Source organism: Cibotium barometz, chromosome 12, assembly GCF_041138505.1.
Source record: "Cibotium barometz isolate CiBa-2024 chromosome 12, ASM4113850v1, whole genome shotgun sequence".
Lineage (NCBI taxonomy): Eukaryota > Viridiplantae > Streptophyta > Polypodiopsida > Cyatheales > Cibotiaceae > Cibotium > Cibotium barometz.
The window spans coordinates 20,756,678-20,828,766 of NC_141057.1; the positions used below are offsets into that span (position 1 = coordinate 20,756,678).

Here is a 72,089-nt window from a genome sequence, read left to right on the forward strand (position 1 = left end):
TCGTGTGTGCAACCATCGAGCTTGAATCTCATTGATTTCAGTTTTCCTCATCATGTGCAAAATCGACATATATGGGTTTGAGGTGGGAGCTTGTACCTTACTTTTGCGTTTTCTTTTCGTGTTTTCATTTCTTTTCTTCTTAAGCATAAATTGCATGATCAGAAATGGTTGATTTCCCCCTTGTCGATCACATTCATTATCATCATTTCACAAATCCCGCGCAGTGTGGGTAAATCACATCAAGCATTCATGAAAATGGGTTATTTAGACATGAATCAACTTCACTATTCATAAACAAGGTAGAAAGCCTACACTTTCATGAAAACACAACGTGCAACTTCACAGATCCAAGCCATTTCATGGGATTACCTTTCACATCTCCAAGCCATTTCATGGGGGATTACCTTTCATGACCCCTAAGCCAAAACCTGCACTTTCACGAAACCACAACTTGCAACTTCATGGCTTCAATCCATTTCATGGGATTACCTTTCACATCTCCAAGCCATTTCATGGGATTACCTTTCATGACCCCCAAGCCAAAACCTGCACTTTCACGAAACCACAACTTGCAACTTCATGGCTTCAATCCATTTCATGGGATTACCTTTCACGGCTCCAAGCCATTTCACAGGATAACCTTTCATAGCCTACACTTTCATGGGTTAAAACCATTTCACGGGATAACAACTCACTAGTTTAAACCATTTCACAAGCTAACCTTTCATGGCCTACACTTTCACGAGTTTAAACTGTTTCATGAAATATCCCTTCATGACCTAAACACTTGCACTTTCACTGTGCTTAACCAACTCATGGGTTTTTGACCTTGTCATGTCACAGTACTTGCACCCTCTCAATTACTCACACCACTAACACACTTCCCATCAAATTTAACCTTGATACTTCCCAAAAAAGAAGAAGAAGAAGAGAAAACAACAAGGCATGGCACATGCCCTCACCACTCATCAATGGTCCGAGCTTCTTCTCAATGTAATAGATATCGACCTCAGGTACATCTGACCCGAAAGCCTTAGAAACTCCGGCAATAACCCAAGCCAGTGTGACAAGATTCCCAATTAGCAAAAAGAGAAGACCCACACGGGGCCCGAAACTCAGCTAATTGGGTCAGTATGCCCAGGTGTTCCATGATGGTGCAATGACCTCAACAAGATTACCATGAAGAATCAGTACCCAATGCCTTACATTGATGAAGTCTTAGATGAGTTGAATAATTCTCACTATTTGTCAAAGATAGATGAAAGAAAGGGACAAGTTTAAAACAAGTTTTAGGACAGAAAGAGGGTTGTTCTAATTCATGGTTATTCCATTTGGTCTTTGTAATGCATCTGCTACATTCCACGCCTTGATGAAAAAGTTGTTGCATCCATTCCTCTACAAGTTTGTGTGGTATTTTTTGATGATATCCTCATCTTTAGTAAGATGGAGGGGTTATGGGGCTCACCCTAACCCTCCTTGAAACACATCCAAAAAGAGATTACTTGGTGAACCACAACTGTCGTGAGGATCTTTCCAATGGCCGAGCTCGTAATCCTTGAGGTCTCCAAGCTCTATAACTCCTTGAGAAGTAATTCCACCGCACCTCCCGCGAGCGTTGTCACACCGTCGTGTTGCATTACGAGATGAGTACTCGTCCCTCCTCTCACCTCACTTCACTCACACACTCACTAGCATGCATTAGGGAGAGAGATTAGTAAGAGGATTAGCAAGAGCAAGACTCAATTGCACAATGGGAGAGTATGTTGTATTATGAGAGTTATTCACTTATATACATGGCCATAAGTGTTCACACTCACTTAAATTGTGCCAGTCGGGCATTTTAGGCTCATAAGAGGCCTAATTATATTACAATGACTACTCTCATAATATACCCATGAAGTACATCACTTAGGACTTTATCCTATCTTGCTACTACACACTCTTGAAGCGGGAATCACCATAAATACTCCGTCACACCATTACGGGTGCCTGTCCAAGTTGTAGCTTTGGACACCATTACGGGTGCCTGTCCAAGTTGTAGCTTTGGACACCATTGCTTCATATCTTGAATGTATGACCCTTTGGTGTATCTATCGTGACTCCTTGATGTAAGATAATGGTGGTAGATCTTGTTAACCCTAGAATTGGGCTAACAGGAGGATGAGCATCTTATGCATGTGGGGAATGTACTTGAGGTGTTGATAAGCAATTAATTGTTTGCCATGCAAAGAAAGTACACATTCATGGCAAGTGAAGTTGAGTATCATGGTCATATTGTAAGAAAGGATGGCGTAAAGGTTGATCCCAAGAAGGTGGAGTGTGTAAATATCACTCAACTTAGAGGGTTTTTGGTGTATCCTCTATCTATAGGGAGGTTTATTGAGAAGTATGCTAAAGTGGTGGCACCACTCAGCATGATAGGCTAAAGAAAGGGTCTCGGGATTCCATTGCTAACAGAAGGTTTGAAGAGCTGAAAAGATTACTCACTTCTCCTCCTATCTTGGTGTGTCCAAATTTCTCAAAGCCATTCACTATTTATGCAAATGCTTGTGGAAGTGAAATTGGTGATTTTCTTTATCAAGATCATGGTGTCATTGAATTTGAAAGCTAGAATATTTATGAGAAGGAAATGGCTATGCATGTATATAAACAAGAAATGATTGCCATATTGCATTCAATCAAGAAATGGCATCATTATCTCTATGGTAGCCAATTCTATGTGAGGAGTCCGAGTGATCATAGGGTATTGAAGTATTTTATGTCTTAAGCCACTCTCACACCCAAGCAAAGTTGGCTACACTTCAAGGGTATGATTTTTGATATCACATACACCAAGGAGAAAGAAAATTTGGTGTGGCAAGGGATGCACCCTTAGGAATGTGGGCATGCTCGGTTTCAACCATTAGTCAGGTGTATAATGATTGGATTGTAGAAATAAAAGAGGAGTACTTGTTGAATGAGGAGATGTCTCAGATTTTAAAAAAAATACATGATGAGTTGCCACATTGACTTCAAAATGGTCTCATATACTACAAGGAAAAGGTCTACTTGTTGGTACCTCATTCACCATACAAGAAAAAAGTTTTGAAAGAAATGTATGCAACCTATATGGTGGGTCACTGGGGGAATTTTCAAAACCTATGATAAGGTTAGAAAGAGTGTCTTTTGTAAGGGTATGTGGAAGGACATACATTCATTTGTGTCAAAATGTATGCCTTCTCAACTTAACAAAAATCCTTCTCATCATACGTCGAATGTTTTATTGCAATCTTTGCCTATTCATGAAGGTAAACAGACTCACATTTCTATGGACAAAGAGGGGATGGGATAGCTTGTATGTGGTTGTAGATTTATGCCAAAGGTTTCTCATTTCATCCCTACCAAGATCAAGTATACGACATCTATGGTTACCAAAGCAATTTGTGGAGCATGTATTCAAGTTGCATGGCATGCCTTTGAAGATTGTGCGTGACCAGGATGTCAAATTCATGAGCTTATTTCTAGGCACAGTGTTTTCTATAATGGGTGCTAAGTTGACGCATAGCACCACTTATCATCCAGAGACCAACGGTGAAAAAGAAAGGGTAAATAAGTGGGTGGAGACCTATTTGAGGCACCAAGTTGACTCCTAGCACTACTTACCATTTGGAGGCTGATAGTCAAACAGAAAGGGTGAAAGTGGGTGGAGACCTATTTGAGGCACTTTTGCTATGAGACCCAAAGTGCATGGGATGAGTGGTTTCCTCGTGATGAATTTTCATACAATAGCACCCATCATGAGAGCATTGGCATGTCTCCTTTTGAAGCATTATATGGGTACAAAGTGAATGTGCCAATGATGGTCATCAAGCAAGATGTGGTGAATTAAAACACAAAGGAAGAGGCCGAGAAAATGTAAGCTTTGCTTCAACAATGCAAGATGCATACGAAGCATGGTTGACACAAGCTATTGTAATACATTATTGTTGAGTGTGCTTATTTGTGTCCACATCTCTTAATCATGGATTATCTTGATTATTTTGAGCCTCCCTCTCTCAATATGTGCAACACTCTCCCAAGCCTATCTCTAGAACCTTAGGTTTGCAAACATGGTATCAGAGCTTCGCACTAAGGAGTTGAATGGTAACTAGGAGATAGCTAGGCCTAAATCTTTGAAGAATTTTTGTCTCGTTGAAGTTAGCCTTAGTAAGAAAATAGCATATATGTTAAGCTTGCCAAGGATGTCCTAGAGGTATTGAAAGAGTTACAAAAAGCTCAATAATGAGTGGGAAACAAATTATGCACCATTTGTTGTGAAAGTTATTTTGCCTTCTACTTCTTACACTGCCATGAGTTGCACTTGAGCGGCTAAAGAATGCAAGCAGCAACAAGCAGGTATGCAAAAGAGAGACAAGCAGTCTCCAACAAGAATTTGAGATAAGAGTTTTTTTTTTTTGTGTGGCTCAAAGCATACCAAAAGGGATAAACCCTTAGAGCCTCAAAACTACTGAGTGGTGAAAGGACCTCTCTAAGGGTTTTTCACATGGGGCCTATAAGCAACTCATGCATGGTTTATATGTGGCTGGTTTTCATGTAGTCTATGAAATTATGTTACATGATTTGTTTTGTATATGTATGAGGGTGCCCTACCCAGGCTATGAAGAGTCTTAAAATGAAAATTTTCCCAAAACAGGCATGTATATGTGTGTTGATTTTCATCCCATGATGAGAGAGGCATGTTTAGTTCATGTGAACATAGTAGGGGAGAGTGCAAACATAACACCAATAGGGGCGTTAAAAAATCAGTGAGAGCAAGAAAGTTATCTTAGATTTGTGGAGTGTGACACCAAGGGGGAGCGATACAATTTATGGTGTCACAAATTAATGTGATTCAAGGGGAGTGCTTAGAGACACATTTGCACACATGATGCAGTGCTAAATTATGTGGGGTGAAAGGCTTCATCACAATAAATTTTAGTGTGACAAGATATTTGGAAAAGTGGAGAGTGTGTGTGGTGTGAAGTGAACACATGGTGTAAAGATGGCAAGGATAAGAGTGCTAGATTTCAAAGATATTGGGCTTGAGGCTATCTATATTAGAAGCCTCTGACTTTCTATGGTTGACACAAGCAATTGCAATACATTACTATTGAGTGTGCTTATTGGTGTGTCCACATCTCTTAATCATGAATTATCTTGATTATTTTGAGCCTCCCTAATCTAATCTCTCATTATGTGCAACACTCTACTAAGGCTATCCCTAGCACCATAGATTCTCAATAGAAAGTAGCAAAAAGAATCAAGGCTTGGATGCCAAAATGACTTCATGAAATGAAGGAAAACCATGAAGGTTTCTCTCAGCATGTATGATCATGAGATGTAAGTATTTGTTTCTTATAATACGGTTGTTATAATGTCATCAATAGAGAACAATTCTTTAGATTCTTATAATATGGTTGTTATAATGTCATCAGTAGAGAACAATTCTTTAGATTCATATAATATGGTTGTTATAATGTCATCAATAGAGAACAATTCTTTAGATTCATATAATCATCAAGATGATACATGCAAGGTACAAGATTTTAATATTTATTTCTTATAATATGGTCGTTTTAATGTCATCACTAGATAACAATTCTTTAGATTCATATAATCATCAAGATGATACATGCAAGGTACAAGATTTCAATTAAATTTAGATGTATCTCTAATTGACTAAATGTAAGCTTGAATGCTTCCATGCCTTTTCCCCCTCAATGAGGTAGGGAAAAGAAGTAGAGTAGTCTCTCCTAAAGTATGCCTATAGCTATGTAGAGAGAGAGAGAGAGAGAGAGAGAGAGAGAGAGAGAGAGAGAGAGAGAGAGATTAAATTTAACAATTTTATTTTGACAGGATGCAAAAGATATTTGAAAGATATGAAATATGCTCAACGATAAAGAGTGGAAATGTTATAGCATCAAATACTGAGGTACACAAAATGTTACTTATACAGAGTGATTATGTTTTAACCATAATATGAGTATATTATATTAGAAAATATATTTTTTCCCACTACACTATCCCTATCCAAATGCAATGAATAATGCTTCCCTTAACATGTTGTGGGAAACTTGCTAGTGGCATCCAAGCTCATATCTTTGAGGACTCCAACCTAGTGGTAGCTAGATCCATTCATTTTCCTCCTTCCTCAAACTATCATTATAACGATTCCTCTCCTCATACAAGGACACTCACTCCTCTCTACTCACACACTCATGAGCATAATCATAAGAGGAACATGTACCAAGAATGAAGCTTTGTCACCTCTTAACTCTCTCACTCTCTCTCTCTCTCTCTCTCTCTCTCTCTCACCATAGACACAAGAGAGCAAGGAGATAAGACTAAACTTAATTTGGCATAAAGGGGGATTGTATCTTGCATTATGAGAACTTTTTATTTATACAACTAGCTTTATTCACACTTGGTCACCCAAAACTTTGAAAAATATGAGCTAAATGATTACAAGAGATACATATATTTGGCATTGCCAACCATTCTCATAATTATAACAATTATAGTGCCATTTCATGACACTTATTGTGATATATCTCTTATGTAACAGAGAGATGCTAATTTAATCTCAAAGTGGGATTAATATTTTTCCTGTGTTGGATATTCTGTCCTTGGAATCTATTGTCACATGGCCTATTTCCCTAGATATTCTTTGTAGCAACTCTTTATAGACTAGAGGATGTAAAGAGTTTTGTTGTGGAGAAAGTAGAGATACCTCCACGAGCTGGTATCAATCATATCCTTAAAAGTAGTATGCATATATGATGGTAGACAGCGTAGCCTATGGTAGTAGTACATGATACCACTATCGAAAGGCTCTATGTTAAGATCAGATCATATCCTCTCATTGGTTATTACAGCTGTGGACATAATCGTCTTGGATATCAATGAAAAGAAGATCAGTTACAAAAATTGCATAGTGGCTACTACAAGTGGATCTAAGATCCATGCACTGTGGTGAGCATAAGCTACCATTTTTTGTTTTGAGAGTCAAATTTTATATGCTCAAAGTAAGGAAAGTAGTAAAGGAAGGGTGAATCCCAAGACCGCCTTTATTTGAATTATCTTTCAATGAACCTTATTTTAATTGGCATGTACAATGGATCAATGCAAAGGTGCCATGGGGATGTCCTGTAGATGTCAGCATATTGCTTTATGGCAAGAAATGGCACTCCCACCAAGCTTGCTTTTATGGCAAGGAATGGCACTCCCGCCAAGCTTGCTAGATACCAAAGTTTTCTATTGGAATTTGGCCATCAGTGTCCATCTAGATTTCTTCAAAACCTCCCCTTGACTCTATTAAATTCTCCTTCTTTTATCATTTATAAGCATGGGTAATCATAAATGTGTCAGTGCAGATTTCAAGAAAATTAGCAAGCCATGGGTTAGTGAGCCTTGAGATTCTTGCCACATTTGTCCATAATGACTCATGCTGATCCAATTGCCCAAGCTCTATTGCTTCTAGTTGGTCCTGCCTGACTAAAGGATATGGTATACCTATAGCGGTTGGGTCACCATTGCATATGCTTCTACTTCTATAGGAATCATGGGATCAAAAGGTGCTTGGTACGTGAGATGGGGTTTAAGTAATGGATTCCTTCTTGTGATAAATATTTTCTCATACTCTGCTGCTAGTAGATCCAATATTGGGTCGATGCGGTAATAATCCGCCACTTCATGACTTTGTTGAGTAGTAGGTTTGGCCTTTGGCTGGTCGTCCAGGGGTTTCTGGGGGTTGAGAGTGTTAGTGGGGAAATCAAAGGAGGAAGAGGGAAAATAACTCTTAGTTAGTGGTACATTAGTATATCGATAAGAGGTGATTGGACTAAACACCAGGTAGGTGTAATAAACAAATCATGAAGTGCATGGAGGTCTTCTTCCTCAAGGAATGAGGGGTATTAAATGATGTGCACTTTCTCAAAATAATATACTAATGATGTTAGTAAAGTATACAAACATGCACAAATGATATCAAAAATTTTGAGAATTTCATAAGGATAGTAAGATTTACTACTATGGAGGACAAGGTACTGGTATGTATCCTAGGCTTCTACCCATCGTGTGTGAGTATACAGTCAAGTCTTCTACCCCCATCGTGTGTGAGTATATAGTCAAGGCTTTGTTGTATTTTAGGGAGAGGAACAATAAAAGAATTAATGTTAGTAGGTTTCACGAGCTCTAGGATCTCCTCACCTTTATTAAAGTTAATTGAATGTATAAGCAATCTACACTAATTGATTGAACTTTAAGTACAATCAAGTGTAGGGGATATATATATAGAGAGCTTGACCCTCCCTTAGATCAAGAAGCCTCATAAATATAGCCATTATGACTATGGGATTAGCATATCTTGTTGTATTTTGTTGAATTAATGCCAAATCTCCTTGGGTTAGTTCCTCACTGAGACTTATGTTATACTGACAAAGAGAGAGTTTTAGTTAAGTGAATAACAAGGTAAAGGTCTGTGTGCAAGGGCCTGAGGAACCACTGGAAGGTCAACCAGAGGCAATACCCTTTACACTAGCTTACCAAAAGGATTATCATTTGCTTTGACTGGCTCCCTAGGCTAGCTTAGTTGTTGTTGGATAGCTGCTACCTAGGCTTCTTGGTCAGCCTAATGCAGTGGCCACCTCTATTTCTCTTTGCATGGACTCGCAGAGGCTTCAGTGAGTTACATGTTCTGAGTGGTGAGGCCATCTCTCTTCTTTGTGAGAATATCCACCTCTATTTCTCTTTATTGGTGGGCTTCATGAATTATAGGTTTTAAGTGGCAAGGCCAACTCTTTCCTTTGAAAGGATCACCATCTCAACCTAACTGCTTGGATTGTGTGTGCATCCAAATTTTGTTTATTGAGATGTGAGATTTAATGGATTTGTAGCATGTTTACCTTTTTATATTTCAAGCCCTACAAGGGTTCTTTGAGATTTGTGGCTTGGATTTCATAATTCTCATAACTTATTTCATATATTTCCTTTGCCTGCACACTAATTGACCTTCTAAAGGTGTCATTTACACCTTTAAGGTTGTTTAGCTTGCAACTCCTCCTTTTCTTCTAGTCTTTTTTCAAGGGCACAATAGTTATCTTCCTCATCAGCTAGTTTGGCCTATACTTCTAGAAATTTAGTACATGCCTTGGCATGTAAGGTGACGAATTTGAGCTTATGTTGTTCTATGAGGCTCTCCACTTGGATTTGCAACTGTGTATGGTGGTCCGCACTTCCAAATGTAAAGGCATAACCACTAGTAGACCTCCTGTCATACGAGCTACCTGCCCAATCTACGTCTGTGTAGCCATGTACATCCAAGCCTTTACCATGCTCATAAAGAATACCATAATGTGTAGTGGTCTTTACATAGCGCATAATGCGTCTCATTGCATCCAAATGAGGTTTTTTGGGACTCTGCATAAATTGGCTTACTAGCCCCACAGTATAACTGAGATCCAAGCACGTGATAGTCATGTAAATAAGACTGCCAACCATCTTTCTATACATAGATGGATCATCCAACTCTTCACCAAAATCAGCTCGCAGCTTCACATTCTGCTCCAAAGGTGTACTCATTGGCTTACACCTTGTCATCCCATATTTTGCCAACATATCCAATACATATTGGTGTTGCACTAACCATGTCCCTGCATGGTCTTTGATCACTTCAATCCTAAGAAAATATCTCAATTCACCCAAGTCTTTCATATCAAACTGCCCACTCAATGTCTTTTTGACATGCATAACATCTGTAGCATGATCTCCTGTGACAATCGTCATCCACATAGATGACAAGTAAGACAATCCCATGATCTATCTTCTTCACATAGAGTGAAGAATCTGTTGAAGAAACCTGAAATCCAAGGGAGATAAGATATCGGCTTATCTTATCACTCCAAGCACGAGGTGCTTGCTTCAAACCATATAATGCTTTCTTTAATCTGCATACATGAGTGGGGTACCTTGGGTGTACATATCCTTATGGCTGTGCCATATAAACTTCCTCTTGTAAATCACCATTTAGAAATGCATTTTTCACATCTATTTGATGCATTTCCCAACCATTTGCTGTAGCCATAGCAATGATTGCTCTTACTGTTTCCATCTTTGCAACTGGACTAAATGTTTCATCATAGTCCAGTTGTGCATAACCCTTAGCTACCAACCGTGCCTTATGGCACTCAATGGAACCATCTGATTTACATTTTACCTTATAAACCCATTTGCAACCAATGATATTTTTACCTTGTGGTAAGGCAACCAAATCTCAAGTGTCATTTTAAACCAATGCATCTATCTCAACATCCATTGCCTTCTCCCATATATGCTTTCCAATAGCTTTTGTATGGCATGTAGGTTCTACATGCTTCACCAAAGAGGTCATATATGTGTAATGCATAGAAAAGTCATGATATGTCAACCTATCAAACAACTGGATACCTGACCCTTTGGGACCTCCGTAATGCATGTGGATCACTCTGAACACCTGTCACTCTAGTATGTGGAGGCACATATCTATCTTGCCTTGCACCTGGTGTGTGCATAAAATTGGTATGCCAAGTTCCTCATCCAAACTCTCTGAACTTGATGACTCATAACCTGTAATGCTAATTCCTTCAACCTTCTTTTTCTCTTTATCCACAGCACTACTCCCAGTGCTCACACTCTCATGTCTCAAGCGTCCTGACCATGGACGTGTAGTGCTACTCTCAGACTCTGCTGGCCTAGACATAGAAATAGAACTTGCTTGTGGCAAGTTCACATGCACATCAGCATCAACAGAATCAATGACACCCTCATCCTTTGCCTTGTACCAACTAGCAAGTTCATCAAACACCACATGTCGTGAGATGACCACTTGCCTAGTTTGTGGATTGTAACATTTATATGCCTTGCGATCCTGTGCATACCCAACAAAAATGCACTTTTCTGTCTTAGGATCTAACATCTTCCTTTTCTCATCAAGCACATGTAGGTGTCCAATGTCTAGCCTAAAACCTGTAAGCCACATCTCTGGCATACTTCCATGTATGACTGTTGTGGGTGTCTTATTAAGTACATACACCGCGGTGGCACATGCTTCTGCCCACACCAATAATAGTCTGGCATGCTCTTTTCATTGAGCATCACCCTGTCCACATCATAAATTACTCTATTCTTCCTCTCAGCAACATGAGGTGTATACATGCAAGTTAACTGCCTTCTTATGCCATGCTTTCTCAAAAAATTCTCAAAAGCATGTAAGGTGTATTCACTGCCTCCATCTGTCCTCAAACATTTTATCCAAGAGAGCCATATTGCTTCTCTGCAAAGGCTTTGAAGTCCATAAACTTTCCCAACACTTCACTTTTCTCTCTAAGAAAGTAAATCCAAGTCATTCTGCTGAAATCATCAATGAATGTCACATAATACAAGCTGTTTTTAATGGATGGGTTTTGTGCAGGACCCCATACATCACTATGAACTATCTCAAGTGGCCTACTACTCATGTTGCCTTCTTTAGGAAACGACAACCTTGCTTGCTTTTCAAACTGGCAAGCATCACAAACATGTATATTCCCATCATACTTGAATCTAGGCAGCCCACTAACAAGGCCTCTTGCCTGCATGTTCTTTAACCTTTGTATGTTCACATGTCCAATCCTTTTATGCCACATGTCAATGTCATGTACCATATTTTGGCTTTTAGAGAACATGGCTGATTTCAACTCAGGAATCCCAGTATCCAACTTAAATAACCTACCTTCTATCTTGCCTTTGGCAACAACAATGACTCTACATCCATTTTTGAAATCCTCATTGAAGCATCCATGCTCGTTGAAACAAACCTGTAAACCTTGTTCCACCATTTGACCAACTGAGGCCAAACTTTTTCTAATAGAAGGCACATACAAGACATCTGCTGCCATAGACTTTGTTTCCCCATTGTGCATAACCAATGGTACACTTCCAACATGTTTGATAGCATGTTGGGTATCATCTCATGTCTCCACATAGTCTTTCACATCCATAGGCTTCATATGTTCAAGCCATTCGTCATGATAAGTCATATGGTTTGATGCTCCAGAGTCCATATACCAAGTGTCATCATTGTCACCATTTGTCATCATAGATCCCACAATATGTTTCATGGCAAACAAGTGATTTGCACTGCCATCATACTGCTTGATGCAAAAATTTTCACCATTTGCATAATTTTCATCATGTTGTGCATAATGTCCACCATGTTGTGCTCCACCCCCTCTCAAATCATTTTGTTTGTGGAAACAATCACGTGCCATATGACCAAATTTCCCAAAGTAATGGCATTCCACATTTTGCATAGATGTTGGTTGGCCTTGCCAACGTCCTCTACCACGAGGATTACCTCTGCCTCTTTGAGGTGTATATCCATGACCACCTCTAGCACCATATGTAGGCTGAAAATTCTATTGTGTTGGTGACTTATCCTGCCATCCACGACCATTACCACGACCACGTGATACAAATCTCCCCTTGCCTCTAAATCCCCTTTGCGAATAGAAAGCCTGATTTCTGCCATTATCATCATGGCTCTAGTAGATGCATCATGAAATGAGTCACTGAGTTTGATTTCCTCAACAAGCAAGAGTGAAACCAACTCATCAAAATCTGGTAAACCTATACTCCAAATAGAGATAGATGTATCAAAAGACTTGTACTCCTTGCCAAGACCACGTAAGGCAATGTCTACCAAATCATCATCAGGCATGGGGGCATTGATTGTTCCCAATGCATCTACATACTTCTTTATCTCTTGTACATAATCATGGATGCTCCTTCCTTTCCACTTCACATTATGAATCTGTTGTCTCAACTGAGACTTACGAGCACTAGTGTCTATATCAAACAGCTTTACCAATGTATCCCATGCATCTTTAGGATTCTCAGCATCATGTATATGTATGAGTATAGCATGCGAGATACATATAGACAAGTAATGCAAGACTTTATATGCACTCTTTGACCATTGTTTATGAGCTACAACCTGTTGTTGTGTAGGTTGTTGGGGTAGTTTCGGTTCTGGCTCTGCACCTGTAACAAGGTTTCAAAACCCTTTTCCTTTCAGAAAACTTTTAATCCTCTACTTCCATGCGTGGAAGTTCTTCCTATCCACCTTTTCACCCCCACAATCTGTATTGGGTTGTCTGACATATTTGCTCAATGATGCAAATGCACCTTCCGTACATGTCCAAATCTATAAACAAGCCTTCCTCAACTCAACCACACTCTAATAAGTGTTCCAGATACTCCAAAGTACTCAACGAACTTCATTGTTGATGTAGAAAATCAAACTGACTACATCCAAATTGAACTGGCATACACAGTCCAAAGTACCCTATTTTGGCATGCTTTCCAAGGCTTCAAATTGCAATATAGTGGTTTAATCAAGTGTGGATAGCTTGCATTGACACCTAAACAAGCTCAATGTTGCATATCAACACCAACCAAGGTGCGTACATACCAAATTTATCAAATCTCCTTCTCTATTTTGAGAAAAACTAGTAAAACCAGTATTAATCCCACCCTAATTTCTTTAATCCTTGTTCAAATTGAGAGCCCAGGATTTCATTATCTTAGCAATGATGTGTACTAACTCCGTGTCAAAGAAATTAGTCTAATTGTGAATAACGAGTGATGAGTAATTAGTCGATTAATCACTCATTGTCTCACTAATCACTATTAATAGCTCTGCTAATCCTTCATTAATCAGCTCAAATCTTCATGTTGCTCAAGGTTGAACTTGCAAAGACCTTCTCTGCTTCAATATATAGCCAATTGCTAAGCTTCCCATGCATTCATATCATCCATTTGGCATCAAAAGACCTCAACATTGTGAACTATTTTTTGCAACAAAGAATGCACTCCTAGCCTGCAGAATTCAGCGTCGCCTGCTTGTAGGGGTTTTTGGAGAGTTTGTACACACAAATGATTACTCATATCCTTAGCAATGACCTTCAAAACCAAAATTTTTCTCTTATTTAAATGCATCAATCTTGTTCCAGATTTACTCTAGGGTTTGCACATGATTTGCCAATACATTAATCCTTGTCACATACATGTTCCTTTGCCAGATTATATCCATTTTCACAATACATCACTGCTTTCAAGCTCCAATGGAAACCTTGCAAAAACCAGAATTTTATTTTGCTTTGGGCAACCCTGATTTACCTTGTTTGTGCTTAAATCACCTGCAATTCACTCAAGGTTGTTTAGCTTTGCTTACCCATGGTCCTTAGCTCTCATATTTGTTGAGAGTATTTGTGTGCTCCAAGCTTCACAGCTCGAATGGTTTGCCTTACAGCTTCTCTTCACAGCTTCTTCTCCCTCTTCTCACTCTCACTCATAAACCCTAATTAGAGAGCACTAAGCTCTGATACCATGATAAAAAATAGATTGAGAGAGGGAGCACACATAGAAGAGTAAACCCTAATGTATATTGCAAACCCTAACCATAGAGGGAAGCCATCTCCCTTCTCACATAATGTATAAAGCCATGATCCATAATCTACAACACACTACTTGTGTTGTGTCTACACACAGCTAACCCTAGCTAATGTCCACACAACTATGACCAGCTGGACACGGTCATTTATGTCTCACACATGTTACTACCTAACATGCCAGCACATAGTGCAACTGGCATAAGCTGACATCAAGCTTGAATCTCAACAATAGCTAAATTTAACAGGGAGCAGTTCCATACATGGAAAACAAAGACCCTGTATTTGCTCATGAGGAAGAATCTATGGGGGCTAGTTGAGGGAAGAGATGAATATCCAGAGGAGCATGGGAAGGATGAGTGGAAGAGAAGAAATGAGAAATCATTAGGGCTCATTGCACTTAGCTTAAATGATGAAATCATTCACCACATTGCAGGGATACAACAAGCTAAAGATGCATGGGATGAACTTAACAAATTATTTGGCACACTCAAGCAAAGAATTCAAAGATAAATTTGGTAATGCAATTCTACAAACTTGACATGAAGGAAAGTGAACCTCTAAACACAAACTTAAACAAATACAAAAGCATTAAGCAACAACTGGCCATTGGGAATAAGGTCGAAGATGACGAGGCACTAGCAGTGCTTTTGAAGAGTGTGGACAAGGGAGAGTATGAGAACATTGTGGCAATCTTAAAGAATATACCAGATTTGAATCTGCATGAGATAGAAGGAGCTCTACTAGAGCAAGAGAACAAGGTCAGAGAAGAAAGGGTTGGACCCAACAACAAGAGAGGAGAAAGCATTCTACACCCGAGGAGGTCTTGCACAAGGACAAGGACGAGGAAGAGGTAGGGGAGGAGGAAGTACCTTCACTTGCCAACCACAATTGTAGGAACACATAGCTACAGATTGTTACAGAAAACCAAATGAAGAAGGATCGACATCGGCAAACTTCATGGAGACTGCTAAGGTAGAGGAGTCAGGACATCTTTTCTAAGAGAGAAACCCCACAACCCAATGTAACCTATCCCAATAGAGTAAAACCACCTCTGAGTCACCGATGATGTAGACCATGTGGTAGATGTATGTGTGAGAACTTTAGTCAAGGTCATGGGCACTTGTAGTAGCCTTGGACACATAGAGAGAGAGTGTCAAGGACTATGAGTTAGGGACTTGAGGCACTGGTCACGGGCTACCAAGTAAGAGGGAAACTTGGTATAGGGTCCAGGTGTGCTAGAATTATTGACTTGAGGGGAGGTGTTGAAATATGCAAGTGAATGGGTGTGTGCAGGAACAAGCTCTTAGTAGCAAGAGACTGTAAAAGTAAGTCTGTAATTAAGTGGGTAGAAGTGAAAATGTGAGAGGAATCTATTGATGAGAGAATCAAGGGTAGCATGAGTGAATATAGGGGTGTGGAAAGATTCTAGGAAAAGGTGCCCCCAAATGTAGGGGAGGTGGCACAAATCAAGGAGAAATCAGTGGGATTAGATGCTTGGCATCTTGTGGATGTAAAACCTATAAATTGAGGCATTGGCCTAATGAGAAATTTCTGGTTTTTTGAGTATCCATGCCTACATTATCCTATTAGATTAATTGCTCACTAATCTCATCTAATTACATCATCTAATCACTTGCTAATTATGTTGATTCTTGCATTTGATCCACCATAGCTCATCACATTGCTATAAATTAACAGATATTAGGTGTATGTACATGTACTCTGTTTAGATTTGGTGGCCTATAGGTTGTGCTAAAGCACCGTTGTTGCAGAGCCAACAGTCACAGTAGAAGATACTGCTATATTACAAGTTGCATAAAAAAATTATCTATTTGAAAGTTTTTAATTATTGCAGAGGAAAACATGTCTGACGAAATTAGTCAGATTGTCAGTGAGAAGATGGACAAGAATAACTTCCATTCCTGGAAGTTTAGAATAACCAATTTTCTTATGGGTAAAGGATTTTGGAACTACATGGAAGGAGACAATGAGGAGCCTCTAGAGTTGTTTGAAGAAGAGGATGCCACTCCAGTAGTATAAAGGTATTCAAGGATAGAATCAGGGTGCAAGGAAAGTCATATATTGGCTTTTGGATCAGTGTCACAGACACAATGATAGGACACATATAAGATGCCAACACTCCAATAGTTGCATGCAGAACCTGGTGTAGATGTTCCAACCTAATACAAAGGGAAGGAAACTACAAGTAAAACAAGAGCTACATATAGTGAAAAAGAAAAGCATGTCTATCAATGAGTATCTTTTAAATATCAAGGGTATTGTTAAATCCCTTGGGTCTATCAATGTATCGGTGGTGGAGGATAATGATTTGGTGAGTGTCTGTTTGCTTGCCAGAGTACAAGCCATTCAAGACCTCCATTGTAGTAAGAGAGAATATTCCCAACTTTCAGGACTTGATGTCTATGCTAATCATAGAAGAAAAGTATTTAGGTAATGAATCTTCTTCACAAAGCAAGAACACATCAGAACATGCCTTCTACTCCAATTCAGGTAGATGCAGAGGTAGAGGTGTGGTTGTGGTTGAGGCCAAGGTGGTGTGGCTGAAAAGGAAATCAAAATTTTGGATAATAACATTCCAATGATTTTCAATAGCAAAGCAAGCTTAGCAAAGCAAGCATACATAGGTGGAAGAGGCCAGTCTAGAGGAAGGAGGAGCCAAAGAGGCTGAGGTGGTTTGCAAAGAGATCAAAATGCAGATAGCATAGAGTGTCATTATTGTGGCAAACCAAGGCACATGGAAAAGGACTACTATAAAAAGCAAAATGACATTAAAAGTGAAAAGTTGCAGCAAGACAACTATGCATCATCTAGTAAACAGGGTGGTGATGAAGTGAGCAGTCGTTTGTGATACAGCATATACTCAATTCCACAACAGGAGATGTGTCAGTATCTCAAGATATGGTATGTGGACTTTGGTGCCTCTAACCACATGACTAGTCATGATGAGTGGTTTAGAGACATGCAAAAAATGGAAAAACTAAGTTATGTAGAAACAAGTGATGATACTGCACATCCCATTATGCATGATAAATTTCCATTGTCTATGTAGGATGGCAAAATGAAGTACTTGCTAGATGTACTTCATGTTTCCAAATATTACAAAGAACCTAGTTTCTTTTGAACAAATGGTTGAGCAGGGTCTGCAAGTGAGGTTTAATGCTCAATGATGTTTTGTGGAAGACTTCAAAAAAATCAGTGTCGCTTGGTTGCAAAAGGGTAACATAAATGGCAGGATGTTTCCTTTGGATGTGAACATGCGTGAGGTAAAGACAACCATGTTTGCGCATGGAACAGGTGTCATTGCAGATATTAACATATGGAACAAGTGTATTGGTCATATGAATATGCAATAACTAAAGTCTATGTAGGCCCAAACTATTTCTATAGGTTTTCCAAAGTTTAAGGTTGATGGTATGCATAAAGGTGAAGCATGCTAGCTTGGTAAGCAAGCTAAACATGCTTTTCCACATGAAAAGCATGTCACTGCAAGGCCATTAGATGTTATACATTTAGATATATGGGGACTAGCCAAGATTGCAATAATTGTAGGTATTATGTTACATTCATTAATGACCACATTATAAAAGTGTGGGTTTACTTCATGAATGAGAAACGTGAGGTGTTTGCTCACTTTTAGAGATTTAAAGCCTTGATCAAGAAGGAAAAATGCATGAAAATAAAATGCCTCAGATGAGATTGTGGGGGAGAATATTTCCTTAGTGATTCATCGATTTCAAGAGACAGTTTACATGTAGGTACACTCCGCAACAGAATGGTATTGAGTGAAGAAAGAAAAAATAGGCACATTACAGAAGTGGCACTTGCCTTGAAGGGGATTGAAAAGAAAATGCTACATTTTTTTTGGCATAAGCAGTAGCAACTGCTATGAACATTATGAATAGGACATCCACTGTAGTTGTTCATAGTATGATACTTGAACAAAAGTTTACAGGCATAAGACCGAATGTGTCTCACTTAAAATTGTTTGGGTGTACTTCATATGTGCATGTTCTTGATGAAGTGCCTAGGGCAAAGAAATGCATCTTTATTAGTTATGCTATGGAGTAAAAAGGTTATAGATGTTATAGTCCTACCTTGAGATGCGAGTAAGAAGAGATGTTATCTTTGATGAGATGTTATCTTTGACGAGATGAGTAGCTAGTATGCACCAGCAGTGAAGACAACAAAAGATATAGATGTAAGAAACGTTGATGTTGCACCACATATAGAGCAGCAATCATATGTGCTTGGAGAGTCCTCTAGGAGTAGATCCAATGTTAGCCCATGGTCAGGTAGGTTGAGGAGAGATGTAGGTACACATTTATCATGCAAAGTGAAGGACAAGGTAGATCAACCTTTTGTGCCTGATCTGTCAGCAAGACACTCATATGTAGATGGTGACTCAAGCGGCTTTGAGCAGAGCCTTGATGAGGAGCTTGGCATTTCGTTTGTGGTGGTTACTCTTGGTGTAAGGAGAACTAGGGCTATTTTGAGGACACCTGGCAGTGATCGAGGAGGTGTACGCAGGTCTACGAGGGTTAGGTACTTTGTTGAAAGGTTGAGATATGATGAATATGCAACCGATCATTATGCTTACATATTTAAAGTAATATAGAAAATTGAGCCCACTTGTTTTGAGCTGGCACTTGTGGAAATAAGAAATGGAAAGATGCCATAAATGAGAAGATGGTAGCATTAGATGCAAATGCAACATGGGAGTTAGTGCCTTTGCCAAAGGAAAAGAAGGCAATTAGATGTAAGTGGGTGTAAAAAGTCAAGCATAATGCTGATGGTTCAGTGAGAAGGTATAAGGCAAGATTGGTTACCAAAGGCTATGTGTAGACTTATGGCATTGACTATGAAGAGACATTCAGCTCAGTTGCAAGAATGGCAACTATGAGAGCTGTCATTGCTATGGCTACCAACACAGGGTTAGTCTTTACATCATATGGATATAAAGAATGTCTTCTTGCATGGTTATTTGCAAGAAGAAGTATACATGATGAAACCACCATGTTGTGAGAGTGATGCACACCTAGATTTTGTATGCAGGTTATGCAAATCCTTCTATGGCTTGAATCAGGCACACAGAGTATGGTTAAACAAGATTGGGGAGTATCTTGTTACCATTGGATTTCAGATATCCCAATGTGCAGTTTTGCCAAGTGTGAAAGTTTTGTCCCTTGAAGTGGAAGGTTGTATCATGTGAGGCCATTAGGGTCGAGAGAGTTGAGCAACACACTTGAGAGAAAGTATTGAAGAGGGTTTGACTTAAACATTAATACAAGATTAAAACACATGATGTGAGTAAGAAATGGTAGAAAGAGTTGTGTACACAAGAGAGACAACAAGGTTGGGCAAAATAAATTGATTGATTACTTCATAGGCGAGTTCCCTTTTATAGATTCCATACAATTCAATACCACCTAGTGGTTTCATCAAAACAAGTGGTTTAATACAAAACTAAGTGCTGGAGAAGCTTCACCCACCAGCTAAGTGATTTGGTCCCTTTCACATGTACATGGTCCATTTGGCCCCATCCTTCTAGGGATGTGTTTAGTGCATATTTTAACATTTGGTCTAGTAGTACTACAGACATGAGATCTACCAGTGGTTTTATGTTCTTATTTGGAAGTGATAATGTGAGTTGGAGCAATAAGAAGCAACCAAAGTTGCCTCATCGAGTATAGGGGTAGAGTACATAGGTGCTGCTATGGCAGCTTGTGAGGTAGCTTGGTTTCAAAAGCTCCTTGGTGATATGGGTGAGCCCATGGATAGAGAAATTGTCATTTATTATGACAACATGAGTAATATACAATTGGCCAATAACCCAGTATACCATGCTAGAATGAAGCACATTAAGGTGCACTATCACTTTGTGAGGGAGAAGGTTCTAGCAGGTGATGTAAATCTATTATAAGTCAGCACACAGAGGAGCAGGTGGTTGACATTTTCATGACGAAGGCATCAGGCATAGAGAAGCTCCACAGGTTTAGGAGCTTACTTGGAGTGCAATGTGTGGAGTTGATCTCAAGGGGGAGTGGTGGGATATCGAGCTCAACTAGTGCTACGACCAGCATTAATGGCTCGCTTGTGTGATAGCTTGTACACTTATGCCACTGGCATGGTTGGTGAGATTATGGTTGATATGTTGCTAGTGGATAATAGGCTATGTGATAGCCAGTTTATAGTACTAGAGTATGGCTTAGTTATAGTGCCAGCTTATATAGTCAGGTTCACATTATAGACCGACCATTTTGTATGTTATTGTAGGAGTGTACTTTTCCTTTATGTATGTACTCTTATCTTTTAGTTACATGGTTCACATTATAGACCAACCATTTTGTATGTTATTGTAGGAGAGTACTTTCCCTTTATGTATGTACTCTTATCTTTTAGTTACATGGTTGTAGAGAAGAGAAGAAGATAGAAGAAAATTCAGCCATCCATCTCTCTCTTGTGTCTTGCACTCTCTTGTGTGTGTGTGTGTGTTTGCTTGTTGCAAGGAACTCAAGCTCTCCCTCTCCCCCTACATTCTCTTTAACTCTCCAGAGTCTCCACTTCCCGAATGGGTACTTGCACCAACTTTTCAGTTGTTTGGCACTATGTCTTGGAGTAATGTTTGCCTATAGTTGGGTACTAGATTCAGCACTTGATCTATTGTTATATTCAACTTCATTTTGTTGAGATCCTCCCACCATAGGTCATATTCTTCTTTAGGATTACTGCTCCTTAGTTCTTGACTTAGCATAATTTGGATTTTGTACATCTTTCATTCTTCCTTATTGGCTTCTTTTTCTCTTTCTTCACCTTCCCTTGTCAGTTCTTTTGTCTGGACTTGTTGCGGATTCTTTTCCAATTCCTTTTACAAGATGATTTCTCTTCTCTAGGATATTGTAGGCTCTAGTTGGCACTCTTGCACCCCTTCTTGAGTCATCTTCACACTGCTTAGTGGATTTTTTCCTACTACAATGCCTTATCTCTTACTAACCTGACTTGCTCTATCCGGATTAGTATCAACCTGCTCATTTAGGAGTGGGTTTTTCAGCATTGTCTATACCACTCCTTGTGCACCTTGCACAAGCTTAGTGATTTGTTCTCGAACCCTCTACTACCCTACCCATTTTTCTAGCTTATAATCTTTTTCAGATCAACATTCCTATCTGTCACTGTCTTGACATATTGTGACCTTGTCACTGCCATTACTATTTGTGACTTCTCTTGATGCTTCCCTATCCACTCATCCACTTTCATCATGTTCACTGCTGCATTAGATCCTTTTGGGTTTGCTTCCCTTTGTGTTCTTACTTCTTGCAGTTCTTGTTGATGAGGTTGTCGCATCAAAAAGTCAGTTTTGCCTATGCCTAGGGGCATTGTCATAAAAGCATATCAGCTTAGCTCCTCTTTGTCCGAATCTTCCGCATCCTCCTCTTCCATAAGGTTTGTTATTTTGAGGCCCAATGGAAATGTTTGAGTGTTGTAAAAGCATGTATTAGTGTTGTGGTTGTTCTTATTGTAAATGGCACATGGTTACAATGTGGTTTTCATCTGACATTCTTCTTTTGTGTGACCCTGGTTATGACACTTGGTGTACCAAACATCCGGTCTCCATCCGGATCTTGTGTTTCCTCTAGCTAGCATGGCTAGGGTGCCTTCAGCTCTTCTCAAACATCTCCACTACCTACTTCCTACCTTTCCTCTTCTGAGGCTTCCGCTCTTTAGCATTCGAGTCTTGAATGGAATCTGTTTCAACTGTCCATTGCACTACTATGACTCATTCATGAACATACCAGATACGATGGCATGCACACTTCCTCTTGTGACCTACCTCAACTAACTTCTCTATATCAAAAGTTTTAATCAGGAGAACATGCATGTCCTGCACATGAAAACAATTTAAGCTTCCTATGCTAAACTAACCCCTTAACTTCCTACTCCCCTTTTTAGCATGCCAATCCCTAGCACGATTACCAAAAGTGTCACCATCTATTTAAGACTCAACACTTTAGTGGTTCTGGACCACCTAGTTAGCTCCTGAAGAGCAATGAATATCTCTACTGCTCAATGCAATAAGCCAACGTAGAGCATTGAGCTTTGGTTTGCCCATACATAGGGGAGTTAACCAAGGTTGTGTGTGGGTTAGATAGCCATTCAATAATGCCTCTCGATAGTAGTTAACACAAAAATAGGCATTCATACAATACATGATAGTAACAAGAGAGATGGAACTACCTAGAAGACATCCATCTTTCAAACATTATCACACACACCCACAGGGAGAGTCCCCTTCCTCCTTACATCCATACAGGTACTACCTGATTTCAAGAAAGTGTTATAAAAAGCTGTTATTAAAGAACAAGAAATTATGATTCATGATGAGTCCATTACCGAAGAGAGGAACCTTGATGGCATCTAGATGGGCTATCCAACCACCAACATTAGTTTTCCCTTAGCAGCCTCTGGAGCTTATCTTTCAAGCTCATAATTGTTTCCTAGGATTCCTCAGGCTAAGCCCATGAACCCACCAGATAGTGAGAAGTCTCCTTCTCCCTCCCAATTTCTCGTTAAGAGGGTTCTCCATGGTTTTCTCACTATTTGATGAGTCAAAAGAATTCAGCCTTTACAGATCAAAGTTCACACTCCTTTGTGTCCTGGCTGTGTGAGCCGATCCTAGGATTCTCTCGTAGAAGAATCTCGGTTGGTTATATGCATTATCGTGATGGGAAATGTGAGATCCCTGTCCCCACCGCGCAACGGATTCGGGTGCTAGCAGCGGAAGTAGCACATCTTACGTGGGGCAGGGTCCCACACACGGGTCCTCGCCCATGGATATCCAGGCAGGTGATTAATTCCTCGGTTCTTCCAAAATTGAACTCAAAAAAAACTTCTCTTGCCCGGAAAGCACAGGCGATTCCTCCAGGATAAAATTTTTACTCTAACGTAGTCAAGATCATTACTGATCAAACTGATCCGATTGTATTGATAAAGATACTCGGCCAGATCAAGGAAGAAACTTGCACTTGGATCATAGAGATCAACACTTCTTTCCCCATTAAGAGGCACAGCCGTTGATTTCTATCCATAGAACAATTACTATCCGGGGTTTACTTCATCTATCGTAATAACAGAAAGGAGTCTCATTTTACGGATCCATCAGTCCAACCTAGCCCCATCCAGTCCCATGGGTTAGCCAACCGCCCAACCACTGTAGTGATGGGATCCAATTTAGAATTTGGTTAGGTTTTGTCCCGAGTACCAGGGAAAAGAGTTCCCAGGCCCCCTAGCCGGAAGTTCATGCAAACATAAAACTAGTCACACCACTTACACACCCAATATGAAATTGCCTTTTTCTCAGCATTAACTAACTTTAAAACAATCCTTTAATGAAACCATTATGTCATTGATGACAATCCTCAAAATCTCTGGTTGAACCCAATTTTCCAATCATTCATTCATCGGTGTACTTATGGCATCATTGGCAACCAGAACGCTCACCTCCTGTTCACTCAGGGGCCTTTTCAATAGTTCCTAGCTCATAGTACCCGGTAATATTTTCACATATAAAAATCAAGATGGAATCCTTGTTGAAGATCAGCAAGATCAATCGACAGATCCATATAAGAGAGCCATGGACTCATCCGTTCAGGACCAGCAAGGTCAATCAACCAGATCCATTCCCGGTTTCAGAAAACAACTCTTACTCCTTGTTCTAATATCTTCCACGATGCACATGTGGGTATCTTCGGTGACCCAGAGCCCGAGCACCGTATGGTCAGCACCCTCTAGGATCCTTCGTAGGTGACCTAGCACTTCACTCATAGGCCACTTCCTTGGTCCCTCATCCACTGTACCGGAAGCTCACCATTTAAATCGAACCGAGGCTGGTCAAGACCTCGGTCGACCTTGCTACGCGAGACATCCTCCATTGACTCTCCGTCAGCAGTTGCAACTTTATCAGTTAGGTCTCCATGACCTTAATCCACAAGACGGTCAAAATGCTTCCCCAGCATTCTTGACATAAAACAGTCATTTACAAACAAGTCACAAAATACAGTTTCTATATTGAACTCTTGTCTTTCCACATTATTCCACATTATTCCACATTAATCCATATTATTTAATCCAATTCCAATTCATATGTGTATCCATTCTTGACCAGATACATCATTTTCTATCCCATCACATAGGATTCATTCACTTCACATAACATCCATTCCTATCTTTCTTAATTTACATTACGTCTCCTCACATTTATTTCTCATTATATCTCATTCGTTCAGATCTTATATTATTCATTCACATTCTAATTCACATGACATCTCATCTCATCCATTCGCTCATATTGACTTCATATCCATTCACATTCATATTTACATTCATTATTCCACACACACATCCACATTTATACATCCACATTTATACATCCATTTTCACATCCACATCCAAATCCACATTCATACATCCACATCCACATCTACATTCATACATCCACATTCACATTCACATCCATACATCCATATCCACATTCCACATCCTCATTCACATTCACATACATCCACATCCACATTCCATATCTACATCCATATCTACATTCACACATCCACATCCATATTCACATACATCCACATCCACATTCCATATCTACATCCATATCCCCATTCACACATCCACATTCATATTCACATACATCCACATTCACATTCCATATCTACATCCATATCCCCATTCACACATCCACATTCACATTCACATACATCCACATTCACATCCAAACATCCATATCCATATTCCACATCTACATCATTTCTTTCACATACATATAACTACATCTATTCTTTCACATACATATAACTACATCTATTCTTTCACATACATACATCTCCATCTATTCCTCGTTCGTTTTCATCTAATTGATTCGTTTCACATCCTCATATCTATTTATAGAATACAAGAGAATTTTTATTTTTGATATAAGATTTCTTTACGCATTTATTTATACATAAATTCTAATTTAAGGAGACTAACACTTTCGAAATAAAAAATCAATCTTTTATGCATCTTCCCATGCATAAATTCATTTTAAATGAGAATGACACTTTTGAATAGAAAATCAAATCTTTAATGCATCTTCCTATGCATAAAATCAAAATTGACGAAAATAACTCTTTTGAACTAAAAATAGATTTCTTTATGCATCTTTCCATGCATAAATCCAATTTAGTAGGAATTACACTTTTAGAATAAAAGAATTTTTCTTATGCATCCTATTTATGCATAAAATTATTTATGATGAAAATCACTCTTTTAATATAAAAAATATCTTTTATGCATATGATTATGCATACAATCATTTATGATTAAAATCATTCTTTTAATATAAAAGAATTTCTTTTATGCATCTAATTTATGCATAAAATCATTTATGATGATAGTAATACTTTTATAAAAAAAATAATCTTTTATGCATACTTCTATGCATGAAAATCAATTATGATAAAAGTAACACTTTTACAATAAAATAATAATCTTTTATGCTACCTTTTACAATAAAAGAAAATTATTCCTTTATGCATAAGAATAATAATAATGAATATGCATCTTCTATGTATGAAAATGATACTTTTAGAGTATAGAATTGATAGGAATTACTCTTTTACCATAAAAGATAATTCTTATTTCTAAAAATTTCGCCATAACATCCTTTGTATGGCTGATCATTTTTTAATATTTCTTACTTAATTTTGTCTTAAAAATTAACTCTAATTAATTTAAAGTAATCTATACTAATCAAAATTCACTTATAAAAGAGAAAACATTATAAAAATTTTAATTCCAACAAATTTCACTTAACTAGGATAAAGAAGGGTTGATTCTAAGAAGAGAGAGGAAAAAAGCCTTTCGATCAAGGCATAACATCCATTTATCACTTCAAACAATCATAAACATTAGAAAAACATGAAATCAATAAAGGAAAATACAAGAATCTCTACTTACATAATTTCTTGGAGCTTTCCTTTGGCTTGATAGTTTAAAGGTTCAACTCTTGTTTGTAACAAGAGTGGCCACCAATCTTTGGAAGAGGAAAATGTCAAAAACTAGTGAATTATTAATAAATTCACAGTTCTTGACTTAGGAGGAGTAGAGTAACAGTGCATAAAACACTATTAAGTTTCAATAAAGGGGAGGACTTCTATTTATAGGAAAAAGTGAGCGTCTAACCAAGCCAACTGATTCTAGAATTTTTCAGATCAGTTTGGTCAATTTTTGACCATTTTTTGGTCAGTTTTGCTCACTTTTTGGATCTAGATGAAACAGGAGAGAGAAGAGATAAAAATATCACATTATTTTTGAGTTTAAGACTCATTCAAGCATGAGAAGTAGGAGCCTCATTCATGAGGAAAAAATCCCCATGCAGAGGTGTCAAAAATGCATCATTACTTCTAAATATCTCCCCTTTTTAACTATTAGCCTTGTCCTTAGTCAACTCTTCATCTTATGTGAGTATTTACTCATTTTTGGGAGATTTTTCTTTTATTTCTTCATTTATCTCTTCCTTACATTTGGATGAATCTTATTGGTCCAAAGGAACCTTAATTTAAATTTTTGAAAAAATCTTCACCCTTAGGATAATGCCTCTTGAACAGATTATACTTAATTTCTAATGTACCTTCTGAAAATCTTTTTGAATTTTCGTTTCAGGGGAACTTATTTTAATAAGATGAGATATTTTTCTATCCAAAAATATTAAAAATTTGAATATTCTCTCTCTAAAATATTTTCTCTCTCTAGGTTAAAACAGTTAGAAACAAGATCTTTTATATTTCTGAAGAGGGATTAATTACACGGGAAGATGCTGGACATCTTGAGAGGCTGGGGAGGAATCTTACAGGAAATGTTGTCACCCACAAGCCTTCTTGACCTTAAGTGCATGAAATGGTTTTAGACTCAAAAAAATGTTGATTTGCATACAATTGGAATTACTCAGGTTTGCAATTACTAGATTTTTCAATAATGACAAACGTGATCAAAAATCACAAGCGTAATCACGACAAAAAGATAGCAAACTTTTTGTTTGTTCTCAGTTGTTTTTAGATATCCCTAGTGTTAGGGAGACCTTAGAAATACCCATGAGAACTTTTTTGGATGACACTCAAGGTCTCAATTTGACATGATCATTACAAGGTCAAGAATCACGGATGTGATCCTCTATAGAATCATGGTGATGATCTTCACCTAAACAAGTTTAATGAATGTATATATGAGTTCCTTAAGGTCCTTAATAACTATTTTGGATGCCTATCAGATATTCAAGTAGGCCCTGTGATTGGGTGGCAAATCATGATGTGATTTACCAATTAACGAGCATGATTCAAAGGCATGATTTATGACGTATTAGTCACATGCGTGATTAACAATCATGAGCCATGATCCTAGACCGTGATCCATGATCATGATTGGATAAGATAAGATAAGATGAAATCCATCGAGATAAGGGGCATTTAATGTACAATCCCAAGGTTGGTTATATAAATCAAATTGTTTGAGGATCATGGCATGATCGAAAATCACAGATATGATTTTACCAACTATATATTGAGATGTCAAGCTCAACATAACCTCAAACTCACAAGGTGCCTGCATGATCATTTGGCATTTACATCACTCACGGGTTTTGTAGTTGGCACCGACATATCTTTGTCTCCAGAGATTCCGGTTGGACTACATCGACTAGTCCACATCTACCCACTCCACTTAGCATGTTCACATTATGGACCGCTTGTATATACTCTATTATGTGTGTTAGTCACTTTATCTTCTTTGTAGACCTCTTTTGTTGTGTGAAGAAGAAGAAGAATTTTCAGCCTCTCACCTTGTGTAAGGTTTTTGTGAGTGTGGGTGTGTGTGCTTGTAAGAGCTCAAGATCTCTTCTCCCCTACATCTTTTCATGGTATCAGAGCTTGGTTCATGCTAAGGGCTGAGTGAAAAGCAAGAGAATCACACAAAGAGGTACAAGGGTGAGAGCTTCATTTACTCTTACCTCTTTGTGTTGGTTACTACACCCTTGTCGGGAGCTCTTCAAGAGGCACCGGCAAACGAACTTTGATTGAGGAGATTTCTTGGCGAGAGCAAAGCTACAAGTAAACTATTCTATTCGTTAGACTATAGGGTGACTTTTTTTTCCATTGGATAAAAATTTTCAAGCCAAAAATGCGTTTCGGGTACATCTAGACCTCCATTTTTTAGTTCACAGGCGTTTCCAGGCATTGCGTGTGTAAGTTTCAATTCTCTGCATAACTCTATTATTTGGGACTGTAGGAAGGATGATTGGTTGTACATACACTCTATGTACTACAAAAAGAGGTCTTAAAGTTGCCATTGGGTGTATGTATGCAAATTGAGGTCACTAGTTGTGATAGTTTGAGTGCAATATAGTATAGTACCATTGCAGAGAATACGGCAATTTGTGTAGGTCAAACAAGAGTACTGTTTTTGGTAAATTTGTGTTGCAGATAAGATGTCAAATGATGGAATAAACCATATTGTTGCAGAGAAGCTTGACAAGAACAACTTCCATTCTTGGAGGTTTAAATTGATAAATTTTCTGATAGAAAAAGGTTACTAGGACTACATTGAACTACATGGTCATGTCATGGCCACACCACACATATATAATCCTATATAGATAAACTTGTAGCAATCCCCTTCCCACATAGTTCATCAATCATCACTTTACTTCCTAGTCCTCCATCTTAGAAGTTTGATATATGTCATCAAAGATCTCTTCACTACTAGAGTACACTGTGTGGGGATTTACTATCCATTTTATCACTATTACATTATTATTCTCTATCGCTTTTTATAACATAATTTGAGTTTTAAAGTTTTATGCTCTAAAAGACCCTACTTCTTGTGAGTGTTCTCTTGTATATAGTCTGCGTTGTAGCCTCTTACAACCTTCGCGCATATCATCCTCACCAATGTAAACTAGCATAATGTAAGGCATAATTATTCTTTTTAAAAATTCTTTCACTTTTTTATTTTACATTTGATAGCTTCACATGGGCATGTAGCCTGATTTGGTGTGTACGAGAAATATATGAACATGTCCCTTTTTTATTTGAAGTATTTAGATATCAGGTGACAAAAAAGTTCTTATCGGGAGATGTAGCTTGATTTGGTGTGTATACGAGAAATATATGAACATGTCTCTTGTTTAGTTTTATTATTTTATTCGAAGTATTTAGATAGCAGGTGATAAATGTTCTTATATCAAGTGATGCATTGATATAGTTTTATATTCTAACTATAGCTATATATAAAAAATGAAAATTTTATCTTAAGGATTTTGAACAAGGTTTGGAAGTATTTAAAATACAGATATGGTATGGCATAATAATATCTTTGATTTTACAGAGAGATTCACTAGATCACTTTAAATATAAAAATTTGAAAAGGTGCATGCTTATTGGGAATGCATAATAATATCTTTGATTTTATAGAGAGATTCACTAGATCACTTTAAATATAAAAATTTGAAAAGGTGCATGCTTATTGGGAATGCATAGTGCCTCTATCCACAGCTCAACAAGGTCCATTTCAACCTCGAGTATTTTCATTGAGTTGAATCATTTTTTCACCTTATTTGATTAAGTACCTCTTTCAAAAGTCTAGGGTTAAAGACTAACTTCTAGATAGTAATAGTAGTGAGGAGAAGAAGACTAAGTTTGGAATCTTTTTTATTGACTCGTGTGTCTTCTCCTCAATTACAAGGTGCTCTAAATGTGAGATGCCTCCATTTTACTTTATTTTATGAGTGACTTAAAGTAGGATGCCATATGAACAAAACAAGAAAAACAAGTTCAAAATAGAGGAAGCCTAGACTTCTTATTGGCCTCATTTATGAGGTTTTTAAAATGTACATATGTAATGGTTCTTATAGAAATCTGTTGCTTGTGAAAAAGACTCAATGAAAGCTAATGCTAGTTGTGTGTGCCAAGGTTAGTGGTGGGAAATCCATGGCTTCTTTAAGGTCATATAAGCTTTCAGATGGGTAATCTCCTCGCCCTTGGATATACGAAGGGGGGGCTGAGGTTGACGCCCCTACCAAAGGCTCATTCCCCATGGACACATCATTGAATGATCCTTTTTTGACCTACTAAACAAGAAAGTGTAGAGCTGAAAATATGTTATTTAAATTCAAAACAAGGGTTTCAAGGAAAATTGTGTGGTGGAGTGGCTAGAGTGTGTGATTTGGAATTAGGAGGTCCTAGGTTCAAGTGAGTACTTGCTCTAACAGACACATTTTTTATAATGTGTGCACGATGATTTCAATCCCCCATGCAACATCTGTGTCCCCAACATCTGTGTCCCCAACATCTGTGTCCCTACCGATGCTAATGATGGTAGGGAACATCATATGAATAGTACAATATACCATCACCTTCCTCCTCCCACCCGCCCCACCTAAAAATACGCCAATCTCCTCGCCCATCTGCCATGGGTTGGCAAGGATTGACATTAAAGTATGAAAAGTTCCAACTACTAAGACACAAGATTATATTGAGTGCATGTGTGGTTTCAAAAAGTAAGTATGTGTAAAGTTATATGCCATCGACCAAGAGAAGACTTTTCGAACATCTTTTTATGGGGTAGTATACTTGCAGTTTCATGTCATTGAAGGGAACACTTCTTTGGTTTTTCTTTTTATAGGTAGTATGTGTGAAGTTGCATGTTATTCAAGAGAAGACTTTTTTGAATGTTTTTTTTTTGGACTTTTTTGAATGTTTTTTTAATGGACTATGAGAAAAAGTATTTTTCCCAATGAGCCAAGAAGGACAACATGTCTTGACTTTGGCAAATTTGGTCTTCACACTTAACAATTGGTAAGACCACTAATAACCAATAATGTTGTGTTGTTTAGTATTGGAGGCATGAGGCTGTGCGAATGAAGAACCAACTACAAGTCCTAGAAGAAATGCACAGGTAAGAACACTTTTTCTGCATTGAATATATGTTTGTGCCAAAAATATGCTACCTCAAATGGTTGTGAGCGCCATTTCATTACCTAAAGTACGTATACAGTGTATATACTATTGAAATAGTATACTAAATTTTCTCTGTTTTTTTATCGGTTTTTAAAGAAATATGTCAGGTGAGAATCTAGACAAATTGCAGATTAGGAGCTTGCAAAAGCTTGAAAACAAACTTCAAAATGGCCTATCTCGTGTGAGAGAAAGAAAGGTAATTGTCGATACTTTGTTAAATGGATACGACATTTCTATCCTAAACTAAATACATTTTTTTTTTTCCTGAACAGACACAACTGCTCATGCAACAAGTCGAAGATTTGCGTACAGAGGTGCGTGTTTCATGCATTTTTTTTATTTTTTCTACATAAAGGCTACGAGTAGGATAGATATTTTTTACAAACTAATTTTGTAATCTGAGCAAAGCACACACAATAAAGAGTTTTAAATTGGTCCATTACATTCAGGAGAACTTGCTTCTAGCGGAGAATGAGTCCCTAAGATCCAAGGTAATCAAACCCCAAGACTCAGCTTTTGGCTCAGTTACACACTATCGACTCATTAATTTTTTCTCAACTTTTGGACATAATCGTCATAGATGTATGCATGGCAAGCGCCTGCTGGACGTGTAGACAGGGTGAGTGCAGCTAAGGCGTCCTCAAAGGAAGAAGAATCAAGCAGCAAGAGTGTTGCTGAAACCACCCTTCAGCTGGGTTACTCTTCCTGAAACAACCATTCCGAGAGCCCGACTTGTTTAAGAATCTATAAAATATTTTGTATGCTACTCTTGGTTAGGCACAAAAACGTTGCTTTGCTAATCCCCAACCTCTTATATGTGCACAATCTTCCAAAGGCCCAACAGGGACACTATCCATGAGCAAGGAAAGTTAGTTTAATTTTTGAAATGGTAATACATCAACAATAAGAGCAGGATTAAGTGCCATTGATTGGCTAGGTGTGAGCAACGTGGAGATGTTGGACTTAATCGGGTACTACCCCCATTGGCCCTCCAACTTGGTAGTTACAAGAGAAAAGACTTATTATCCCCATTAGGGGCTCGTGATCATGATGTTAGTGTGCTAAACTAGCAGACCGTTAGCCCTTTGCCTTTTGCTAAGGCAGGCAGCTGTATCTCAGCCCTTCTCTCTCTCTCTCTCTCTCTCTCTCTCTTCTAGCTTCTAAAAATCCACCTCGACAACTTTAGTTACTCGGTGTACCGGGACTTCTGGCTTTGCATGCATGGTGTCCAAAGCCATCGCTGCAGCAAAGGCATGGGGTGCTGAAAGTTGTGGGGTGATGGGATAGTCAATGTAAACATGTGTTACTCGCTCTAGATCCAGCCATTGAGAGACTCCACCTCATGCAGCCTTATGGGGTTAGGTAGGAATTGACTATTGGTGAGGGGCCCTAATCAAGCTTCTCTCTACATGAGCTTTTGCCACCTCACCCAGGCCTAACCATTAGAGGCAGTGGTGCTTCCCCATATTGTTTTGGAGCTGGTGGCCTATTCTCTCTTCAGGTGGATCCTCCGAGTGACCCCATCACTGCCTTGGTGTTTACAGTTTGGTTTTTCTCATGTTCCTCTAGGAACTCCCTGATTTCCTTCTAGTCATCCAGAGTCTCCATTCTAGCTCTCATGGTATGCATGGTTGGCTAGATTTCTGACCTGTTTGCATGTTGTTGAGATGGTCTTCTCTACTTTGTCCTTTGTTTTAATCATGTCTATAACCAACATTCCCTTCTTATCTTCACTGAGCATTGTTCTCATCTCCTTCTCCTTTGTGTACCATTCTTGAAATTAATTTTTTTGTTTGTCCTTCAGCTCTAGTTCTACCTTGTGCTTGTCCTTGAGCTTCTAGATTTGTACTTCTCTTTTGGCCAACTCGGCTTGGACATGCATGAGTTTTGCATTCTGCTCTTTGATTGCTTCCTTCTCTTTAGAACTTATCCGTGATGGTCTTGGTTTCTTTTTGAGCTCCTTGATGGTATCTTTATCCTTATCGTGCTACTCTTTGTGGATCTTTGACCAACCAGTCTAGCTCTTCTATGTGTGCCCGGAGTGCGTGTTCTTCATTTTTTTTCCTTTTAATTACTTGGGAGTGGCCATGACATGTTCTCGAAGCTCATTCTCAAGTATTGTGTCTATTGACGTGCTGGCCTAAGCACTAGCTCCTTTTTAGAGAGCTTCTCCTACTATGTGCAATAGTTACCTTTTTCCTAAGTTCTTCTCCATTGAAGCTCTGGAATTTCTCTTTCCATTCTTCTATTGCTTTTGGCAGTTGCTTGTTCTATTTCTTGAGATTATAATATTATGGGTTTCTAGTGGCAAATACTCCTTGGAAGTTGGATGCCTAGTTTTCTCTAGAGCATTCTCCTACCTCTAGATTCATGGATTGTGGCTTGTCTTGCTATCCTTTGTCCTCATCCAAGGATTCTTGTCATTCTTCTTAAATATCACTAGTTCTCTAACAGATGGGGGTGGGGGTGGGTGCTCCTTTGTCCTCATCCAAGGATTCTTGTCATCCTTCTTAAATATCACTATTTCTCTACAGATGGGGCTGGGGGTGGGTGCTTCTAGCATGGCTTTGAACTTGTCTAAATATTCCTCCCACACTGCCTTAAGTTCTTATATGCATGCTCTTTCCACTCTTCCAGCTTGGCTACATCAAGATCATAAAATTCTAGGGTATTCTTGGCATCATATACTACTACCAATCTAGCCTCCACTTGGGCCAAATTTACCTTGTCTTTGTTGGATCTCTCCTATATTGTTGTGGGAGGTTGGCATGAACCCAAATTAATGATTGCAACAAAGTAAAATATCAAGCCCAAATAGAATGAAGAATTACTCAAGACACAAGATTGGGTCCAATTTGCTCCCACACAAGAGTGAGCCCACGCGTCCTCTTTGTGTACTTCAATTTATTGTTTGAGATAGTTTTTGGGGTTCAAAATAGTGTGCTTTACAAACATGTAGACTTCTTCAAGAATGGCTTGCTTCAAAAGTTTATAAATAATTATCAATAGGTAAATAAATGTTAGAATGCAATTTCAACCATAGGTTATGAAATTCGAGATCATTCTCATATGTATCTTTCATAGCATGAAAAGAATGCATGTCAAGAATAGAAAGTAGAAGGACATCTACTTAGTGCATCAGCGAATATTCAATGAGAGGATGAAAACTTTGAACAAATTATGCCCATGTAATGTGACAGTCAGATATCAATGGTTGGTTAAGACATCTACTTAGTGCATCAGCGAATATTCAATGAGAGGATGAAAACTTTGAACAAATTATGCCCATGTAATGTGACAGTCAGATATCAATGGTTGGTTAAGACTTAGATGTCGTATACTTTTCTGTTCTATTTTAATCAAAAATTGAGAACCCATTAAATAATGTTTCCACATATAAAGTGTGTGAACAAGAGTAAGAAGTTCTTTATCATCATAAGTGATGTATTTAGTTTCTGAAGGTTTAAGTTTATGACTTTCATATGCAAGAGGATGGCCATCCTATATAAGGACTACACCAATACTCGATCCACTAGCATCGGTGATGACAAGAAAGAAAGGTCTTAAAAAATAGGTAATTAAAGGATGGGGGTATGTGTCAAAATATGCTTAAGCATATCGAAAGATTTTTATTGGTGTTCATCCCAATGGAAGACAGTTTGCTTATGAAGAAGCATAGTCAAGAGTAATGCAATCAAAGAAAAATTACAAAACGTTTTTCTATAATAACTACAGACCTAGAAAAGAATGAACCTTTTTCTTTGGTGTAGGCCAAGTCTTAATAGTGCGGACGTTTTTGGGATCTACTCTAATACCTTCAGCTGAGACATCATTTTTCTTTTAAAAGAAAGATCTTTTCTTTGGATTAGCTTATAATTGATTTTCTTTCAAAATTTGACAAAGGTAAGATATTGTACTAAATGTTGCAGGTGCATTAGTGAGACCAAAAGACATAACAAGAAATTCATAGTGTCCAGATAGAGTGTGTGAAAATCTATCTTATATATGTCAGATGTATGGATAGAAACTTGATGATATCTAGATATAAATTCTATCTTGCTATATACAGATGCACCACAAAATTAATCTAGCGAGTCATCAACATGAGGAATAGGAAATCTGTTTTGAACAGTTATCTTATTCAAAGTTGTATAATCACCCGGGGGGGGGTCACTCATAAATATGTAAGTGTAGCATGTGGGTTCAATAGAAGGGGTTTTCAAAATCTCTTTTTTACACATATTTTACATACAAAAGGGTACCATTTAAAGGGGGTATTCACAGGATGAATAAAAAAAGGGTATGTTTTATTCATAAAAATTTCATAGATAAGAGATTTTTAAAATAGGCCTTGAACATACGTGATATAGAGGGTTTACTTATAGCAAACCCCCGAGTATAATCAATGCACATGAAGTAGGTTTTGTTCTTTTTTTGAACTAAGAGTACTGGGGCACCAAAAGGAGAACTACTAGGTCGTATGAATCCACAATCTAAAAGTTCTTCTATTTATCGTTGGATTTCTTTTATTTGATTTTGTCTATAAGGAGCCTTATGACGTGGTTGACTACCAATGGGGAGAATCTTAATTGTGTGGTCTTTTGGATGAGATGTAGGTAGTCTTGGGGGTAGGTCATTAGCAAAAGAGTCTTTGAGTTGATCTAGAAAAAGTTGTTGTGACTAGGAGATAAATTATGGTCAGTTGATTCAATTTCATTCACATATATCATGTAAGCTTTGTCTCATTTCCTTAAAGCACGTTTAGCTTGAGTGTGTAATATTAAGAGACTAAGGTTATGTAAAAGGGGAGGAGAAGGGTGTGTGTATCAATGGACTTATGGTCCACTAGCTCACCTATTTAAATGTGGAGCTAGAAGGTATTTTTTGTATGGAGCAAAAAGCCTAGTTGTATTTTGAGCAACTTAATAAACAAGATATTTTCTTGTATTTTGTGATCCACACCTTTGATCTAGAATGAGCACCATGAAATTCTATCATGGTATCTAGAGCTTGGCAAGATTAGGTCACTTTTATGGTGTAGAATAGGTCAACTTTATTATCTTTTTCTTTGTGGAGCTGAACCTCCTGCCAGTGGAGCAGCTCCAGCAACTCGTGGAGGCAATAACTTGGGGAGCTTTCAACTAAGAACTTGAAGAGGACCTCTAGGCGCTCAGGGTCGTACAAGAAATTAGGCGAGTTCTCCTTCCTCTGCCGCGACATTGCCGTCTGAGCAGGCCGGCGTAGTTTTCTGGCTACTGTCGTCCATGTCGTACACACATTCACCGTGTGTAGGCAATTGCAGGCTGTGTGGGCTTAGGGCTTTTGAAGCCCATAACCTCAAGAGTCTACAGTCAAGACCTGAGCCCTAATGGTGCGCTCGCAATAAGAGAAAAACCAGGCTGCCCCTGTGAGAAAGCCATGGAAGCTTGCATAAAAGCTTCATAATAGTGTTCTTTTTCACTAATCTCCTGTTCTTTGCTCTAATCACTAAGTGCTCTTGTGAGGGTCTATTGCTGATCCTATTTTGAGTTTGAAGTGGTGGGCATACACCATGAGGTATTCATGAGCCTCATTCTCATCAAGCTTTATCAACATCTTCAAGTGCACAAAGCTTTTTCAAAGTGTGCTTATAAGCAATAATAGTGTTGATTAACACTAATGAGGCTTCTAATTCAGCAAAGGGGAATCATTCCAAAGTGTTTCTAAACATTAAGAGTGTTCTTAAACACTAATGGTGAATCTAATCACCAATGCAAGTGTCATTAGATGCTAGAAATGTGCTTTTAAGTACTAATCATGTTTTTTCAACACTAATGGTGATCTTAATCACCAAACAAAGTGTTCTTTGACACTAATGAAGCTAATCTCCATGCATAAACCCTAAGTGCTCAACCATAAAATTTACCATCTTAATCTCCTTTTTTTATGCAACTTCCTTAGCTTCACTACAAGACACTGCTGCCATACATGCGTTCGATACACGCAATAAGTTACGGGCACGTGTATGGTCGCGCATGTATATGAGTAGTATCGAGCGCGTGTATATTGGCATCTACATTTGCGTGTATACTAGTTTCAGAAATGCGTGTACCAGCGCGTGTATATCGGCATCTAAATTCACGTGTATACATACTAGTTTCAGAAACGCGTATACTAGCGCGTGTATATACGCGCAATTATACACGCCCTATTACACGCGATAACAGAGAACTTTATTAAGAAAAACTCCATTCCTTTACAAAATTAAAAACCATTTTCTTTAAACTATCTCATAGTACATTATAGTATATATCATTACACTCCCACTACATGCATTTACAACAATGTAATATATTCAAAAATAAATCATGAGATAATAATTAAAAGACAACATATACAATAGAAATGTCATCAATTTAGAAGTGATGGATTGGTTAGGGTTCGATCTCATCTTCAATAAGATCCATCCTTGCCAAACGATCAACATCAATATCCATTTGATCAATTTGTAAGGCTACGATTAAATTTATTCCACTATCGATATTCTGTCCATTGATAATGGTATCGATGCCCTGATCATCCTCATCAACATCACCATCATCCTCAATGGTAGGGTCATCCTCATGATCATGAGAAATGGCACGCTCATCCTCATTATCATGATCATCTTTTATTTCTTGATCATCGATCACAACTTCTTCATTGGCATGTTCGACATCAACTTCATTGCGGCTTGCTACATCCTCCGTATGCTCCATATCAGTGAATGTATTATACATCACTTTGGAATGTGGTGTAATAGGAATGACATACCATCATTTAATGTCATGCATATTGGCAGATAGATAACCTACTCAAATACACATACTGCAGTAATTAATTAGCATATCAAAAGTCAAGGGGTACGTGAGCTTAGATATATATGAACATGAAACACATTAGTAAAAAAATGCATACCTGCTCACATTGTTGTGGCAATACGAGCCTATCTTTCTTTGTTTGCCAAAACTTTATAGAGTCAATAGTTACATAGCCACTTGCATGGCATTTTATCATTGCATTAGGCCCTTTTTCCACCACGTTTATTTGCCATTTGACATCCAAAACATACACAAAGAAGCGACGAAAGTCAAGCCTAAATATGTCTTGGATTGTGCCACAATAATCATCCATTTTTCCATTGGCTCCCTCAAAGCTACTAATGACACCGAAATCTTGTGTATTCCTCTTTTCATCAATTCTTTGTGTTCAAAAATGCTTGCCTTCACACTATATAGCATTGAACATAGTGCACTCTGGACCAAAATAGAAGCAATATTTGTGTAAGCAATGTGAATAAATATTAAAAGCAAATCACTTACAACTTATGCAAAACATTAGTTCTATGTACCTTTAACATGCATCCTCGTGCATACTCCCATTCTTCCGCCGTGATATGCAGCCCCTCGCCACTCTCTGCTCTCTCCATTTTCTCATGCTACCAATCAACATGGATATCATTCGGAAGTGTTGCTAGATGCTTAGGGTATGCCTTACGAGAGCCACGTTGCCTCCGAAAGAGAGCTCTTTCTGCTTGCCTTTTTGTCTTTGCATCCTCATATCTTGTAACCCATCTGCTCATCACATTGAAAAGATGTAGGGAGGAAGAGAGCTTGAGCTCTTGCAAGCACACACACACTCACAAAACCCTAATAGAGAACACACAAGGTGAGAGGCTGAAATCTTCTTCTTCTTCACTCAACACTCAACACACCATATACAAAGATAAGAGTACTCATAATATGAAAGGTACTCAACCAATACATACACGGGTTCTCTATAGTGTGAACCCAACTAAATGAGCTGGCGCTATAACTATGCCAGTCTCAAGAATGGCTGTCACACAACCTGTCAGCCCACTGGCCGCATATCACCCAAGATCTTACCAACCATGCGAGTGGTGTAAGTGTGGGGCCTATCCCCCAGGTGGGTCATCAGTGTCCACTGCCTCACTAGACGAGCTCGATATCTCAACACTCCCCCTCGAGCTCAACTCCATCTCATGTACACCAAGTGAAGCCCTGAATCTGCGGAGCTTCTCTGTACCCAATGCTTTGGTGAAGATATTAGCTACCTGATCCTCTGTGCTGACATAAACAAGGTCAAGGTCTCCTGCCAAGACCTTCTCTCTAACGAAATGGTAGTGAACCTCTATGTGCTTCGTACGAGCATGAAAGACTGGGTTCCTGGCCAATTGTATACTGCTAATGTTGTCACAGAAAATGACAACTTGTCTATCCACTGATAGACCCAAATCTGCAAGTAGCTTCCTCAACCAAGCTACCTCACATGCTGCCATAGCAGCTCCTCTGTACTCGGCCTCTGTACTCGATAGAGCAACCGTAGGCTACTTCTTGCTGCTCCAAGTCACAACAGCACTCCCCAAAGAAAACATGAATCCACTGGTAGATCTTCTATCTGAGATACTACCAGCCCAATTAGCATCTATGTACCCATGTACACATATCTCTGTCCCAGTCTCATAGAATAATCCACAATGCAAAGTAGACCTCACATACCTCAGTATGCGTCTCACTGCATCCAAATGCGGTTTCTGTGGAACCTGCATAAACTGACTCACCAACCCAACAGCATAGCTCAAATCTGGTCTGGTGATCGTCATATAGATCAAGCTTCCTACTATGCACCTATACATAGTAGGATCCTCCAAGATCTCTCCTGAATCTGCACTCAACTTGCCATTCTGATCCAATGGCACAGAAATAGGCTTACAGCCTGTCATACCATACTTGGACAACATGTCCAAGCCATAGTACTGTCTCTGCAGTAATCCAATACCATGTGGTGACCTAATCACCTCAATGCCCAAGAAATATCTGAGCTCCCCTAGATCCTTCATCTCAAACTTCTGTCTAAGCAAGATCTTTACATCAAGGATCTCTGCATCATGGTCCCCCGTAATGATCAAGTCATCTACATAGATGACTTGATCAAGTCATCTACATAGATGACAACAAGCACAACCCCTCTATCACCATGTCTCACATACAGCGAGAAATTTGCATTGGCTACATGAAAGCCAATAGTGGCAAGATATTCAAAAATCTTGTCAGACCATGCTCTTGGTGCTTGTTTTAAGTCATACAAGGCTTTCTTCAACCTGCAAACATGCTCAGGGTGACCCACATCCTCATAACCAGGTGGCTGCAACATATACACCTCTTCTTGCAAATCCCCATGCAAGAATGCATTCTTTACATCCATCTGATGTAAATACCATTGCTTTGACGCAGCCACTGCTATCACAACTCTCACTGTTGCCATCTTGGCAACTGGGCTGAAAGTTTCCTCATAATCAATGCCATATGTCTGCGCATATCCTTTGGCTACCAATCTAGCCTTGTACCTGTTTATGCTTCCATCACTATTATGTTTAACTTTGTACACCCACTTGCATCCAATGGCTTTCTTGCCTTCAGGCAATTGCACTAAATCCCAAGTCTCATTTCCATATAGTGCATCCATCTCCTCATCCATAGCTTTCTCCCAACACACATTTCCAACAGCCTCATCAATGCATGTGGGCTCAACAACCTGCACAACCTTTACCATATATGCATAGTGATGTGCCACATAACCATCATAGGTAAATCTCTACACAGGATTTTTCACTCTCCCAGATCTTCGCAGCTTTGCATTCATGGCTTCCATAGCCTTCTTTACACCAGGTGTTCTCATAGCTAGGATCCCAAGCTCCTCATCAAGGCTCATATCTGAGCCACTAGACTCAACATGAGAATGCCGTGCAGAAATGTCAGGCATACCAAGGGGCTCAACCACTTTCTCTTTTCCTTTACATGATGTACTAATCACATTTGCAGGACTGGTATTATGATGTAGCCTGCCACTCCATGGTCTATCAACAGACCCACTAGATGAGGACTCTCCTGGTCCACTCAAAGACTGTGATTGCTGACCTACATTCTGTGCAGCCACACTTCCACTCACATCAGCCCCAATAGCTTCTTTTTCAGCAGCATACCAGCTGCTCATCTCATCAAAGACAACATCCCTGCTTACCCTCAACTCATGTCGTGTAGCAAGGTTATAACACCTGTATCCCTTTTGCTCAAGGGAGTATCCAATAAACACATATTTTTCAGCTTTCGGATCCAGCTTAGTTCTCAGCTCATCTGGCACATGCACATATGCAATGCATCCAAAGACTTTCAGATGAGACAAATCTGGTTTTCTACCAGTAAACCTCTCCTCTGGAGTTACATCATGTATGGCTGCAGTTGGAGTCTTGTTCATGATGTATACTGCTGTAGAAACAGCCTCATCCCAATAGCTATGCGGCATATTCTTCTCTTCCATCAATGCTCGCGCAATCTCAGTAATGTGCCTGTTTTTTCGCTCAGCAACTCCATTTTGCTGCGGAGTGTATCTGCATGTAAACTGTCTCCGAATACCATTCTTCTTCAAAAATTCAGAGAACTCATTGGAGAAGTACTCTCCCCCTCCATCTGACCTTAGGCACTTTACATATTTCCCTGTTTGCTTTTCAACCAAAACTCTGAAATTCTGAAAGTGAGTGAACACCTCACTCTTCTCCATGAAATATACCCACACTTTCCTTGTGTGGTCATCAATGAAAGTCACATAATACCTGCAGCCTCCCATAGATATGGTCTTTGTAGGACCCCATACATTTGAATGCACAACATCTAGTGAATTTCTGCTCACATAACAACCATCACGGTTAAACCGAACCTGCAAACCCTACTCAATCATCTAGCCAACTGAAACCAGATTCTTTGTTATGTTCGGAACGTGAAGTACATCTGCAAGGTGCTTCACTTTGCCATCCTGCATAGACAATGGCACATCTCCAACATGGGCAATTGGATGAGCAGTGTCATCCCCTGTTTCCACAAAACCTGGTCTTTTCGAGTTTTTCATCTCCTTGAACCACTCCCCATGACTTGTCATGTGGTTCGAAGCACTTGAATCCACATACCACACATCATCTTTTTGTGCTGCATCAACATTTTTAGACATGGCATTCACAACATGCTGCATAACAAACAACCTTTCATTATCCTCATTATTTCTACTTGAGGAGGATGCATAGTTGTTTTGCTGCACTTTCCCATTTTGCATGTCAGCCTGCTTCTTATAACATTCTGCCTGCACATGTCCAGGCTTACCACAATAATAGCATTCACGTGCATCATTATATTGCCTTTGCCAATTTCCACGGCCTCTTTGACTCCCCGTGCCTCTGAATTTGCCTCTTCCACCTACGTGTTGTTGTTGTTGTTGTTGATTCTGGGACTGTTGTTGTTGTTGCTGCTGTCTATAATTCTGATTACCTGTTCGGCCACCTCCTTGACCGCATCCACGGCCTCCTCTACCTCGTCCTCTTCCTGAACTTGTGTAGAAGGCCTGTTGCTCTGAACTGTTTTTGTTTTGTAAAGACTGTTGGTCTTCACCCAAGCTCTTCTCTTCTATAATTAGCACAGACACCAAATTTGTAAAGTTGGGAATGTTTTCTCGAGTCTGATGAATAGACGACTTGAACGCCTTGTATTGTGGCCCGAGACCACGTAGACAGACCTCCACCTTATCATCATCATCTACTCTACTGACACACCAATAGATGCAAGGGATTCCACAGTGCCCTTTATCTTCAACGCATAGTCATTCACAGACATGCTCTTTTTCTCCACAGTATGAAGTTCATTCTTCAACTATATCTTATGTGCCTTGGTATTTGTTTCATAAAGCTTTACCAAGGTGTCCCACGCCTCCTTGGGGGACTTGGGATCCTGAATGTGCCCAATCATGGTGTCTTGTATACTAATGGAGAGCCAATACATGACTTTCCTGGCTCCTTGGTTCCAGTCTTTAAACTCTTTCACATCTGCAGCAGTAGGATTTATGTCCGGTATCTCCGATGCCTCTTCATGCTCACCTTCTATGTAGTCCCAATAGCCCTTTCCCATCAAGAAATTCGTCAATCTGAACCTCCAAGCATGGAAGTTATTCTTATCTAGCTTCTCAGCCACAATCTAGGTTATCCCATCATTTGACATCTTGCCAAACACAATTTTACTAGAAACAACACTCTGGTTTGTCCTGCACAAACTGCTGTATTTCCTGCACAGCGGTACTATAGTACTCTCAAATGTCACAACCAGTGACTTCAATGTGCATACATACACCCAATGGCAACTGTTGACCTCTTTGCAGCACCCACAGTGTCTACACAGTCAATCTATCTTCCTGCAGTTCTTAAGACAGAGTTCTGCAGAGAATCGATGACTTACCCGCAGTGCTCGAAATCGCCTGCTTACTGAAAAACGGAGGTCCAGACGCACCCAAAACGCGTTTTCGGCCTAGAAAATTTTTGTCCAATAGGACAGTATAGTTGTCCTATAGCTTTACTCCCGTGAAGAAAGCTCCTCAATTAGAGATCGTTTGCCAGTGCCTCCCGTAGAGCTCCCGACAAGGGTGTAGTCACCAACACAAATAGGGAAGAGTAGTTAAAGCTCTTACCCTCGTACCACTTCCTGTGGTTCTCTTGCTTGCAGCTCAGCCCTTAGCACGAACCAGGCTCTGATACCATGAAAAGATGCAGGGAGGAAGAGAGCTTGAGCTCTTGCAAGCACACACATACTCACAAAACCCTAATAGCGAACACACAAGGTGAGAGGCTGAAATCTTCTTCTTCTTCACTCAACACTCAACACACCATATACAAAGATAAGAGTACTCATAATATGAAAGGTACGCAACCAATACATACACCGGTTCTCTATAGTGTGAACCCAACTAAATGAGCTGGCGCTATAACTATGCCAGTCTCTAGAATGGCTGTCACACAGTCTGTCATCCCACTGGCCGCATATCACCCAAGATCTTACCAACCATGCGAGTGGTGTAAGTGTGGGGCCTATCCCCCAGGCGGGTCATCAGTGTCCACTACCTCACTAGATGAACTCGATATCTCAACACACATCACTATTGAGGATGCAAGTGAAATTGAGATCATCAATCAATGTTCTGTCAATTACTTTACTCTATTCTTGTCCTTGAGGCACAATAGAGGTCATCCTCAAGTCCTTTTCATTGCTCCATAGTCGCAGCAAAGAGCTATCCACCTGACCAAGAAATTCTGAAATATATACAAGAGACTCTTGTATCAACCAACCCTCGGCCATGCTTCCTTTCGGCCTTGCACTTTGCCTCACAAAGTCTTTTAAGGTCTTCATGAAGCGCTCTGGGAAGAACATCCAACGTGCATGCACAGTGCCACATAAAGCAATTTCGTCCACTATATGCACAATGAGATGTAGTTGACTTGTGAGATTGGTTCGCAAAAAAGTCTCCTCTACCAAACAAACCACCTCCATTGCCATAACACGCGCATCATCCAACGTGGCTGGATCAATTGCTTTGGAACTAACATATTTGAAAAATAAATGAATAGTACGTTATACCTCATGCATGTTCATTTTGCAAGGTATAATGAAGGGTGATCTGACATGGGTTTTACATATCTCACAAGCTCGTCCATCTTATAAATACATTTTTTCAAACTCTTGTTTGCACAATGGTCGATGCTAGTAGTAGGTAGTATGAACTGCGCACATAAGAGCACATGTATGTATGGTTTATGGCATTACAAAATTTAATTTTAACGTACAAGACTTGGAAAACACTTACTTGGAGCATCTTGTGCCAATCGTGGGACTTCAACCCATATAGTTGCTCAACGCCTCTTTTCTTAGTGGTTATAAAGGCTCCCTTCAATGATCTCATGCATCCAGTGGGAGTACGCAAAGTGGTGATAGCCTGCTTTACCTCCTTCTCCTCTTTCCTTGATATAATCCATGGTGTAGGCAGAAGACGAACGTACCCACCCTTCACCACAAGTGGGACAATGTCGAGCCTCCTTATGCGTCCCACAAAAGAGAATACAATCATTGATGCATGCATGTATGTGATCATAATCCAATCCTCCAAGAGATGTCACATAGCACCTCGCTATGTCTCTTGAGGTGGGTAGTCTATTCCCCTTTGGAAGCATGTTTGATAATAGCCTGCATCCAATATCATCAATTAGTCCTAAACCCTAAATCCTAAACCCTAAACCCTAAACCCTTAACCACTAATTCAAATTTGCAAGTTAGAATGCTTACTTCAATAATGCATCAAGACTTGCATTGCTCCATCCATAAACTGTTTGCATATTAAGTAGTTCAAGTAAAGCACGTAAAATAGAGAATGTGTACCCTTCAAAAACCGGTGTCGACGATGAAGCCTTGTAAAAATGCTCTTGTTCCATATCATCGTCATCCATACCTTTGGGATCATTCCTAAAAAGATACCTCACCATATCATCAAACACTTCCTCTTCCACAACTTCGTGGGGTGCAGGGCTATTGTCATCCCTTTCCCACTCATCTCTGACAATAGATCCCGAAGCTCCAGCATCATCTCGTCAACGCTTTGCGTGCTCTCGTCGCGCGTAGGGCACCATGTTAGGGTGTGGTACTGCATCCTGCTTCAATTAGAGTATATATATTACAACTCCATTAATTTGGACACCATGAGTCATTTGAATACTATCAATTTACATCTACTCACTTCTAAACCTGTTTGATTCCATTCTCCATACATGGAGATGTGATTCAAGGTAATTCGACGCGCTCGTACAATGCATCATTGACATCGATTACACATACACTTGATCCTTTGTCCCAACCACACATCACGATTATGATGACGCATTGTCTCATCCTCACCAGAACTGCTTGAGGAGGTTGATGACATCCTATGTACAAAAGAGCAAACACATAATCATAATCAATTTTTAATGAAAGTATAAAAAGTCTCTATATCCTGTGTTGATCGCGTGTAATAGTGTGTCTCACTGTTTTAAATCACGTGTAACAGCGCATCTAAATGTCTAAAATTGCGTGTATGAACGCGGCTATTTTATAACACATGCGAATATACACGTGCTCCTACACGCGACCACCTGTCTATACCTAAAATAACCCACCGCCTTCTCCAAAAAACCATTTTCAAACTCCGTGTTTCCTCTCCTTCGTCTCACCGCCAAATCTTCCCTCTTCCAACAGAGAACTAAAGCCAAGTACAAGGAGCAGACATGGGTGCAAGGAGCAGACACGGGTGAAAGAAACCAACCAAAAAGAAGACTCACTTTTCCAGAGGTGAGTCAATTTGTCCTTTGTTCTGTCTCTTTCCTTCCATTTGTTTATGCGATTGTCTCTTTTCCTTATGCGATTGTCTCCGTCCTTCTCTGGTCGTGCCTGCTTCAGTATTTCTGTGAACGATAGTGATAGTCTAGGCTTTCTTTACAAGAAAGATTTGTCGGTGGTCGGTCATTTTCAAAAAAGTTTTTGCGCAGGCCGCGTGTACAAGCGTGTGTATGTCTGCATGTACCTTGTTTGCACAGATTGTTCACGCGCAAATACACGCATTTTTGGATGGGTTTTTACACGCGACTATGTTTGTCCTTAAAGTTCACCCATGCTTGCGTATCTTGCTTGTCGATCTAGCTCAAGAGAGAGATGATCCCATCTGCATATGGCTTGCCTTCACAAAATCATATGTGCTAGCTTGCATGTTGTCATCATGGGGAATCATCAAGCATGTATAGGAACAACCTTGATCAAGATGCTGCATAAAGTTTGTGCTTTCAATCTTCATCTTTGTGCTTTGATACATAGAGTGATTCCCTTCATGGCGATTGTGCTTTGATACATAGAATGTTTCCCGGTATCGCCATCCCCTTTATCACCTCTCATAGTAGCTCTTATCACCATCCCCTTCATGGATCCTTCATGTATATACTTTTATTTTTGCAGATTCTTCATGGATCCAGGTTCTTCATCCGATCCATTTGCGTACGACACTTGGATGATGGAGATGCTAAATCATTTTGGGTGCCATCTTGGTCCAATTGAGCTTACAGAGTACATGTAGGCCCATCCCCCTCTTGGATTCCCTAGTATCTATAGCCCGCCCCCGAGTATCCATGTCACTCCACTGTCGTCTATGCCTGCGAGTCCGGCGAGACAGCATGCAGCTTCTCCTCTTCCATGCCCACCGAGGAGACATACTCTGTCCCAGATACACTCACGCACACCCTCCCAGGCACCGTCACGTACTCCCTCACAGCCACAGTCACGTACACAGTCACCGTCATGTACTCCCTCACAGCCACCGTCACGTACTCCCTCACAGCCACCATCACGTACTCCCTCACAGCCACCACAGTCATGTACACACCCGCCGCAGTATAGAGGAGAGCAAACACCGCAGTAGGAAGAGTGGGAGTGGAGGATGTGGTGGGTGCTTTGGTGGGGGAGGTAGTAGGGCACGCGGTTAAGGAGGAGATAGAGGGAGAAGAGTTAGAGGAGACAGTGAGGATGAGGAGGTGAGAGAGATGGAGGGAGTGATCTACTATGATGTGACGAATAGGGGCGGGGTAGTGATGAATGCGAGGGAGAAAGAGGTAATGGAGTACATGCATGGGGTAGTTTCAAACTTGTACAGAAATTGTTTTATTAGATCTAAAGATTAAAATAGCCGATTAGTTGGGGAGGTGATAGATGCTGTACATAGTCGGTACCCCAATCCTCCACATACGACATTCTCAGATGTATGGGAAAGGATGCGAATAAGGGAGATCTTAAGTAATAAAAGATCTCACCTTAAGAAACTTACATACGATGATGGGCTAAATGTAGCTGTGGGTGGCTATCTTGCCGAGAAACCTGCCCCACTGCGCACAAACGCGAGTGAAAGGAGGCAAAGAAATGAGAAGCACGACGAATCCAGATGGAGACCATTGGATCTTTGTATTTCGGATCTGGCGGCATCGAGTCATGGGAGGCAGAGTTCGTAAGTATCTTGCCACTTTATTTGATTGTTTACTTAATTCATTGATTATATGCTTGTTTTAATCTTACAAATTGTGTTGATTATGATACAGCGAGACGGGTTATGGGGAGGAAGCCCATAGCCCCCCACGATACTGGGTATGCTCGCCGGCATAGCAGACGTGACACATGGGCCCTCTTTAGAGCCGAGGGACGTATTACGGATACGTAGTTTGAGATGGCCATGAGACCATACGGTCGACAGGTACTTGAAAACTCTCAACGAATGATTTTGGTTTATTGAATTACATATATATATATTTATATACAATATATTACTTGAACAGGCGCACAAGCTGCTACTGCACCTACTGATGCTCCTGCCACTAATGATCCACCCGCCACCACTGCTCTTGCTAGACGTGAGCACTACTCATCGGACATGTATTCCGATGTGAGCTCATCTGATCATGGAGGGAGCAGCGGGTCATCATCTGGGTCTGAGTAGTACTCAGACTTATAGTATCACATTCCATATTGAGAATGTGGTTGTATATATATTTTTATATATATTTTTGCAACTGAAGCCATGGGCTTTTTTAGACAGACTAATTTGATTTTGTATATATTTGTTTATAATTGAAGCCATGGGCTACTTCGACATATGGACTCCCTTGTATATATGTGCACATAAAATTTTGATAGTAATATTAAATCGTGAATTGATAGTATTGCATTCATGTCTGTCTTGAATCGTGTATTGACAATGTATAGATTCATGTCATTCTTGAATCGTGTAATGAGAATGCACTAAATCTTCCTCATGGATGGTGCAATGCACCCAAAAAAATCTAGAGAGTGCTATTGGGTGCTGGAATGCTGGAACAGCATTCAGGTACCAAATAGCACTCTCTGGATTTTTTTTTTTGCTCTCTGTTCGCATGTATAGACGCGTCAACTCTGTAAAAGTCGCGTGTATATACTCGGATACTCTGTGAAATGCATGTGTATAAGCACAGCTAAACTGACAAAACGCATGTATAAGCCCTCGTATCAGCGCGTTTGATTGCGTCTATACACACGCTTTTACACGCATGTCTCTAGCCGTAATGATACACGCGTTGATACATGGGCCCGTTACTTTTTTTCCACAAGTCATTTTCCGTGGCTAGGAGCGCGGGTATGAGCCCAATCCCTTGTAGTGCTTGATCAAGTATTGTTGCACTCTCATAAGCCTTTCTCTTTCTACTTAAGCCAAAACATCACAAATTTTTGGTTTTTTCTTCTTCATACATCAGCCCATTACTCTCTAGTAATCTCCTTCAATACCCAATGTTAAAGGATAACACCCAAATTAAGAAGTTTTCAGGAGAGAGCTTCCACACTTGGCAAGTCCTTGTCAAGTACAAGATGATGTCCAAATGTTTTTGGCCATTCATCTCCGGCACTAAGGTTATTGATCAAACTAAGGCTGAAGATATTGATGATGATGAGACGGCACAAGCCATCATCATGCTTCATCTTGATGAGGCTCTCATTCATCATGTGGACCAGCTTCTGACTACTGCAAAGGAGAAATGGGATGAGCTTGATAAGCTCTATGGAACTCGTGGTAACAATTCCAAGATCTCACTTAAAATTGAATTTTTCAGCTTGGAACTCAAAGAGGGAGACGGAATTGGAGCCTTCATCTCTCATTTGAAGGGCCTTATGGCTCAACTTGCATCAGTGAATGCGAGAATGGATGAAGATGATGCAGTGCTATTTTGCTAAAAGCAATCAAGAAGGTGTATCCCACCTTAATCACCACCCTGAAGAACATACCTAATCCCACCCTTGAAGGAGTCATTCAATCTTGTCTTGATGAAGAAAAGAGGCCAAAGGGAGGAGCTGAATCTTCAAATGCAACAACTTCATCGAACATCGAACAAGCTTTGTCACATCAAGTGATCAAAGTAAGATGTGTCCATTGCAAAAAGGTGGGTCATTTGGCAAATAATTGTTGGATCAAATATCCCAACAAAATAAAATGTAACAAGTGTAAAAAAACGGGACATATCACTTCTAAATGTCCTAACAAAGAGTCAGAGGCTAACTTTGTATCAGCCTCTAACTCTACTGAGAAATTGTTTTAAATCTCAATGTAACCACACCTATATTCCTAACCTTGTACGCCTAATGTTATAAAGGCAACCGATGTCCAATACTACCTATTCCAATTTTCTTTCATAGTTGGTATTGAGGGGGTGTATTGAGAGACTAAGGTTATGTAAAAGGGGAGGATAAGGGTGTGTGTGTGAATGGACTTATGGTCCACCAGCTCACCTATTTAAAGGTGGAGCTAGAAGGTATTTTTTGTATGGAGCAAGAAGCCTAGTTGTATTTTGAGCAACTTAATAAACAAGATATTTTCTTATAATTTTTGAGTCTCTCTCCTCCACATCTTTGATCTAGAATGAGCACCACGAAATTCCATCATGTAATGGTAGTGGAAAAATTTCATGTGTGGCATCACTATGAAGAGTCAAAGTTTCATTTTGATGTGTGATCCATATCGTATGTGTGTCATAATCAATTTGAGGATTGAATTGATGATGAAAGGGCATGCCTAAAATGATATCACTAGTGTGCATTGGTGCAATTAAAAAATCTCTTTTCTCTTTATAAGGCCTAATAAAAATTTCTAATTTCCTAATTTCCTTAGTACCATTGTAACATGTAGGTCTTGGAATGCAAATTTAATCTTATAAAGTGATGGGTGTGTTTCTAATTACAACTTCTTAACAATCTCTAATTGCCTAATTTCCTTAGTACCATCATAACGTGTGTAGGTCTTGGAATGCATATTTAACCTTATAAAGTGATGTGTGTGTTTCTAATTGCAACTTCTTAACACATTCCGAAATAAAATATACTACCATCATCATATAGCACAGTAATATCATGACCTTTAATTTTTCCCTTCATTTTAAGTAAAGAATAATATAAAATAGGGTTACCTAGCATATTACTTTGTCAGGGTTACCATCATTATTTAGCATATCTTTGGACCAATTGGGAGCGTATTCAACCATTCTCGTTGGGTACCTCTTTGATGTTGTGAAGTTGAGGGGTTGGTGGTTTAGCATTCTTCCAACATATCAAGTAGGAAAGTGGCCTGATTTGTTTCACTTGTAGCATGTAGGGCAAGGTTTCTTTGTAGTATTAGTGTTATGACTAATATGCTTAGGTTGAGATACATTGCTTTGATCATTAATAGCCTTTACATTTTGATTGGGATTTGTGCATGCATTACTAAGTCCTACCCAAGGCTATCTATTTACATTGAAATTGTTAAAAGAGCGTGATCTAGTAGGGGCACCATAATGATGAGTGCATTACTAGGTCCTACCCAAGGCTATCTATTTACATTGAAATTGTTAAAAGAGCGTGATCTAGTAGGAGCACCATAATGATGAGGAAAGGATTGTCAATTATTATTGAAAATTGATGTTTGTTGATTATTGGATAAAGAGGTATTGAATTGATGAGGGGGTTTGTGCAAACCTCTTTTGTGTTTTACTGTATAAGCTATAAAGAAATAGCTTCATTAAGTGAAGTAGTTTTAAACATGTTTACCTCCGCTTCAATATAGTCTCTTGGAGGCCTAATTCGTAACGACATTGAATTATATCATTAGTTCCTTCTTTAAGAATACGGAACTCATGTAGAGTTTGCCAAATTTCTCCATATATAGTGGTATCATCTCACGATCGGACATAGGCAAAGTATCCCATGCACGACTCGCTTTGAGAGTAAATTACGGTGGAAAAAAACTTCGCTTCACTTTGCAATAAGATTCTACCCAAGTAGTTTTTTTATCACGGATTTTTTGAAGAACATTCCACCATAACGATGCATGGCTCAACCATGTGGTTGGCAACACATTTTATCTTATCCCTTTCTGAAAAGGCCTCCTTATAAAAATAATCATCCAAGAGGATTATCTTTTTTGCCATCAAATTTGATAAAAGAGAGTATGATGGCTAATCTTACTATTCTTTTCTTTTTTGTTGAGCATCAAAAGTAGCCTTTATGATTTTAGTGATGCGTACATCTGGAGTAGAGACTTCATTACCATCAAAAGTCATTGTTTGAGGATGAGGCGCTTTTGTTGTTCATCTTGAAGTAGTTGCTCGAGAAGTTGAATATGATCTTCAAAAGTTTTTGGTGGAAGTGGAGAATTTGTAAATCCACCATGTTGGGCATTAGCATCTTCATTAGTAGTGTTGTCATTTGACACCCAAATCTATGGATTTGAGTTGAAGAGGCTTGAATTGCTTGGGTTAGGTAACTCGAATTCTACTCAGTTTCTTGTAAAAACTCTGAAAAATATATAAAATTTTTTGGGAATTTTTTGCTAGTTTTCAAGAATTTTGGGTAAAATAATGAGCTACGGAAGAATAAAAATAAATTTGAAATTCTAGAAAATTCTAAGAATTGGGAGAAATCTATAGAGGTTTGTTTGAAGGATTAAGAGAAGAGATTTAGAAAAAAATTGAGAATTTGTATGGGGTTGGAGGCTTTTAAAGAGAAGCTTTAATCAGCTCTTATAACATTAAAGCTTTAAGCTTATAAATTTTTAAAGCTTTCTATAGTACATCTTTTAACTAAAACCATTAGGTCACTAATCATGCAACGTGAAGGCAAGAAAAAAAAGTAAATGAGGATGAGTTTGTTATTGCCCAATGCCATTAGAGAGGGAGTGAAGATGAAGTGAAGCCAAGGATTACAAGAAGGGTGGTTTTGTGGCCTCCGAGGTGCGAAAAATTCATCGGTGGTGGCCGATCAGGAAGAGGGTTGGAAATCAATAAAATTACTTTGAGCTGTTGGGTGGTTTTTACACATGGTTTTGGAAATGGAAAAAAGGTTTTCCACCTTGTAGAGACTCTTATTTATGGGTTTTTATTTCTCAATGGAAAAAAGAATGCATTTCTTTAAAACCATGGTCTCTTTATGCTTGTAATTAAAAATTTACCTTTAGCCAAGCGCTTCCACTTCTTTGTCCGCTAGCTCTTCACCGCTTTTAACTTATTGCAATCACTCTTAACTTTGATACCAGTGTTGTGGCATGTTGAACATGAACCCAAATTAATGATTATAACAATATAAAGTATCAAGCACAAATAGAATAAAGAATTACTCAAGACACAAGATTGGGTCTAATTTTCCTCCATACAAGATTGAGCCAATGTTTCCACTTGGTGTACTTAAATATATTTCTTGAGATAGATTTTGGGACTCAAAATAGTGTGCTTTACAAATATGTTGAATTCTTCAGGAATAGATTACTTCAAAAGTAGTTTACTTTAAAAATAGCTTTCTTGAGCATGCAAGCTAAACTACTTCAAAAGTAGTTTACTTTAAAATAGCTTTCTTGAGCGCGCAAGCTAACTACTTCAAAAATAGATGTGAGTCTAAAATCATATAAAAGTGTACATATCTTGAAAAATTAAAAATACACAAGGGATATTTCACATGTCCCAAATATGATATACATTGCTAATAAATATGAATGGTGTCTGAAATAAATTAATGGCACTTGTCACAAAATTGAATATTATCTGTTGACATTCGAAATCGATCCTCTAGTCAAAATATTCCTGACCACCACCATCTCACCTCCATCATCCAATCTAATGATCTACACTTGCATCAACTAAGACAATTAACTAATATATTAATTGATTAAAAATATAAACAACCATATGAAACTTCATATCATCAAGATGATGCAACCAATACTTCCACGCATGTACAACTCATATGAATTCACCTGCGTACAAGTAAAGTAAGCTGTGATCACCTAGATTTAGAAAGGCATCCCAACCTAAACCCATATAAGAGAATTCATAAAAGTGGGAAATGTGGGAATATATATTCTATGGATTAACTCCAATCCATAAATAATAGAAAATGTAGGAATATATATTCCATGAATTAACTGCTCATAAAATGTATGCTCCAAACCACCTCACGATACTCCTTCATTATATTTTCTATTGTTTGTTTGGCCTCATTTGCTTTGTTGGTGGCATCATCAAGGCCATCTTTGATGATCCGTGTTTCCTATTCCTACTTGGCCATGGTTGCCTTTAAGATAGCTAGCTCCTTATTTATGTTCTTATTGGTTTCTTGTAAACTTGTAACTTGCTCCTTGAGCTTTGTCCCTTGCAGTTCAGCCTTTAACAACAATAATTCTTATTAGCTCTCTTGTAACTCCATGTCTCTATTCTATAGGGTCACTTTGAGGTTTTGAATTTCACTTGGGCCCTCTATTATGTATTGTACAATGGTTACACAGCCAAGCAGCAGTTACACAGTTTGACATTTCAAATGACACTCTATCTAACAATTGAGATAATCCGAATTTACACAGAACTTCATTCACACATCACAGACATTTCTCTGTCTACATCACTGCATATCTACTGCACTCAAGTATGAATTACACAGAAGATCTAAAACACAGAATAAGACAAGCAGATTGACAAACTGCATCTGATATTCCGAAATCTGCCCATAGCTACATAGAAATTTCGCCAAGAATCATCTTCGTATCTAACCGCCAAGAACTACCCCATATATAAAGACTCCCATGACTTCTAACTTCCAAGATTCCAAAAGTCATCAAAATAGACAAACGTCAAAAATAGACTAAAGACCATACATATGATAACAGTAATTCCTCCTAAGGTCTAGCCTAAACACCTGGCACAGCTCGGTGGCTTGAGCCAAAGGCTAACCTCGGACCCACAGTCCCTTGATCCGCTTAGCCACTTTCTTTATCAGCAGCCTCCGATGACTTCTTTACTGCATCCTCTATTCCGCCTTCCGCTGCTTGACATTCGACTAAATCCAGCTCCGCCTCCTTGTCTTCAATCAACACTACCACCTTCTCAGCATCCTCCTTTCCGCATCCAATCTGCATTCCGCTGCAACTCTGTAGTCATATGTCATCATTTCTGGCTTGACAATCAGTCACATCCGCTGAATCTTCCACTAGAACTTCTGGCACAACATCCACACATTTGACTGCTATCTCCTCAGCTTTATTCACCATCCAATGAGGGATTTCAGGGACCTTTCCATAGAACTTCTTCAGTCGAAATCCATTTACTGGTTTCAGAACCGGAGTCCCAAACACATCCTTCAGCCTGAAAGTACCTTACCCCAATTCTTTAACAATTTGATAAGGCCCAAAATACCTCAGCTTCAACTTACCCGGATGTGGTCCCAGCTTTGAGTTGTATAGCATCACCCAGTCATCTTTCTGAAATATCTTGGATTTCACCTGCCTTGAAATCCATACTTGTCTTCTGTTTTGACTTATTTCCACTGCATAAGCACTCTGAATCCGATCTTCTTCTATGCAAAACTGAATCCTCTGGGCTCAGCCTCCTATGCTGTACTGCTAACCTCAAGCTTGGAACTACATATTCCATTGGAACAACTGCTTCAATCCCATAAACTAGCTTGAAAGGTGTCATTCCTGTTGCAACTTTGTATGCTGTACGAAATGACCACAATGCTGAATCCAACTTGTCATCCCAATCAGACCTATTCTCTGCCACCACTATCTTTTTCAGGATCCTTACCAACACTTTGTTGGTTGGTTGTCCAATCTTCTAACATTGCAGACATTCCCTAGCAAACTGATGTGCATCCTTAAGCAATGATGGCCACCACAAACCTGCTTGTATAATTTTTCTTCCTGTAATCTCTCCTGAAAAATGTCCTCCAGCTATTCCATGATGTGCATCCTGCAAAACCGCCTTTTGCTCCTCATCCGGGACACATCTTCTAAAGATCTGATATGCTCCTTTCCTATACAATGCTCGAGCAATAATTAAGAATGGCCTACTCCGCAAAGCAAACTTCTTCCTTTGATCTGTTGACATAATAGAAGGCAACACTCCATCTGTCAAAAACTATACCATTTGGTCATACCAGTTGTCAAAAGCTTGCCCCTGTATTTGAAACAATTCCGCATCTGGAAGCTGATCTGATACTCCAGGAGTCTCCTGCACATGCTCCAGTCTGCTAAGATAATCCACCATCGCATGTTTGTTTCCTGGTGTATGCAACACTATATAATCAAATTCCTGTAGTAGCAAAAGCATCCATCTGGCAAGTCTGGCTTCCAACTTTGGCTTCTTCACCAAGAAAATGAGCGCTTGATGATCCACATGAAAGATCACTTTATTCCCTAGCAAATAATGCCTGAATTTTTCCAATGCAAAAATCATCCCCAAAGCTTCTCACTTAGCGACCATGTAATTCTTTTCAGCCGATTTCAGCATCCTACTGGCATAATACACTGGTCTGAACCATCCTCGGATCTTCTCCTGCATCAAAACTGCTCCGACCGCCATATCCGATGTATCCACGAAAACATGAAATGGTAGCTGCCAATGTAGTGGTTGGATGATAGGGGAAACCACAAGCATCTTTTTCATGATCTGAAATGCCTTCTCCTGAGCATCTCCCCATACAAACTCAACATCTTTCTTTGTTAGATGCATCAAAGGTGCACTAACATCCGCCAAATACTGTAAATATTGGTTATGCCACTTAATCTACCCCATGAATCTTGACACTGCCTTCAAGTTGTCAGGTGCTACTGCCTTTTGAATTACACTTATCTTGTCAGAATCAATTGACATACCTTCCTGTGAGATGATGTGACCCAGTAATTTCCCTCTCTGCACTACAATTGCACACTTGTAAGGAATTAAAGACATCCAAAATAGTCGGCATCTCTCCAAACATTTCCTAAGATACTCCACATGCTCTGCCTTCTTTCCAAACACAGAAAAGTCATCCATGAAAATCCGCATGAATTTTGTCAAGTATGGCTCAAAGGTTTTGAAAGCTGCTTTTGAAAATGATGGTGGCCCATTTTTCAATCCAAATCTCATCACTATATATGCAAATGCTCCCCATTTAGTTATAAATGCTATCTTGGCGACATCCTCTTCAGCCATCCAGATCTGATTGTACCCTAAAAATCCATCAAGAAAGCTGTACATCTCATGCCCTGCTACATCATCCAGAATTGAATCCACAAATGGCAATGGAAATGGATCTGCAATTGTTACTGCACACACACCCGAATTTTGCCTGACTTCTTTGGAACAACCACTATTGGTGACAGCCATTCTGCCTGATCTATTAGGACAATGAAACCCACTTGCAAAAGCTTATCTATCTCCTCCTTCACCTGCTTTGCATAATTCGGATTCATCCTGTAGCGCTGCTGAATTACTGGCACTGCATCTTCCTTCAAATTAATTTGATGCTTATACACTCCTGGATCCATGCCTTTCAAGTTAGAATAATCCCAAGCAAATACATCCATAAACTCCTGCAACATCTTCCTAAGATCCTCCTTGAATTTGTCATCCAAGTTGACACTGACTTTGACAATTTTTGGACTGACTTCAAATCCCAAATTCAAATCTTACAAATCATCCTCTTTTACCCTTGAAACCTTTTCCATCAGCTTATCATACAAGAACTCTGCTCTTGTTATTGCCTCCTTTGGTGCAATCTCCCCTTCTGAACATTCCAAATCCTCCTTCAACTTTAGCTGATGAGAAACTGTTGACTCCTGAATCGGATTCTGCTCTACATCCAAATTCTCTGACTTACTAGATGACTCCTTGGCTGACTTTTTAGATTCCTCCTAACAAACATACTTTTGCATAATCCTTTCCACATCAACTTCAAACACTGGTACCACACTGGGATTAGCTTCCAGAAAACATGCTTTCTCCTCATCTTCAACTTCCTCAGCCAAATTAAGAGTCTGAGCCATCATTGGCCTTAATGATGTTGACAATCTTTTCTTAGAAGCCATTGGAATCCTTACTGAATTTCTTCCTTTCTTCAAAACCACTTCATTCTTTTCCCAATCCTGCTTAAGCTTTGTTGTCTTGAACCAGGGTCTTCCTAACAACATTGAGTAGGCATTACCTGCATCCTACATTTTCAAAACAACAAAATTTGCTTGAAATGGCAACCCATGCACTTTGAGGGTTTGTCCTCTCAGCATCCCAATCAGCTGCACTCTTCGCTGATCCGCCACTCTTACTTGAAATGGTGCAGGTTTAAGCTTCACATCTGTCATCCTTGAAAATTCAGTTTGTGACAAAATGTTTACTCCAGATCTGCCATCTAGCAGAACATCTGAAAATATGCGACCATCAAACTCAAGCTTAATAGTTGGGATGGTAAAATCAACATCATCAGGACTGATCTGATAACTTCCAACACTCTCTTTTAATGCACTCTGAATCTCTGGAACAGTTGACTTCCTTGTGACTGAGTAAATCTTGTCCGTGAAAATCAAAACCAATGAGAGCAACTGATCTAATGTAAAATGCATAGGAGTCTTCAACAGTTCTTCAAACAGTGCTCATTAATGTCAATTCAGAATTCTTCACTTCCTTCATCTGCTTTTTTTTTCCGCTTGGATGTCATCTCTTCTCCTCCTGACTTCTCCACTTCTTCAACTACCTCATTTCTGACTTCTTTCTATTCCTCCCAATCCAAAGGTGGTTTTAGCTTTGCTTTAGAGCGTGTGACTGCAAATACTTCTGTTTCACCTATCTTGCATTGCGACGAACAATCACACTCCGGAGAACAATCTGCTGACACTTGATTTGTCCCATGATCCTGAGAAATTTCAACATCAATTAAATTGCTTTGAGGTGCTTTCTCTGCTTTCCTCTACTGCACAGGTGGTGCAGGTAATTGTGGTAACTACTCATTTGGTGGTTGCTGATTCCATCCTTGTGGATTCCACCCTTACTGATTCCAATTTTACTGACTCCAATTTGGTGGCTGTTGCCATCCTTGCTGTTGCCATCCTTGTTGTTGCCAACCTTGCTGTTGCCAACCTTGCTACTGCTAATTCCAATTTCCTCCCCATGGTCTAGAATTCTGAAATCCACCAAATCTTGGTCGGAACCCTTGATTGAAATTTCCTCTAAATGGCCTATTTTGATTAAAAGGTTGTCTCCACCCAGAAAATTGTTGTTGCTGCCTTTGCCATCCCGAATTGTTAAACGGCCTCTGCTATCCTGCAGCATCTGGAAACATTCCACTTGCCTGGGCCAAATTCTATTGAATCTTTTGCTGAACCCACTCCGGAATTTGTCCTCTGAAGTTTGGGTTGTACCAGTAGTTAGTTGTCAAATGACCATCCTTGTCACAGATATCACAATGAGCCTTCTTGCTACTACTTGACCCCCATTTCCTTCTTGCTACTACTTGACCCCCACAATGAGCCTTCTTGCTACTACTTGACTCCTGCTTGACCCCCATTTCCTTCAACTTCTTCTCCACCATCTTATGAACTACACTCCCCTTGGACTTTTCTTTACCCTTCTTCTTATGCTTCCTCTTCTTATCTCCTTTATCTGAACCAGAATCTGAGTTTGAATTGGAATCGAAATCTGAACTCCAAATATTTCTTCTTCTTCTTCCCCTTCTTTCTCTTCCTTTTCACCCTAGAACTCTTCTTTGAGGAACTCAGATTTATTACTCCAAACCTCTTCTTTGCTCTTGTTGTAGTATCCACCAAAGCATCAAAACCAACTCCGACATCTACTCCTGCTACTGCATTCCGCAATTCTTTCCTCAACCCCTGCATGTAATATCCAGCCAAAATTTCATTTGTAGCCTCTCTGCATTTGTAAGCCTCTTCAAATACTGATTAAACTTCTGAGTGTAATCCTCCACAAACATTTTCCTCTGCCTAATCTCTTTGATTTTTGTAAGCACATCATTCGGAGTTTTCTCCTTCCGAAATCTATTCAAAAATACATTTCTCAAATCTCCATAGTCTGCAAAATACCCTACATTGAAATTACTCAACCACTGCATGGCTTTTCCCTCAAGTGTCGCTTGGAATTGTCGCATCTTGGCTTGCACGTCATTCACTCTGTCAAATCCTCTGGCCTGCCACCTTGTCTCGAATTGAGCTATGTGGCAATCAGGGTCTGTTTAGACTTCCCAGAATAAGTCCCGAACTTGACGTATAAATCTGCTCTAGCTACTGCTGCCATATTCCTTAGCATATTTGGGGTTAAATGCCCTACTGATGATGATGTTGATGCTATATGTAATGAAGGGCGTATTGGTACACCTCTTCGAATATCCAAAGGGTCAAACTGCAATTGTCTTCTCACCAAGAATGCCTGCTGCAACACCACTCCTCCAACAAAAGTTGGATCCAATTGCCTAACTTCTCCAGGATCATTGAAAAATCCTCCATAATTTTCTATATCCTCCAATTCCTCTGCACCCAGGTCTGACTCATCCTCTGAATTGTCACTTTGCATCCCACTATCTTCACCACCGTCATGCCCTTCTGCACTCTGGTCATTCTCTTGCGACTGCACACCTCACTGCCTCGTTGCAAATCTTGTGAAATATAGATGAATAGGTTGCTGTGAATTCTCCAGAACGAACAATCATTCAATATCTGACTTCCAAAAACCATAACTGTCAGCGTAACTACCACCAAAACCACTGCTCGACATCATTTCTTGCACTCATCCTTCTCACAGAAGAGAGCAAACTCGACCATGAACACCCTTCATAATCACCGTGATCGCCAGTGTACAATGGTCACACAGCCAAGCAACAGTTACACAGTTTGACATTTCAAATGACACTCTATCTGACAATTGAGATAATCCAAATTTACACAGAACTTCATTCACACATCTCAGACATTTCTCTGTCTACATCACTGCATATCTACTGCACTCAAGTATGAATTACACAGAAGATCTGAAACATAGAATAAGACAAACCGATTGACAAACTGCATCTGATATTCCGGAATCCGCCCATAGCTACATAGAAATTCCGCCAAGAACCATCTTCGTATCTAACCGCCAAGAACTACCCCATATATAAAGACTCCCACGACTTCTAACTTCCAAGATTCAAAAGTCATCAAAATAGACAAACGTCAAAAATAGACTAAAGACCATACATATGATAAAAGTAATTCCTCCTAAGGTCTAGCCTAAACATGTATTTTTGCAGGTAACCCAACAACTCTTGCACCCATCTGACCTCTAATGTGCTTAGAAATAAGGGAGTTCTATTAGGTCACAACTGTTTCTAAATTTATGTATATAAGGAGAGATATTGGTACCTTGAATTGGACTTCTGGAAGAGGGTTTTCCTTGGTTATCTGGACTTCTTGAATCATTCGGCTCAGGGTAAGGAGATCTTGTAGTACTTCTGAGGCATCGGGGTACCTCTCCAACTCATGTGCAGTCGATGTTGTTGCCACCCCTTCTACCTCTTGCTATGCAATTTGGTCGTTTTATCTCCAAAGTTAAATTTCCTCTATTGTCATGTTCCCAATCCAATGAATTTGTATTTTTTAGGACTGTTTTTGGGGGTGGAAAATGGAAAATTTCCAATATAGTTGTGGTGAACCAAAGCTGTCACCACTAGAGGCTTTGGTTGGTTCTTCTTCACACTATTCTCCTCCTCTTCTTGGTTTTGGCTTCCTTCCCTAGTTTTATCTTTAGTTTCTTGGTTTTGAATAGGGGTCTCCTGTTTGTGTTCCTCCTCCATAGAGCCTTTAGATATGCCCCTATCTTACTACTTCTCTTCTTTAAGTTAGTGATCTTCTCTTTAACGTTGTTGTAGAGGACTTCTATCCATGCCACTTTGGCACTTGATTCTATGCCTAGATGAATATCCCATAACTTCTTTAGGAAATTAAATAGGGCTTATGCACTAGGTTGAACATTTTTGCCATGAAGCGCATGCGCTTCTGCCTCCTCATCTAGATTTTCTATGATTGCATATTTCTTTGTCGTCTTCAGAGCCCCAAACTGCCTTGTAAAATCCCATTTATATGCTACATTTGCTATTGGGCGGGGTATGTGACATGCCTTCTATGGGTAGCTTCAACACTTTAGCCATGTAATTGGCTATAAATTGGATTGTTATGCCAAATGGCTACTTAATGGTTTTCCTCTTCTATTGTTGATCCATGTGGAGGTTTTGACTGTAGCTCTCCCCATGACAATTTTGCAAATTCCTTCAACCTTACTTTCTCTAGCCACTCCTCATGCTTCTCTGTTTTCTTCAACCCTACTTTATCTAGCCACTCCTCGTGCTTCTCTATTCCCTGTGGGAGGGTTTAGCAGAAGTGCTCAATCTCGCCACACTTAGGGTGATGAACGGTGAAAGTGAGCAAGGTGTGTAGTAGGCAAAGTTGAGCAGAGGTGGTTAGTAAGCATAGAGTGACAATGAGCGGAATGGGTTTGTTTACCAAAGTAAGAGTGGTTCCTCGATGCTATTGAACAATTGGTCCTTGGAGCATGCATCGATGCACGTGTGCACTCAACATCTGGATCTTTATGATAGCCCATGATCTTTGGTTTCTCTCATGATAGCTGCATTTAATACTGTTATTTCTTTCCCCACTATCTTAGAAACTTTGCATGTGGGTATTTCTTTCCCTATTATTGGTGTTGCGAGCCCAACATCTGGCTCTTTCTTTTCCTAGCATACCTCAAATCAACACTCAATCATCAGCACACCATTTTTGTTTTGCATTGTTCCTATTTCTAGAAATTTACCAATTTTTGTTACTTCTAGATTGGGGTTTCGTTCTAATGTTTCTAGCTCAAAGGTTCTAGTCCCTAACTTTCTCTCAATTCTATACTTCAGCTCATTTTTAGCTTGCTCTAGGATGTGGCCCCATTCTTGAATTGAATAAGAGGTCTTTCTTTAAATATGTGGACCCATTATTGAATTGAATAAGAGGTCTTTATTTAAAGAATCTGAACTTATTATTCATGTCCACATATTTTTTCCTTCTCTTTTGCACTCTTTGAGTGGTCCAGCAGTGCTAAGAAAATTTGTTCTTCATTTAATTCTAGTAATTGCTAAATTTTGTGCTTCTCTAAGTCTTTTGACCTTAACCTTTATGTGACTACTATCTTAAGACTAGGCACTAAGAATTCAATGGGCACCACTGCCTCCAAACCATATACCATCCTAAAAGGTGTGAGCAAGGACGCATTCTTGTAGGCTACCTTGAAAGCCCATAATGCACAGTGCAGATTCCTGTCCCAAATCAATTATTTTCTTATTCATTATTTTGTTCAAAATTCCTTTCACAATCCTATTGGTTGATTTAGCTTGGCCATTTTCCTGGGGATAATATATTGCAGACTTTTGTGCATGACCATGTGTTTTTCAGTAAATTTCTTGATCACCTCATTTGGGGAGTGGATTCCTTGATCACTTACCAGCTTAATTGGGCACCCAAACCTTGTCATCATGACTTCATATAGGAATTTAACGACTAAGGCTACCTTGAAATCTATCATTATCTTTGTAGAGACCTATGTGATGTAGTAATCTCTTGTCGCAAGATGTACTTGTTCCTTGTTTTTTGGGCTACATGTTTGAATGGCCCACAAAGTCCAAGCCCCACTTCTTGAATGGTTCTAAAGGCAATATTTGCTGGTGGGTCATCCTGTAAATTAGGTTGTCCCACTCTCTGATATATGTCACACTCTTTTGCAAATTTGTAAGAATTCTTAATTGTACTAGGCCACCATAGTTTAGCTTTGAACAACTTTTTTCCTATTACATCTTCGAAGAAGTTACCTCCACTTACACCTTGATGTGCTTTGACCAACATAGATTATTGTTCATGATCCGAGACACATCTTCTTAATATTTAGTCTATGCACATTTTGTATAGCCGCCTTGCTATGCTCATGAGAATGACTTGCATCTCAAGACCATCTTTTTCCTTTAACATCTATCTATGTTTTTCAAAAAAAAGAGATCTATCAAGAATTGTAGCATTTCGTCATACCAATTGCCCGTCTTGATCTACTACAAAAAAATAGATGTGCATTTCATCATACCAATTTCTCTTATCTTGATCTACCGAGAATAGATGTGCATGTGGGGAATTATCTTCCACTCCCATAGGGGCGCACCAAATTTGGATTTGAAATCTTCCACCACAGTATGTTCCCTCTCTAGCATATGCTTGATGACAAACATGAATTTTGTTAATAATAGCATCCACCTTTCAAATTTACTTGTTAGATTTTTCTTGTTCACTAGATATAGCAGCGCCTTGTGATCCTCATAAAATTCAAACGGATTGCCCAACATGGAGTACTTGAATGTCTTGATGGAGTAGATTATCGCCAATGCTTCTTTCTCCATGGTGGAGTAGTTTCTTTTTGTATTTACAAGTCTTATCCTTACATAATACACTGGCTGGAACTAACCTTTTTGTGCTTCTTACATCGATGTACTCCCAATGGCCACACACCTCATGCATCCACAAATACATGAAAGATTAGCTCAAATTTGTATTGCTATATAGGATGGGTGCATATGCAAACATCTTCTTTAGATTTAAAAATTCTTCCTAACATCCTCCAGACTAGGTATACTCAGTGTTCTTTATAGTCGGCATTACAGTGTCATTGCAACAACTGCTAAGAATCTCAGGAACTTGCTATACCACTTGATTTGGCTAGGAAACTTGGAAAGTTCTTTGACATTACTTGGTGCTTGTAGCTTCACAATCACCTCTATCTTGGCCGGTCACCGCCTGACACCACATGGCCTAGAAGAGATCCACTTGTTATTGTAAATGCACTTTTTCAGACATAACATCAAGTGATGCAAATGCTTGGACTTCTTTGCAACACACTATAATCATCAATGAACACCCTCACAAATGTGGTGAAGTATTTGTCAAGATTTCTTGTATCATTTGATGATGAGTTATTGATGCATTCTTGAGGCCAAAGATCATTACATTTGATGTAAATACGCCCCATTTTGTGATGAGTGTAGTCATCTCCTGGTCTTGCATTGCCATCCAAACTTAGATGTAACCACTAAATCCATCTAGGAAGGTGTACATTTCATGGCTTGTTATACTACATCTAGAAGTCAATCACTAAATGACAACAGAAAAGGCTCCACATTTATGGTTGCATTTAATTTTTTATAACTAATATAGGCTCTCATCCTCCCATTCTTTGGTACTATCAAAATGGGGTGATATCCACTATACGTTATTAATGGGATAAATGAACCCTACATTGAGTAACTTGTACATTTCTTCTTTCACTTTTCTTACGTAGTTTGGGTTCATTCTATACCTATTTTGTTTGATGGGCACACCACGTCTTCCTTGAGTTCCTTGAGGTCAATCTTGTGCTAATAGAATCTTGGATTAGTGCCCTTCATGTCTATATAGTCCCAAGTAAACATATCCTTTTATGTCGTGAGCAGTTATGTTAATTCTTCCTTTAGCACCTACTCTAGCTTTGTACTTACCCTAACAATCTTGGGCTTGTCCTCATCACCCAGATTAATCTCAATGAGTTCATCCTCTTGAACTCTTAAGTGATGCTTTTTACTTATTTTTCTCCTTTTTGGATTGTTAGCGTAGCTTTTTCTTCTTCTGATAGTACATCTTTGTGCTTCTCTTTTGAACTCCTAACCTTATATTGCTTTCATCTAGTTGTGTTATTGGCTAGATTGTCAATATCTATAATTAAAATCATAATTTTAAATTATCCTCTCCATGTCCACCCTCAAATCGTGATAATAGATGCAGAGTTTCCCTCAATATCTGCTCCTCTTCATTATCCCCTACTCCTTTTAGGTAGTTTAATCCTTTAGCTTGGAGTGGTATAATTGTTGGGTTCAACCGAACACTTCATTGATTCTGCATCACTCAACTAGCATCTTTTAGCCATGCTTTGTCTATGCTCAATGCAATAAGGTGGTGGCTAGCACCACACTAGTCTACAAGAGCCCTAGGATGCACTCTCACTTAGCTTCTTGAGGTCAAGGATAGTGTCCAAATAGCATACAAACTACACTGAGAGATAAGAGAAGGTGGCATAATTTCTAGAAACACACATTAACATTCCACAGAGAGAGAGAGAGAGAGAGAGAGAGAGAGAGAGAGAGAGATCATAAGCATGCGTATTTCAAAAAGGCCTAATAGGGTCAATATAAGATGTAACAGAGTGAATTATTGACTCTCTAGACTATACTCATACCAGATAGTACAATGAACTTTCGAACTCTATTCATACATAAAGTTAAATCAACATGTTTGCTCAATACAACAAGATCACGCATCCATACTAAACTTTCACTTTTAGACTATTAATCCAATTCTAGGATTAACAAGAGCTACCGCCATTATCTTACATCAAGGAGTCACGGTAGATACTCCAAAGGGTCATACATTAAAGATATCAAGCAATAGTGTCCAAAGCTACAACTTGGATGGGCGCTCGTAATGGTGTGGCGGAGTATTTATGGAAATTCCCGCTTTACGAGCGTGTGGTAGCAAGTTAGGATGAAATCCCAAGTGTGGATATATTATGAGAGTAGTCATTGTAATAGCATTAGGCCTCTTATGAGCCTAAATTGCCTGGTCGGCCATAGTTTAAGTGAGTGTGAACACTTATGGGGGCCATGTATATAACTGAATTTGTCTCATAATACAATATACTCTCCCATTGTGCAATTGAGTCTTGCTCTTGCTAATCCTCTTGCTAATCTCTCTCCCTAATGCATGCTAGTGAGTGTATGAGAGTGAAGTGAGGTGAGAGGAGGGATGATGAAAGATCCCTCCCCCTCCACGCAATGAATTCGGGGGTGCTAGCAGCGGAAGTAGCACTTCTTGTGCGAGGCTTCTTGTACGATGCAGAGTCTCTCACTCGAGGCCTCGCCCATGGATATCCGGACAAGAGACTAATCCCTCGATTCTCGAACCCGAGAAAACTTCTCTCGCCTAGAAAGCACGAGCGATTCCTCCATGATATTTTATTCTAACGTAGCCAAGGTCATCACTAACCAAACTGATCCGACCAAACCCGTAAGTCACATGGTCAGATCAAGGAAAAGACTTGCACTTGGATCATAGAGACCAATGCTTTTTTCCTCATCGAAGGCACAGCTGTTGATTCTTTTCCATAGAACAAGGACTGTCCGGGATTTACTTCATCTATCATACCATAATAGAGTTGAGTCTCATTTTAGGGATCCATCAATCCAGCCTAACCCCATCCAATCCCATAGGTTAGCCAACCACCCAACCACTATAGTGATAGGATCCATTTAGGAATTTGGTTATGTTTTATTGCGGGTACTAGGGAAAAGAGTTCCCAGACTCCCTAGCTGGTGCTTCATGCAAACTTCAAGATAGTCACACCACTTACACACCCAATATGAAATTGCCTGTTTCACAGATTCAGCTAACTTTAAAACAATCTTTTAATGAAATCATAGTATCACTCATCATAATCCTCCAAAATATCCGGTTGAATTCTAGTTTCCAATCATTCCCTCATCGGTGTACCTATGGCATCATTGGCAAACCAGAATGCTCACCACCTATCCACTCAGGGGCCTTTTCAATAGTTCCTAGCTCATAGTACCCGAAAATATATTCACTTATAAAAATCCAGATGGACTCTCCATTGAAGATCAGCAAGATCAACCAATAGATCCATATAAAAGAGCCATGGACTCATCCGTTGAGGACTAGCAAGGTCAATCAACCAGATCCATGCTCGAATTCAGAAAACGACTCTTACTCCTTGTTCCAATATCTTCCTCGACACACGCGTGGGTATCTTCGGCGACCCAGAGCCCGAGCACCATATGGTCAGCACCCTCTAGGATCCTTCACAGGTCACCTAGCGCTTCACTCATAGGCCGCTTCCTTGGTCCCTCATCCACCGTACCGGAAGCTCACCATTTAAATCCAACTGAGGTTGGTCAAGACCTCGGTCGACCGTGCTACGCGAGACGTCCTCCATTGACTCTTCGTCTCAGCTGTTACAACTTTATCACTTAGGTCTCCACAACCTCATTCACAAGACCGTCAAAATGCTCCCCCAGCATTCTTGACATAAAACAATCATTTAAAAATAGGTCATAAATACAGTTTCTATAACGAACTCTCGTTTTTCCACATTGTTCCACATCAATCCACATTACTTAATCCAAGTTCAGTCATATGTATTCCCATCGTCCTTCATTCATTCTCATCCAATCACATCATTTTCCATCTCATCACATCTTTCCACATTTATACTTATCACATCTCATCCACTCGCATCTACCCATATCCACATCACATCACATCACATCCATTTCACCTCACATCTCGTTCACATCTCATCCATTTATATCTACCCCGATCCACATCACATCACATCCATTTCACCTCACATCTCATTCATTCACATCTATCCTGATTCACATCCCATCACATCTCATCTCATTCATTCACATCTATCCCGATTCACATCACATCACATCCATTCTCATCACATATCATCCATTCACATCTATCCCAATTTACATCATATAACATCACATCTCACCCATTCACACTTATCTCGACTCACATCACATCACATCCATTCACATTCATTGTATCCCCATTCCATCACATACATTCTATCCACCTTACATCACGTCCACATCATATCTCATTCATTCCATCCACTTTACATCACATCCACATCATATCTCATTCATACACATCCCATCTCATTCATCCACATCCATCTAATCATTCACATGCACGACTATCCACATCTATCCATACATTCACATCTATCACTTCACATCCACATATATTTACATCACATTCTTTCACATACACATCCACATCCATTTACTTCCCATCTCACCCTTTCACATATCCTCTCATCTCATTCTCATCTCATTATTCACATCCACATCCATTTACTTCATATCTCATCCACATTCATTTTCATCACACCACATCCTATCACATCCCATTCACATCCTATCGCATCCCATTTACATCTATTCACATCCTATCACATCCCATTTTCCATTTAAATGATTGAATTTCAAATATGATGGAAATTTCAATTTTATCATTTAAATTTATTCATGCATAAAATAATTTATCTAAAATTCTTCTTTAATTTTCAAATAAAATATCCACTATTTTAATATTCCAACTATTCTCTTTCTCCATTAGAATACATGGATCTCCATTATCATGGGAATTGCTCTTTTATCATAAAAATGAAATTACTAAAAATTTCTCTTTTTCTCTTATTAACTATTTATACATAAACATTAAAAATTAGTTTTCCATGGATATGATGAGAATTATTCATTTAACATAGGATGACTAAACCTAGAATATGGTAAGAAGTCCTCTTTTCATATTATGCATAAAAATGATTTATGTGTTAATTTTTAAAAATTTTACCATAGCTCTGCTGCTATTACTGATAATTTTTAATATTTTCTAAAAGAATAAGACTTAATAATAGGATTATGATAGAGTAACTATCATTTGGATGAATATCCAATTTATGGACTTAATTCCTAAGTTTACCATAATTTATGTAATGTTAAAGCATAAAAAAGTCATCTCTTTGGCCTCTAGCTTGACTAGCATAGAGTTTGATTTTAGAATTAGGAATTGCTCCATGAGAAGCATCATTTGAATTGAGAATTGGTCATAGGAATGACCATTCTTTGGGGGAGAGAGATATATATACATAAAAAACATCCTAAATTAAGCATAAATGTAAACTTTATATGATTAATCATTAAAATTCATTAGAGAGCTTCATTGCACTGAAAAACCATTCAATTGAATACTTCTCAAGCTTGAGAGGGGTTGAGAAGTGAAAAACATTTAGAAGATTAAGAAAAAACCATAAATTCACACCTTACCTCTTGTTTTGCTTGATTCTCTATTCTTAGGAGAGACCCCCAACCAATCAATTGGTTAGCATGTTGAGGAAAGCTCCAAGGAAGGTTGAAGAGAGAGAGAAGCTCCAATCTCTCCAAAATGAAGAGGATTTTTAGGGGATAATAGAAAATATACTTATTTTAAGGTAATACTGGCATGGTCTAGCTCACATATGAGAATACAAAAGAATAAGGGTCTATTTATAGGTGAGGGAGGCCACTAACTGAGTCCAACTAAGTTCTAGAATTTTCCAGCTTCAATTTGGCTGAATTTGGACAAGATTTGGACCAGTTTGGCTCCCTTTTTAATTTGGTTTGATCCAAGAGAGAGGAGAGAGTAGAGAGGAAAATATCTTAGTATTTTTCAATTTAAAACTCATTCACATGTGTGAAATAGGTGCCTCCTTGAAGGCTCCCCCTTTCCTCACTCACCAAGGTGTCAAGATTGTATGATTACTCCAAAATATCTCATTTTTTTAGTAATATTTCATAATTTTTAACTAATAACTCTTGTACTCAGTCAACTCTTCATCTTATGTGGGCATTTACTCATTTTTGGGTATTCACTTGGATTAATCTTATTGGTCCATATAGGAACCTTATTGGACCATAATCTAAAAATTTTTAAAAATCTTGACCCGTAGGCTAAGGTCTTTTAAATAATTTTTAATTAATTCCTAATGCATCTTAGAAAATTTATTTTGATTTTCTGTTTCAAGGAAACATATTTTTGATATTTGTAGAATTTATATATCCAAAAATATCTCAATATTGAATTACCACTCTCTAGAAATTTTTATCTCACTAGACAAAAACAAGGCAAAATAATATTTTCTTGTATTCAGAAACAGGGAATGATTATAGGGAATTGAAGTAAAGCTTATTCATTATTCAGGCTGAGGAGGAATCTTCCAGACGAGGACCCGTAGTGCAACGCGGCGGTGTGATAACGCTCGTGGGAGACGCGGTGGAATTGCTTTTCAAGGAGTTGTGGAGCTTGAAGATCTCAAGGGTTACGAGTTCGGCCATTGGAAAGATCCTCACGACAGTTGCGGTTCACCAGGTAATCTCTTTTTTGGATGTGTTTCAAGGAGGGTTAGGGTGAGCCTTAACATTAGTGCCGCTTTTGGCCGAGGAGCCATCCCTTGGCTTTTTCTATCGTTTTGTCTCTAATCTATGCATAACCCATTGCCCATTATCTTGATTAGTGGTTTTCCATGAAAAAGATGTGGATTTGATGGTGATTTGTGTGAGATTTGGTGTAGAGTAGCTCTCTTTTTTGTTTTGAAAAGAATGCTTTTTGCTTAATTTTTAGATTAGATTGTTGTTTTTGTTGTTTTTCATGTTCTTAGATCTTGCACATAGTTTGTATTAGGCTTAGTTTGTATCCATTGCATCAAACAATGCAAGAGAATGCATTTCTTAGTGAATGTTAGCTCTCTTTAGTTTAAACATAGATCTAAGATTATTAATTCCAGTTTGATTGTGAGTTTTTTGTTGAAATTGTTTGGATTAGAGTGTTAGTAAGCATTAGGAGTAGCTTAATCTTTCAAATATTTTCTTAAAACCATCAAAAAACCCTTGAATTTGACTAATTTCTCTTAATGGACTGGTTTTTGTCATTAAGTGTAATTAATCTTGATCAAGAGACTAAAAATTTAGAAAATGTGTTAATTGGGATCTAAATTGATCATTTGAGTAGTCAAAATTAAAATTTTTGAGTGTTTTGAGAGCATCTAGATACATCAAAACACCTAATCGCATCAATTGTTTGATCAATTAGAGAAATTTGA

At 39.1% G+C, this 72,089-nt stretch overlaps 1 protein-coding gene across 1 annotated transcript; it reads left to right on the forward strand.

Annotated features, from left to right (window-relative positions):
* Positions 1–5,833: 5,833 nt before the first annotated feature.
* On the forward strand, positions 5,834–32,261 carry LOC147633164 (MADS-box transcription factor 6-like). The gene is made up of 6 exons (XM_086805695.1): positions 5,834–5,950; positions 31,429–31,490; positions 31,649–31,748; positions 31,825–31,866; positions 32,002–32,076; positions 32,133–32,261. The coding sequence occupies exons 1-6, from the start codon at positions 5,876–5,878 to the stop codon at positions 32,259–32,261; spliced, it is 483 nt and encodes a 160-aa protein (XP_086661821.1). The 5' UTR covers positions 5,834–5,875.
* The last annotated feature ends 39,828 nt before the right edge of the window (positions 32,262–72,089 follow it).

Bases quoted from the DNA above. Each gene is read 5' to 3' on its own strand.
- LOC147633164 (XM_086805695.1), top strand. From the start codon at position 5,876: ATGCAAAAGATATTTGAAAGATATGAAATATGCTCAACGATAAAGAGT. The intron at 5,951-31,428 runs GTACACAAAATG...TGTGTTGTTTAG, and splicing joins TTATAGCATCAAATACTGAG to TATTGGAGGCATGAGGCTGT. The intron at 31,749-31,824 runs GTAATTGTCGAT...TTTCCTGAACAG, and splicing joins CTCGTGTGAGAGAAAGAAAG to ACACAACTGCTCATGCAACA.